Raw genomic sequence first — 62,855 nt, 5'->3', positions numbered from 1 at the left:
CCCAAAAATCTTTGCCTGTGTAGGTCCACACTTTAAGAACAGATTTAAAGGGGCCGAAGCTGTGGGGTAGCAGGTAAAGCCACCGCCTGCAGTGCCGGCATCCCATATGGTCCCCGGTTTGAGTCCCGGCTGCCCCACTTTTGATCCCACTCTCTGCTGTGGCCTGGGAAAGCAGTAGAAGATGGCACAAGTGCTTGGGCCCCTGCACCCACGTGGGAGACCCAGAAGAAGCTCCTGGCTCCTGGCTTCTTATCAGCATAGCTTCAACTGTTGCAGCCATCTGGGGAAAGAACCAACAGATGGAAGTTCTCTCTCTCTGCCTCTCAAAAAAGAACAGATTTATCTAAATCTGTTCACAGGAGTAGGATAGAATTTTGTTATTTTTTTACTTTTTGAAAAAAATCAGTATTTTAGTGTCACTTCATTCTGTCAGATAAATTCAGCAAAAATGGAACTATACTGGAAAACTTTGAGGACATCAGATAAATATATGTATTTAGATAGAAGAAAAATACTTAGAAAGCAGGAAAAATTAAAAACTGACTTAGAACACTCATAATCCCATCACCTAAAGATACGTGTGACAACATTCTAACTGCTTTCTTCCAGTGTCAGAAGTGTGTATACATGTATAGGTGAATCTGAATGCTGGGGTAGAGAAATATATTCAAACACACGGACATATCCTTCTTTGGAGAAGGACACCAGTGGATTTGAAGTCAGAAAGAACTAAATTTAAGTTGTTACTTCTCAGTAATTAACTATAGGACCTTGGGCACTTTCTTTTAAAGCAGTCATTTTAAAAAATGCTTGGCCTTTTGTTTTTTGTTTTTTTGGTTTTTTTTTGTTTGGTTGGTTTTTTTTTTTTTTTTTTTTTTGGTTGTTTCTGTTTTTGGCCTTTTAAGACTGAGAATTAAGCAAAGTGGTTCTCAAAACACAAGGCCTGATCAACATTACTTGGGAATTTGTTGTGAATCTAATCCAGCCCTGGATGATTCTGAAGTCGTAAGCTTAAGAACCACTGAAATGGAGAAGTATTTTTTGTCTAATGGGTACGCAGCCTGCGTAGCTGCTGTTACATTAGTGCGATGTTTACTCTGTTCTTTGTGGTCTTCTCCACTGAACCTTAAGGAAGCCTTGTCCTTAGCATCCCCAGCTGGGTTCATCAACGGCTTTCACTGAGCTGAGTCAGTGCCAGGCAGTGAGTGCGGCAGTGGAGTCAACAGCCCACAGCAGGAGACACCAGCCCCTTTCTGGATCACATGTTTCTGTATCAACTCAGAAATCACTTCTTGCCCAGACAGCTCCATGGAGGTGAAATCCTTGCCTATCAAAATGATCTCCTAGAGGCTGCCCCTCCCACAGGGACGCTTTCAAAATAGTATTCTATTAGTGGCCGAAAGCATCATAGCCACCTCCCCTGGGGAAAAGCTACGGACACCTCAGTTATCGCCAAAGTCACGAGCCAGGGCACTCTGACATGGGATGCTGTCATCACAAGCAATGGCTTGATCCATTGCACCAGCATGCCTGCCCTGCTTTTGTTTTGTTTAGTTTTGAAACCTCTTTAGAGGTTTCAACAAATAAATACAAATGCACTGAGCAAATTGATGGTCTGGGATGATGAGTTGTCGCCTTGTCACCAGACGGCTTCTGGTGATGCAGTTCAGAGCAGCTGGAAGCTGAGAGTTCTGGGTCGCAGGTGTGGGACCCTCCTGCGGCTCCCATGCTCCGCTCATCTAGACCAGATCATTTTCTCAGCTTGCTCACAGTGTGGCTTGGGGAGAGTCTTGAGCCCCAGGAAATTCCTCCACACCCTCTAACTTCCTGTAACTGAACACCAAGGCCTGGCACATCTCGCTTTGGCACTCTCACATCTAAATAGACTTTCTGCTGCACTGCAGGATCCCTGCAGGCGGGGAGGGGCTGCCTCATTCTCCCTGTTTTTGACTCCACAGTGCTTTCACAGAGCCTTGAAACCACTTAGAATGTCAGTTGGCAATGTCCTGAACATTCTCAACCGTTTCTCCCTCTGTCTATATCTTCCCCTGGCAAACCACCACCACAACATTGCCACAAAATAGAGAAAAGTCAGTGGACGACATTGTAAAAGCACAGGAATCATTTAAAAAATTATTATGGGCGGTCCTATTATTAATAAGAACCAAAATATCTAACATACCAAACACCAGAATTAAGGGAGAGGGTTTATTGACAGGGGAAATCTGACAGTAGGGAGGGGGGAGAGGGAGAGAGAGAGGGAGAGAGAGAGAGGTGTTGGGCTATTGGTCACCTGACTTCTAGCAATGGCAGCTGGGGCTAGAGCCAAGGATGGTGTAGATCGCGCCACAGATAACACTGTGCTATTTTACTAACACTGAACACTTCCCATCCAGTCTTTCATTTATCCTGACCTATGTGGCAGATGGGCAGATGGCCTATTCTCCACACTTTATCATGAAGAAATTCAGGCTGGTGGGGCAGGGGGTGAAGAAATTTTCCCAAAGTCACCTGCCAGAGAGGGAGGAACTAGGACTCTAACTTTGCTTTCTCTGATTTTAACCCTCACATTTCCAGAGCCAAGAAAGTGTGAGAACTCGGGATATTTTCACGTTTTAGCAGCACCTAGAATCTGTCTTGGCACTAATTCAGTTCAGCCACCGAGCTTTCCTAAGCACCAGCAGCAGAAAGAATTTCACTGGAGTCACAGTCAGTTTCTTACTACCTCTGAATCAACCAGGAATGTTAATTTATCTCTTATAGACTTTGTATCGAGTATATCTTGGTGCTTTCCAGTTTTCTGAAAATCTGTGAGCTGGTAAAATTTACGAATATTGGATCTTTGTTAAAACAGTACCACTTCCAAGTTGTGAGAACCTGTCACCTTAGACATGGTCATCTCCACATGCTGCCTAACACACTATGAAATTAACCAAAATACAGTCTCTGCATCTATAGATTCAACAAACCATGGTTTGTTTAATAGTTTACATAGTTTTTAAAAAATAGTTTAAAAAAAGTTACCTATGCTGAACATGACCATTTTCTTGTCATTATTCCCTAAACAATATTGCATTAGGTGTCGTTAGCAATCTAGAGGCTATGTAAAATATACAGGAGAATGTGAGAAGGTTCTACATCAACACTGCACCACTTTCTGTAGAGGACGTGAGTATCCGCAGCCTTGGCTCTCTAGGGGATTCTAGAATCAACCCTCCATGGATTCCAAGGGATGGCTGTCCTTTTGGCTCAGGAATCTGAGAGAAGAGGAGGTTTACTGCACCAACCAGCCCCATAACTAAAACGAAGATGACCCTCTGGGCCTTGGAAGAGAAGTATTTACAATACATCTCTTGCCAATTGTTGAGGCTGGCAAACAAACCATTACCTTGTCTACTACAATACCGGGCTCCCTTAATGAAAATTGTCACCAAATATGGGGATAAAACTGAGAAAGCTGCTTTGGAGTGGAAGTCTTGCTTCTGCTCAGAAAATACAGGGTGCAGAACCATCAGTTCACCACAAGCAATGGTTGGCTTTCAGTGACCTGTGCGCCTACTGGGTTAGTTTTTTTAGAATGCCATAGCAGTTCGATAATTTTGCCACAAAAGGAATAGAGGTGGAGAACAAAAATAGAGAAGTGAAAAAACAAAACAGCCCTTTCCTTCTCTCCTCCTTATTTCGCGTTTTGCCCATCTGATTTCACGCTTAGTGACTCAGGGTGAAACAGAAAGCAGATGAGTACTGTGGTCGATCGGACAGAAGTTACTAAGAATCAGTCTTTAAATACAGCTCATCCTCTTGTGATACCGTGGTCTCCTTCCATTTTTCGTAGATCAGCATCTGAACAGCTGCGCATTTTTTTCTCTATGGCAGAAAACACATTCCTAGGTTAAACGCTGGTGTTAAAAGGGGGCTGCTATTTAGACCGTCAGGGAAGGCATTGCCACCTTGCTGCAGACTGGATTTCCGCTGATTGCTTTCAGTGCCATTTCATCTCCATTCCGTGTGCTCGGTGCCTTGCTCTGTCGCGGGGCCCCCATTTTCCCGTAACCAACCCCTTGGAGCCAATCGAGAAGTAAAGGAGCGAAAACACGCCCTCCCGCTCCCAATTTCCCTTGCTCGGCTGCTCGCCAACCGCAGAGCCGATCGAGACGGAGCCGCTGTCAGCTCTTTAACCCGGATAGGTTGCCGCTGCCGCCGCCGCCAGATTCCGGAGGCGAAGAACCCAAAGCCAAGAAGACATGGACGTGAATATCGCCCCACTCCGCGCCTGGGACGATTTCTTCCCGGGCTCTGACCGCTTCGCCCGGCCGGACTTCAGGGACATTTCCAAATGGAACAACCGTGTGGTGAGCAACCTGCTGTACTACCAGACCAACTACCTGGTGGTGGCTGCCATGATGATTTCCGTCGTGGGGTAAGTGGGGTTCCTCCACCGGGGGTGGGGGGACACTGATCGATCGGGGCCACGGATCCGGGGTCGACACGGGGCGGGGGTCGGGGGCTCCGTGTGCCAGGTCCCGAGATGCAGGGACTCCCACCCCCAGTCCAGGCTCGGCGCCGGCCCCCCACATTTCTGCGCCAGGGCAAACTTGTTCGCAGGGCGAGGCCGCAGCCATCCGGGGGGTGCCCTGCCCTGGCTCTGTCTGTGAACGAGGCGCTGGAGGCAGGGGAGTGGGAGACGTGTTGCCAACCCCGAACCGGGAAGATGACTTTTCCCGGCCCTGTGCCCGGATCAGACTCTTGGCCGGGCAGATGTTTAAAGCACCCTCGCTTTTTTTTTTTTTTTTTTTTCGAAAATAGGAAGAAACGGGAGAGCTGTGTAGCCCCGTCCTGGGGCCGGCTGGGGCGGGCGCCGCCCAGGCAAGCCTGGGGCGAGGAGGGCGCGGGCCCAGGTGGCGGTGTGCATGGGCTTCTAAGAGGCGGCCGGCTCTGCTGGGGTCTCTGCCTAGCGCCTGCCTGGCCGCACGCGAAAGCTGGGAGCCAGGGGCTGGGTGTCCCCTGGTGGCGCATCTCCCGGAGTGGAGCGAAGGCTGCGCAGACTCTGGGAACGGGGCCTTTTGGCTCTTTCTCCCAAAAGTTGCCAGCCGTGGTCGCCTTCTGTGTTCTCACACGCCAGCCTAGGATCTCAGTGTTATGGAAATGCGTGTTCAGTACTTAAAAGTGCCTTGTGTTAATTAATTAAGATTGCACACACACACCCTCCTTCCATTTTTCCGTGCAGTGAGAAATGCTTATCTCACTGTTGCAGGATGGCAGTGATAATCCCAATCTTGCTATCACCTACCTGTTTCTAAGGGAAAGGGCACCCTGAGTGTTTAGGAAGGCCTTCCTTGCCTTTCAAGACATGTCCTAGCAATCACAGAGGGAAAGAGGAAGCTGGCTTGGGAGGAAAAGGAGACATTCAGACTGGGAGGATTCGGGCTCCCTGTTGGTTGCCACACTCTCGTTGAGCCACCTCTCTGTGGGACCAGGCCCCTGGCCAATGCCGGAGGACATCAGGATGAATCAGACTTGAATCCTGGCCGGAGGGCACGTGGCAGTTGTTGGGAAGCTAAGGGAGCAAAGACACTGCCCAGAGGAGGGGGAAGAGTTCAGGATTTCTGGGTGTGGTGCAGAGCCACAGCTCCTGGGTGAAGTGGAAGTCACCTGTGGGCCGTCTTGTGGCCTGTGGAACTGGGAGGTCTGAGAAGGACTTGGTGTGCAAAGGGCATGGGCCCCAAGGGGGCTATGACCCAGAGCCAGGGTAAGATTAAGTCTAGGAAGGGCAGGCCAGAGGCAGCTGCCTTCTGGGGCCTCCCATGTGTAGGGCTTGAAGCTCCTTTCCAAACACTAACGTATATTGTTTTCAAGTAAGACAAATAGGAACTAGGCCTGCATCTGTTGTTTTTGCTTTCTTTTCCTCTGCTTTCTCTTTGCAAAAAAGCCTGAAGGCCTCTTATCTGGTGATCTGGTTGGGGAGAATTTTTTTGAGCCAACCTCAGAAATTTAGGGCAAGGTTCAACAGGGACCAAACAAGAGAACAGCAATGGCCTTGATGGAATCCATTTTTCACTGGGAAGGCCTGGGGCCAGCCCGAGACTGAGTCCGGTCCCATCATTTGGTGTCTTAGAGCAGCTGCTCAGCAGTTTGGGGCTGTTTGATCTTCTCCTTCCCCTTTCAAGTAAGAGTATGTTCATTGTCAGGGATGTTTTTGAAGCAGAAAGTGGAAAGTAGTCACAAAGAGTTTTTAAAAAATGAGTCTTATTTTTAAAAGCTTACAAAAGAAGCAGACCCATAACACAAGTTGTTTTGAAAGCCACACCTATGTGAAATGTGAAATTTCCTTTGTACTCCAGTAAAAGTTTATATATAACCTTCAGCTGTTTTCTGTGCTCATGCAAACACTCGGTGCTAAATTTCTTTGTAGTTTAATAACAAAATTTTATGCTTGCCTGTGTGTTGGTTACTTTAAGTATGTTACCTGCATTAATTATTTTACCTGCATTAAGGCTTATAGCTCAGTAAATGGGAGAGTGCTTCCAAAAGTTTGTGGGAAAATGGAATTCGAAGAAGTATTTATTTTGGTGCAAAACTTGGAAAGCCGGTTTTTACATAATTCCTGTTTTTCTATGAGGTGCACAGATTTCAATTTTTTGTACCAAAATAAACATACCTTTGAATTTGATTTTCCATGAACGTGTTGAAGTACCCTTGTAAGCTAATTTTTTAAGATTTTATTTATTTATTTGAGAGGCAGAGTTACAGAGAGGGAGAGACAGAGAGAAAGGTCTTCCATCTGCTGGTTCACTCCCCAAATGGCCACAACAGCAGGAGCTGTGCTGATCCAAAGCCAGGAACCAGAAGCTTCTTCCAAGTCTCACATGTGGGTAAAGGGACCCAAGCACCCTGGCCATCTTCTACTGCTTTCCCAGGCCACAGCAGAGAGCTGGATCAAAAGAGGAGCACCTAGGACTAGAACTGGTATCCATATGGGATGCTGGCACCGCAGGCGGAGGATTAACCTACTGCGCCACAGCGGCGGCCCTAATCTGTTCTTTTTATTGTTATTAAACCCATGGCTGAGAGAGATTCAATGACTTACTCAAAATCATAGCTCTGGGCTTGTGCTCTTAACTATTGTATGCCATCTTCCCATGAGTCATGAGGTCTAGAATATCAGTCTCGTAAAGCTGGAAAATAACAGGTACCTTCAGGGTTCGAAAACATAGTTGATTCTGGGGCATTCTGAGGAGAACCCAATAGATGGGTGGGTCAGAACAGACCTGGAGGCTGTTCACCTGGATCCTCTGCTGGCATCTGATGGTTTCTCCTCAGATCTTGGTAGAGCAGAAATGGAAACCAGGCCTGGGTGCGGCCCCGGGGGCAGGGTCTGTGGTCCTTGGATGTTGCATCTCCTGCTGGTGAGGAGGCAGCTCAAGGACGTGTTGGCGAGCTCCAGCCTCGACTCTCTGCTGTTGAAAACCGGCTTCAGTGAAGGGAGAGAGGGCCTGCTCCTCAGACTGCGGGAAGGGAGAGGCAAGACCACGGCAGAGATCATCTGGAACTGGAAACTCAGGGAAGGACTGCCCAAAACAACGTGGAGATCAACAGCGATTCGGATGGAGGGAAAGCCGTGGCTGACGTCCTGCTTTGGCAGAGCTTGCTATCCGTAGTTACAAGCCTGGTCATCATCCTGAAAGCATGGTGTCTCAGGCACGTGGGTCTACTGTGCCTCAGGTTAATGCCGAAGCTCGTCACTGATTGCCCTTCTAGAAGCCACTGTTCATGTCTTCTGGCTCCTTTAGGAGGTGAGAGGTTACGAGCCAGGTGAAGTGAGTTTGAATCACAGTCACTAGCTCTGTGACCTCGGTGAGCCGCCTTGTGCCTCAGTTTCCTCGGCTGTAAAACGAGACTAATTGTAGCACTTCCCTCCAAGGGCTTCTGTGAGGACTGACTGAATTTGTCCCCGCAAGGCCCTTGGAACACTGCCTAGCTCCAGGTTGCTTATTTCTGTCCTTGTTGGCGTGATCAGAGTGTCCTGAGAAGCAGACACGTCTTAGACTCCAGCGCCCAGTCCCCTTGCCCATTCTGTCTCTGCTGCCCACCTCAGCTGTCATCCTGCCTCCTGGAGGAAACATTTTCCCTCAGTCCCACGTGGGAACTGAGCCTCACTCCTTTGTGTTTTCCCTGTTACCCCATGGGCTTACAATTTTAAAAAATTTTATTGACTTATTTGAGAGACAGAAAGAGCACTCTCATGCACTGGTTCATTCTCCCAAGCGCCCTCAACATCAAGTCTGGGCTGGGCTGCAGCCAGGAGCTGGGAATGTAATCCACATCTAACATATGAGTGGCAGGGAACCAATTACTCGAGCCATCATCGTCGCCTCCAGGGTCTGCAGCCGCAGGACACTAGAGTCCAAAGCCAGAGGCTGCTGTCAAACACAGGCACTCAGATGGAGCTTATGGGTGTTCTAACCCTTGTGATAACCACCTGGCCAAATGCCCTCCTTTCAATAGGCTTTTTAGTTGTGTGTTTGTCTCCACTCTGGACTGTGGACTCCTTCAAGACAGAATTGTATGTTTTGCTTGTGGTTATTTTGTCCTTGTCTTTGTTGTTATTGTTATTTTTATTCCCTATATCCCTGAGGCTGGTTGTACAGCAGATAGGTAGTTGGTGAGTGCAAAATAGTCACTAAGTGAATATGAGACTGGTGTGATGACAGGCACCACATTTAACCTACTGAACAGAATAGATTCTCCTGGAGCTCCTAGCAGCACACCAGCACATGGCAACACACTCCTATAGTGAGGAAGTCATCGTTGATTGGTTAGGATTGCTTAGCTGGGTACAGATTTCATTTACAAAGGTTATAATTCATCCTCCATACTAACTTGTATTGTTCTTGGAAACTCTTGGTGAAATACTCCATTGCAAGGTTTCTCAAGCTCAGCACTATGGACATTTTAGAAAGTATCGTTCTTTGTCAGGGGGGCTGTCCAGTGCATTGTGAGTTAGCACAATTCCTGGCCCTGTCCCCCTCTTGGACCTAGTAGCATCCCCCACATCTAGCGCATCCTGACACTAGAAATGTCTTTTAGGCATTGCTAGTTGTTGAGAACTACTGCCTGGGAAGTCATGATGATTTCTCAGTACTAGCATTCCCTAAATGCAAGTTGCTTCATAACAAGTTTCGAAAATCGAGTTCTTGACTATTACATAGCAAAGCAGGTTGACTTCCGTTTCTTGCTCCTGACCTTTCAAACCTAAGAATGGAGTAGATTGGAAGTTTCACACAGCTTTGGTCATTATCCTCAACTTCTTAAATGTGTTATACTGTCTTCCTTTTATTAGTCTGGCCTGATAGATTCTACTTGTTCCACAGACTCAGTCTTAATATTTTTTGATGGAGTTCTGGCATTTGCTTTTATCAGCTTTCTGCTCAGAAGTTCACTTAGCCTGGAGTTCCAGTGGTACAAAATAGGAGTTAAAGGACTTATATAACTTAAAGTGCATCAGAACCTAGTAAGTAACACTCAAGCATTAGATGCTGTTATTATTACATTAGAATGTAGGTGGGGCCGGCACTGTGGCATAGTGGTAAAGCTGCCACCTGCAGTGCCGGCATCCCACATGGGCACTGGTTCGAGTCCCGGCTGCTCCACTTCCAGATCCATCTCTCTGCTATGGCCTGAGAAAGCAGTGGAAAATGTCCCAGGTCCTTGGACCCCTGCACCTGTGTGGGAGAGCCAGAAGAGACTCCTGGCTCCTGGCTTTGGATCTACACAGCTCTGGCCACTGCAACCAACTGGGGAGTGAACCAGCAGATGGAAGACCTCTGTCTCTCTCTGCCTCTCGTTCTCTCTCTGTATAACTCTTTCAAATAAATAAATCTTAAAAAAATAAATAACCTAGGTTACAGGCATATTTGAAATTCTCACTTCTTGCCAGAGTATATTCTCTTGGGCCAAAGAAGTATTAGATGATAGATGCACGTGAGTGTTACTGTCATAGTTGCAACTTGTGGGATTTTATTTATTTATTTACTTAGGAGACAGAGAGCAAGCTCCCATCTGCTGGTTCATTTTCCAAATGCCTGCAATGCCTAGGACTGGGCCAGAATCCAAGCTAGGAGCTGGGAACTCAATTGGGGTCTCCCACATGGGTGGCAAGGACCTAATTCCTTGAGCCACCACCACTGCCTCCCAGGGTCTGCATTAGCAGAAAGCTGAAGTCAGGAGCTGGAGCGTGGAATCCAACCTAGGTACTGTGATAAGGGAGGCAGACGAGACTAAACACCTGCCCTGAAACTTGTATTTCTTAAAGAACTTTGCTTCCCTCAGAGGCTTGACTAAATCTTTTGAGATTGAGGTATCACTTCGGAAGAGATTGAATGACTTAAAAGGAGTAGCGTGAATAACATGCTAGGGGATGTGTGTGGTGCGGGAAATCACTTTGGGTACTTTAAATCCAAAAAGAACAGATGCCTACGGTTAAAGAGGCCCTGACTTACCCTTCCTCTCCTCGACACGAGGAGGCACTCAGAGCTCTTCTCACAGCACACACAGCGAGAAGTCTCTGCTTGACTTTCAAACTGAAAAGCAAAGGCAGCAGCTGATGGCACCTGCAGTTGAAGCACTGAGCCTGTAAATCATTCTGGTTGTTAGTGGAAATCTCTATGTGCCGAACAGAATGCCAGAAGATTGGAGCTGGAGCAATCTATTCCAAACGTGGGCCCTAGGACAGCAGCATCCTTCCCCTCGGAGCTTGTCAGATAGAGAGAATCGCAGGCCCTGTTTCAGACCTACTGGGTTAGACTATTTTAATGTGAGTTTCAGAAGATGCATGGGCACATTGAAATTTTTTTTTTTTTTTTTGACAGACAGAATGGACAGTGAGAGAGAGAGACAGAGAGAAAGGTCTTCCTTTTGCCGTTGGTTCACCCTCCAATGGCCGCTGCGGCCAGCACGCTGTGGCCGGCGCACCGCGCTGATCCTGGTGTCCCATGGGGTGCAGGGCCCAAGTACTTAGGCCATCCTCCACTGCACTCCGTGGCCACAGCAGAGAGCTGGCCTGGAAGAGGGGCAACTGGGACAGAATCCGGTGCCCCGACCAGGACTAGAACCTGGTGTGCCGGCACCGCAAGGCGGAGGATTAGCCTCATGAGCTGCGGCGCCGGCCCTGGCACATTGAAATTTAAGAAGCGTTAGTCTCTTCTGACTCAAAAGAAACACTTCAAAATTTCAATTTGCATAAATGTAGCTGTATGCCTAGTTGTCACCTTCAGAGAGTCTAAATGTATAGGTGTTGGCTGAATCCAGGCATCTGGTTTTGTTGGTTTTATTTCTTTCCTATTCTTGAAGCGGTTGTGCTAATACCTCCGTTACAGTTGGGAACTACTCATTCTACTGCATCCCCTGACTTTTAGAAATATTAAGGCTTGATGTCACATGGTTAATTGGCACTTAAGCTGCTAGTAGTAGCTTGGTTTATTGATAGGAAGTGAAATAACTTTTCCTTCATATGGCTTATTGCAAGATTTATAAAGCTCTTGCTAACCAAATTCAACTGATCTTAACATTTATAGTTTTGTGCCTGTCTCAAAAATTGCTTCTTGGAGCTGGTGTTGTGGCACAACGGGTTAAGCCGCAATTGCATTGCCAATATCCCATATCAGAGTGCCTGTAGGAGCCCCAGCTACTTTTCTTCTGACCCAGATTCCCACTAATGCACTAGGACCCCTGCCACTCATGTGGGAGACCAGGATGGAGTTTCTGGCACCATCTGGGGAGTGAATTAGCAGATGGAAGTTCTCTCTCTTTCTCTCCCTCTCTCTCTGTCACTCAGCTTTTCAAATAAATATATAAATCCTTAAAAACATTTTCTTCCTTCCTTCTGAACTTGTATTTTCCAATGTGGCTTCAGAATCACCAAGTACACCCAGAATTTGCCACATATGAATGCCTCTGCCGCTCCTCCAACCAGAAAGGCGTCTTTACGCCCACTGGTATGCATTTATGCCACTCCCTTAAGGGTGAACAATGCGGCTGATGAATGAATGAGTCCATGTTTTCTTGGCTAACATAACTGCTCACCATGTGGCTTGATAGTTCAACCTATGGAGATATTACAGGAGGGTGGGATCTACAGCTGCTACTTGGTGCTTTGCAGTTTCTCAAGATGGTAAGGACTTTCTGGAAGACTGGTAGCTGTTAGTTGGAGCACATTACAGGAATCGTTTCAAAATGAGTGTGGCGCCATAATATGTTCTCAGCCTGTTGCTGCCAGCAACTGGAATTAAGAACTGTTCGTATTGTTTGTGCCTTCAAATGCTCCAAGGATGAGGAACCAAGTTTCCAGCTGGTAGACAAAGAAAGGGATATATGTAAGTATGAAGGCATTGGCAGGTAGAATGAATTGCAGTCTGTTTATGCTAAAGCTAGTAGAAATGCCCTTTTTAATTTTTGCATTTTTCTAAAATGTATTTGAAAGGCAGAGAGAGACAAAGAGAGAAAGAGAGAGAGAGAGATCTTCCATCTATTGGTTCACTCCTAAACACCCACAATAGACTGGGCTAGGCCAGGCCAGTGTCAGAAGGCGTCCACTGCTGCTTCCTGGGGTATGTGTTAACAGGAAGCTGGAATCAGAGGCAAAGCCAGGACTCAAACCCAAGTACTCCAGTGTGGGATGTGGGCATCCCAAGCAGCATCTCCACTGCCATGCCAAGCACCCGCCCCACACAAGTGGTTTTGAGGTTAATCAGCTTCAACATCAGTTCTACAATAATACTCTTATTTGGATTGCTTTAGTCATCCACTCAACAAAGAGTCCGAAGCACTTACCAACCTCTCAGACACTGTGCTCGGAGATACAGTGGAGAATTAGATAGCTGAGGCTGCTGCTTCATCAAGTTTCAAAGCAGCAAGACAACACTGAACGCCTCATCATTGACTTTTCTACAAGTGTAGCAAGCATTCGGAAATACGCACTCAGTAAACACCAATCCATTCTACCTGACTTAGCTGCTTTCCCCCCATACATGAAGATTACGAAACTCACATGTTGGAAATAACGTATATGGACTGGCGAGATGGTTATTACATGTTACTTGTCCTCACCTGAAGCTCAGATGCCTTCTACTCAGTTGGACGACTATTTACTGAGCACCTACCACATGCCAGTCTGGGCTCTGAAGATATGGTCAGGAACAGAACTCCACCCAGTCTTCCCAGATCCTCCCAGAATTAAGGTCCTCCTGACTGCTCAGCCCCTCTTCATTTGCACCTGAGACAGAGCAAGGGAATGCTGGCATTTGTGACCCTCTAGTAGGTCAAGTGTTTCCTATGAGTGGAGAGCTTTAAGGGGTCTGTTAACAATCATAGAATTTTAACCTAAAAATTCTTTTTCTAATAAAAATCGATTTTTACATCATCTTCTGACACTATGTAATTTTCTTCCTCTTGACCTCTCCCCTCCTTCACCCCAACCCTCCACTGTTTTTTTTTTTTTTTCTTCCTGCAGCTGTCAACTATTTGGTAGCTTCTGTTTCCTTTCCCTAGATAAGGATTTACAGTGATTCTAGGTAAGTGTGTAAATAAAGGAGGGTACTTTGGATTCCTGGCTTCATCTGTTAGAAGGCAGCACCTGTTGATCAATTTGGAGGCAGAGAGCGCCATAAAGGAAATCCAGGTGTAAAAGGTCAAGGTCCAGTCCTTGACACCTCACTGAGTGGCCATTTTGAAATTTCTTGTCATTTTACTTTTGGACAAATGAATTCCGCCCTTTATCTCTCAGAATATGTACCCCTAATCACTCTTCTGTCTCTTGTGGGGAGCTTGGCTTCCTGTTTCAGAGAACGCTTTCAAGGTCTGTGATCTCAGACAAAACCTGCAGGTTGCCGCCCATCCTGCAAGCTTTCACCATAACAGATAGGATTTCTTGGCCTTCTCTCCTGGTAAGTGTCTTCTGATCGAGACACCTGGAATACAAAGGCCCACTTCTAGTAGAAAACCAGTGCTTCTAAAGGCATTCGGATCCGGCTGAAATACCCATGAGAGTATTTCAGGCATGGAAAGCCAAGACACTCTGGCAAAAAAAAAAAAAAAAAAAAAAAAACCAAAACCTAAATGAAAGATCTCTGTGAGTGAGATCCCAGTGGAAAGAACGGGTCTTCAAAGAAGGAGGTACCTTTCTCTGAAGGGAGGAGAGAACCTCCACTTTGACTATGACCTTGTCTAAACAAGATAAGAGTCAGAGAACTCAGAGGGCTTCCATAGCCTTGGCAGCTCATGACAAGAGCCTAGGGTGATTACTGATGCCATAAACAAGAGTGTCAATTTGTTAAGTCAACAACAGGAGTCACTGTGCACTTACTCCTCATGTAGGCTCTCTGTCCTTAATGTGCTGTACATTGTGATTTAATGCTATAACGAGTACTCAAACAGTATTTTTCACTTTGTGTTTCTATGTGGGTGCAAACTGTTGAAATCTTTACTTAATGTATACTAAACTGATCTTCTGTATATATAGAAAATTGAAAATGAATCTTGATATGAATGGAAGGGGAGAGAGAGCGGGAAAGGGGAGGGTTACGGGTGGGAGGGAAGTCATCAGGGGGGTGGGGGAAGCCAATGTAGTCCATAAGCTGTACTTTGGAAATCTATATTTATTAAATAAAAGTTAAAAAAAATATATACCTTTGGTAGAAATAAAATTGATGTAGAATAATTGGGGAAAAAAAAAAAAAGAAAACCAGTGCTTCAATTTCACATTCCGCTAACCTACTTCCTGTTCCGCAGCTATACCTTCTTCTTGTCTGAGAGGAAGAAAATACAGAAATTGGGTGTTAGTGCAAGGTGAATAGGAAACTGTTCTGGGAAGGGTGTTTCTATGTCATCAAGCTCATTAGCATTTGTCCAATCCTTTCCAGAGCTCTGTGAGAACCTGCCATGTGACAGTACTTCTGAGAGAGAACCTGCCTTGTAACAATAATTCTTAGAGTTTACTTTCTGTTTTTAATTTATTTTAATAGAAGCAATCAGGAAGAATAATCAGTAAACAAATATCTTCCCACTTTAGTTCCAAAAACTTACTAGTTGTGAGCCTATCTATGAGTTCCTCATTTTTGAAAAAGCACTGATAAGTAAGAGTTTCTTTTACAATTCTGTCTTGGTACATGTCAGAAATTTTCTGTAATAAAAAGTTTCAAAGGATTTGTTGCAGTCTAACCCAAGTTTTGTGCTACTGTTTGTAGATGCATGGCTGTTGGAAGTGTCATTTATTAAGGTTTTCTTTTTTGTTTTTTAAAGATTTATTTATTTGAAAGGCACTTCCTCCAGGCCAAAGCCAGAAGCCAGGAACTCCATCCGAGTATCCCATGTGGGTAGCAGGGCCCAAGCACTCAGGCCATCTTCTGCTTTCTCTGGTGTTAGCAGGGATCTGAACCAGAAGCCGAGCAGCCAGGACTTGAACTGGCACTTGGATATAGGATGCTGACATTGCATGAGGCAACTTAACCCTCTAGGCCACAATGAGAGCCTCAATTTATGGGTTCTAACCCAGCTTCATGAAAAACAAAACAAGCAATCGACTTGATAAATGTAAATGAAACCTCTCGGTTCATAGGTATGCCTTACTGTGGATACTTTTAACATGTCGATTCCTGCAAAGACAGTAGATGTTGATCATTTGGATGGGTCAGTTTGATGGAGCCTACAGAGGATACAGTAAGTAGGATATTATAAGTATGCAGTAGATACTATGGCCTTCCTTATTCAATTGGATAAGAAAATCTCATAGGTTACTATGACCCATCTACGATCAAAAAGACGGGCCCTTACCCCACCCTAACTGCTATGAAATCTTACTTCATGACCCATACACCCAGGAAACACTGCTCAAGTTTATTCAAGACTTATTTACAACCAAAGCCTACATTTCTACTTCAAGTCAGCATTTGCGTAAACCAAAGCCATCACAGAAAACTGTTGGATTATTTGAAGAATCAAAGAGCCAGAGGAGCCTGTGGAAGGACAAGTGTGCAGGGAAAGGAATCTCCCTGCAAGCCATCCCTACTCTCCTTCCCATCCTCAGCCTGTAGGTGCAACAAAGCTTACAAAGGCACCTCCGTCAGGGAAGCCCAAGGGCCCTTCTGCCTCATCCTATCAGTTCATACTTGGCCCTTACATTTGCATAGTAGGTGCCTGTTTCCACTTTTGCTTTTTCACTTGTCCCTGGACGTTCCCCCAACCCCTATAGTATTTAGATTACAATGAAAATAATAGTGATTTGTCCAAGATGAGACTCATGTCACTTCATTTATGGCTCATGTCACTTAACTCATGCTGAGCTGGTTTAAATAACATAAAAATGTTTTGGGTTCTTACTTAGCTTTTTTTTTTTTTTTTTTTTTTTTTTTTTTTTTTTATGAATTATTTTATTCATTTGAAAGACAGAGTTATAGAGAGAGGTAGAGCCAGAGAGAGAGAGAGGGAGGTCTTCCATTCCCTAGTTCACGCCCCCACATGACTGAAACAATCAGAGCTGGGCTGATCCGAAGCCAGGAGCCAGGAGCTTCCTCCAGGTCTCCCACATGGGTGCAGGGGCCCAAGGACTTGGGCCATCTTCTACTGCTTACCCAGGCCATAGCAGAGAGCTGGATCGGAAGAGGAGCAGCCGGGATACGAACCAGCGCCCATATGGGATGCCAGCACTGCAGGCTGAGACTTTAACCCACTGTGCCACAGCGCCGGTCCCTCTTAGCTTTTTCCTTTCAACAAATGCTTACTACCTACTCTGTGCCAGACATTGTGTTAGGTGCTGGGGATAAAACATCACTGTCCCACCCTTATGGAGTTAATCTCTAGAAGAGGTCAGAGACATTCGTTTAATACTCATTGAAAACAATGCAAACCCGCAAGTGTGGTAAGTGCTGTGAAGGAGAGGCATCTGGTGCTGTGCCCTGTTCAGAGAGACTGAGCAAAGGCTGGTGGAGCTGGGACTTGAAGGACGCTGGAATGACTCAGCCAGGGAGAACAGCTTGTGCGAAGGCCTGTGGATGGCCAAGAGGCAGGGGGAGTTCTGGTGAAAGATGGAAGATGAGCCGGGGCACAGAATCAGGAGATGCGACAAGCAAGTTGCCAGGGAGGGCTACTGCTGGCCTGCAGGGGCCCTTGCTGCTAATAACTGGAGGCCTCCCTGCTGTGGTGGTGAATCCAGTCCAAAACCAAGTTGCAGGCTTGGCCTGTTGGGTGTGGCCAGGATTTCAGGCCCACCTACTCTTTCCACCATGCCGTTTTGTTCCAGGCACCAACCACAGGACTGCAAACCATGGCCCTGGCTGCCTTTGCAGCTAGGGACCAGATCCTGGGGAGCCTTGCAGAATGGGCAGAAAATTCTGTTCTTACTCCTGGAGTAGTGAAAAGCAAGAAATTGGGTGGGTGGGTTCATATTTGCGGTGATGCCTCTGGGTGTTTGAGGACCGCTGAAAAACCTCAGCATTTTCACAGAATTCTGTTGTGAGTAACTTGTTCCCTCCCCCAACCCCGCCCCTTTGTTGGTGAGTCAGGCTTACTCAGGAAATGTACTTCAAAAATAGCTTTTTGGGTTAGAAAATTGGAACTCAATGCCAAGCTGCTTCTTAAGCTTAGGAAATATTTCACTGCCTCTTTGGTTCTTGTTGGCATTGCAGCACCCTGGGAGCTACCAGATGTAAACTTGAGTTGATCAGGATCTCTGCTTTCATACATGTTCACTGCCAACTCTGTCATCCGTGGCTTTGCACAAACTTGTTAACTGCCGTGTGCCTTAGCTTGCACCTAAGAAGGGACTTCAAAAAGTTCATGGAGCAGTAAGTGTTTGGCCTGGCTGTTCAGAGGCACGCATTCTATATTGGAATACCTGGATTCAAGTCCTGGCTCCAGCACCTGACTCCAGCTTTACTGCAAATACAAATCCTGGGGGGCAGCAGTGATGGCTCAAGGAATTGGGTCACTGCCACCCACGTGAGAGGCCTGGACTGAGTTGCTGGTTCCTGGCTTTGGCCTGGTTCAGTGCTTGCTGTGTGGGCATTTAGGGAATGAACTAGCAGATAAAAGCTCTCTCACTTTCTTTCTCTCTTTCTCTCTCTCTCTGCCTTTCAAACAATGTTTTTTTAGTTCATGGGAAATGGAATTAAAAGAGAAGTTTATTTTGATGCAAAAAAAATTTGGAGACCATGAAATTTTTTTTTGTAACACACAGTTCCATGTTTCTGAAGCTCCTAACTCTGAGAGTCTGTGATCCCCTCTCCCTCTTTCTCCCATGGTTTCCTTGGATATGTTTCTCACATTTCTGGGCCTCAATTTATTCATCTGCATAATGGGCCTGGACTCACTCACCTTACTCACTCACCTTTGAAGATGTTCCTACAAAATTCTATAAGGGGATTCTAAATCTTTGTTTTTTTTTTAAAACAGGTTTGTTTATTTGAAAGACATGAGTGACAGAAAAAGAGGGAGACAGACAGATAAACAGACAGATCTTCCATCCACTGGTCACTCCCCAAATGCTTGCAAGAGTCAGAGCTAGACCAGACTGAAGCCAGGAGCTGGAGCCTGGAACTCTATCCAGGTCTCCCACATCGGTGGCAGGGACTCAACTACTTGAGTCACCATCTGCTGCCTGCTGAGGCACATTTAGCAGAAAGCTGGATCAGAAGCCAGGTGGCCAGGACTTGAATCAAGTACTCTTATATGGGCTTCCGAGTGGCAGCTTAACCCACTGTGCCACGATGCCTGTAACCCCTCTAAACCTTTTCACAACCATAAAGGACTCCACTAGAATTTTTAACTATATCAGGAAAAATGGATTGTTTCTTGGAATCGGGTCATATTACACATAAATATTGTATCCATAATAAAAGGACATTTAATATTTTTGATTTACAAAACTAGGTCCTACACCAAGGACAGAAACATCAAATGATCAATCTCTCTCCCTCTCTCTTACAACTGCCAGTGAGCGAAACTCCACCCAGCAGAGCCCAGCGGCAGTTGTCCACATGAAGGATGGGTAGCATATTTTTGGAAAGTCTTGTCTTAAACCTTCTTGGGGTTTATCCTGACTGGTGTGACAACCAGCCCAGCCGTTGACTAAAAAGCATCTTGGACAAGAACTGGTTCCCAAATTCCTGCACTCACTAGAGAACGAAATTAATCTCTCTCTTTCTCTCTCTCTCTCTCTCTCTGTGTGTGTGTGTGTGTGTGTGTCTCATTTGGCTCCATGTTCTGGTGGCTGCCAGGGCAGTGCAGCACTATGCGTTTTCTTGCTTCTCAGAATGGAATTGTTCGTAATCAGAACATGGAGAAAGCTATTATTTCTGCTATCAGGAACTTTGTTATTTGTTTTTGCCAGCTTGGAAACTTGGCTACTTTCTAATTATAGCTTGTGCTGGGCGTTGTAAACCAAAACCAGTTCTATAGGACTCCTTGCCCTGTCCCTTTCCCTTGAACATGAGCCACAGGAACAGGTGAAAAGCAAATTTGGAATTGCTCGTCAGGCCTGGGTTTTTCATTGTTCTTTGCCCTGGGCTTTATTTAGACATTCAACATGGATGTCTACTTTACTTGTCCAGAGGAAAATAGGAAAAAAAAAAGAAAAAAAAACTCAACATGGATTGATTATAAGCTTCATTTAATGAATTATTTTTAATAAGTATGCTAGAGAGAACAGAGGAAGTGACCATTGGTGCTTTGCTGGCAACCAGTCATCTTTTTATGGCTTGTGCAGCTTCCTCAGACTTGAATCCTCCATTCTAGTTCTTTGTGTGAATGTCGATCTTTGCTTTGCTGTATGGCTCAGGAATGTTTGGGTGGGTGATAGGTCAAAGTCAAGACTTGGTGGAAAAAAAAAAAAAAACTTGGTGAAGGAGTTTGTTTCTTTCATGCTCATTTCCCTGAATTTATGTATTCATTTTTAAAGTTTTTTTTTAATTCAAGTAATATGTGGCTATTGAAAAAAATAAGAAAATAGAAAGAAGCAAATGGAATAAAGCACCTAGACTAACTAGTAGAGTCTTTGGTATAATTTCTCTCAGAATTTTTTGGTACTAGGAATGAGATTTATTAACCTTGAAGAGTTTCTGGGCCTCTCCATTCTGTCTCCTTACCACCTGCCAAAGAGGATTTTGGTGGTTGTTGTTGTTGTTGTTTTTAAGATTTATTTTTTTAGAAAGAGTTACAGAGAAAGAACGACAGACACAAAGAGATCTTCCATCCACTCTCAAGATGGCCACAATGGTCAGGACTGGGCCAACCCAAAGCCAGGAGTTTCTTCTGGGTCTCCCTATGGGTGCAGGGGCCCAAGCACTTGAGCCAGCTCCCATTGCTTTCCCAGATGCATTAGCAGGGAGCTGGATCAGAAGTGGAACAGCCTGGACACAAACTGGTGCTCATATGGGATGCTAGCCCAGAGGATTTTGGTTTTGCCCTGATTTTTTTCTTCATCAGGCCTGTAAAGATATCTTTCTTTCCCAAATTAATCTGGGGGTTATATTTGTAAGTTGCTGACCATCTAGGTTGTTTCTAAGAATTTGTCATCATAAATACCACTGACATAAATACTGTAACAACTCTATATTTGCATTTTTATTTATTTCCTTAGTCTTATTCAGAGGAGGGGTTTACTGGCTTGAAGAATGTACATATTTATTTGCAAATGTTTTGAATGAAATAAGCACTTTATTATAAGGTTTAGTTCTACTACTTTTTCCACTATTTACTTATACTCTTACCACTGTTACTCAATTCTGTGCTTTTTTAAAAAAAAAATTAAAAAAGATTTCTTTGTTTGAGAGGCAGAATTATAGAGGGAGAGAGGGAGCGAGCGAGAGAGATAGAGATAGAGGTCTTCATCCACTGGTTCACTCTCCAAATGCCTGAAATAGTTAGAGCTGAGCCAGACCTGAGCCAGGAGCTTCTTCTGTGTCTCCCACGTGTGTGTGTTGGGGGGGGGGGGGGGCCAAGCACTTGCTTTCCCAGGCAGCTGAATCCAGGAGCTGAATCCAAAGTGGAACAGCTGGGACTTGAAGTGGGGTCCACATGGGATGCAGGCAGTGGCTTAGCCCACTGTGCCAAAGTACCGGCACCCAATTCTGTGCTTTTCAATAGAATCTTTTTCTTTTCTTACTTTTTCAAAGCAATTTGACATTAATTATATTCCTTGATTTCACTCAGTAAGGTGTGAAAAATGTTCTCTTAATTTAAAACTATTGAAAATAGCTTATGTGTTTCAGTAGACAGAATCAGAGCTAAAATTTAGAGGATTTTTTTAAAAGAACTGTGGTTATATTAAAAATCAATTCAAGTATGAGTCCTTCGTTTGTCCCAATACAGAAAAAGTAAGCTCTTATCTCACCTTTCTGCATTCTGTCTTCCCCCATTCCTCATTTTCAGGTCAGTTGTGTTGATACTTAGTGCATGATACAAGCACCTCATCCTTCATGAGAAAAAAAAAATCTGTTAACCTCTAGGGTAAAAAGTTAGCAACTCATTCTACTTCCATTCTGCAAATACCTTGTTAGCTGTTTTGAACACACAGTGAGTTAAGGTGGGGACTACAATGCCCAGTCATTTTCATTTATAAAATACTTGGTCTACATTTCTTCTTCCTGGTATGTCCCCTCCATTACCAAGGATAGTGTAATTGCTCTCATGCAATAAAGACCTTTGGCTCTGAAGTGCTCGGAAATCTCCATTAATCTCCTAATGATACTTTGAGCCTTTAGAAAAGTGTATAATGTGCCCTCTATTCATCCATTCAAATGCCTCCATGGAGCAGGCAGGTGATACAAGAGAGTGATTCGGGCCAGCTCTTAGGAAAACTTCTTTTTTTTTTTTAAGATTTATTTATTTATTCGAAAGAGTTACACAGAGAGGAGAGGCAGAGAGAGAGAAAGAGAGTCTTCCATCTGATGGTTCACTCCTCAATTGGCTGAAATGGCCGGAGCTGCGCCGGTCCGAAGCTAGGAGCCAGGAGCTAGGAGCTTCTTCCGGGTCTCCCACGTGGGTGCAGGGGCCCAAGGACTTGGGCCATTTTCTACTGCCATAGCTGAGAGCGGGATTGGAAGTGGAGCAGCCGGGTCTTGAACCTGTGCTTATATGGGATGCTGATGCTTCAGGCCAGGGCGTTAACCTGCCACAGCCCCGGCCCCAGGAAAACAATTCCTAATGGCTGCTCACTTTGGGCTTTGTCAAGGATGCAGGAGAGAGTGGTGAGAACTGAGGCTAAATAGAGAGCATTTATTCTAATTTATTCTATCGGATTGAGAAGATACTTCACCCAGGTGTTGACATGTAGGAAAACGGGTCTAGTGTTGCTAAATTGTCTTGTTCCAGGTGAGGCAAGAAACCCCATGTTTTCTGGTGGTTGTTTTTTTTTTTTTTTTTCTACAACATGAGAATCAAGTAAAAGTTTTAAAAAAAAATCTTACCAGGACAAATGAAATGTGAATTTCAACTGGATCTAGCACATCAAGCCCTCTATTCTATATTTATCTATCAAGCAAGCTTCGATGAGGCTTGAAATACTCCTGAAGAGCTACTGAAATACAACGTACTGTGTACATACCAGAGCCCAGGGTATATGAACGCTACGCACAACCACTGCAAAAGCAGCTGTAATCCTCAAAATTGTGGGCCTCTCGTTAGGATGACCTGACTCGTTTTGTGCCTCGTGTGAGCTGAGCACCACCATTTTCTCACCTCTATGCCTAAGTTTCTTCATGTGAAGTATGAGTGGCATCTCAGACAGGTAGTTGTGGGGGTCAAATGAGACAACCCAAAGTGCTCAGTTAGCACTCAATCCTTGTCTTTCCTCCCCTTCCAATATCTGCTCCCCCCTGCTGAGCCAGTCTTCCTTCTCTTTTGCATTGCAGGTTTCTGAGCCCCTTCAACATGATCCTCGGGGGAATCGTGGTGGTGCTGGTGTTCACGGGGTTTGTGTGGGCAGCCCACAACAAAGACATCCTCCGTCGGATGAAGAAACAGTACCCCACGACTTTCGTGATGGTGGTCATGCTGGCTAGCTACTTCCTCATATCCATGTTTGGCGGCGTCATGGTCTTTGTGTTCGGCATCACTTTCCCTTTGCTGTGTAAGTGAACCTGAGTTTTCTTTTTCACACATTGTTAAGACAGGTGTTGGAGCAAGTGGCAAGTGTCCAGTGGGAATTATATACATCTTATATGTGCTGGCATGTCGATAAAAGTTCAGAATCTTCTAAAACAGCAGATCAAGACCTAATAGTTCATTAATTTCTTTTTTTATAAGGTTTATTTATTTATTTGAAAGTCAGAATTACACAGAGAGAGGAGAGGCAGAGAGAGAGAGAGAGAGAGAGAGAGAGAGGTAGGGTGGGAGGGAGGTCCTCCATCCGCTGGTTCACTCCCCAGATGGCTGCAATGGCCGGAGCTGCACCAATCCAAAGCCAGTAGCCAGGAGCTTCTTCCAGGTCTCCCACGCAGGTGCAGGGGCCCAAAGACTTGGGCCATCTTCTACTGCTTTTCCAGGCCATAGCAGAGAGCTGGATCGGAAGTGGAGCAGCCGGGACTAGAACCGGCGCCCATATGGAATGCCGGCACTTCAGGCCAGGGCATTAACCCAGTTCATTAATTTCAGAAGTATTTGCTGGACACTCTTATGAGGGCACAACAATAAACAAACACATATAAATCCCAAGTCATACGGCAGGAACATGGCATTGCCTTCACTGAACTCCAGCTCTTTCTGATACTGGAGTCTGCTCGTGATCTTGTACGTGACAGCTTGATTGTCCCGATACAGGAAACAATCCATTTGTCACTTGGAACTATTTGCTCTCTACTTGCTTAGAAGATCATAATTAGTTTCAAAAGTTTGGTAAAAGTCTGTGGGATTGACTGGCCCAAATATGCATGCCAAATACTTGGATGCTGGCAGAGAGAACTCAATATTTTCTAAATTATGAATGGATTATTTACTAAGACCCCAAATACTTGAAGCCTGAAATCAAGAACAAATACTCATGAAATCCCTGTCTTATCAGCAGAAATCCAATTAAAATTCTGGGGTCAAGAACCTTTCTTTTTTTTTTTTTTTTTGACAGAGTGGACAGTGAGAGAGAGAGACAGAGAGAAAGGTCTTCCTTTGCCGTTGGTTCACCCTCCAATGGCCGCCGCAGCCTGCGCGCTGCGGCCGGCGCACCGCACTGATCCGATGGCAGGAGCCAGGAGCCAGGTGCTTTTCCTGGTCTCCCATGGGGTGCAGGGCCCAAGCACCTGGGCCATCCTCCACTGCACTCCCTGGCCACAGCAGAGGGCTGGCCTGGAAGAGGGGCAACCGGGACAGAATCCGGCGCCCCGACCGGGACTAGAACCCAGTGTGCCGGCGCCGCTAGGCGGAGGATTAGCCTAGTGAGCCGCGGCGCCGGCCTAAGAATGTTTCTTTAATTTGTTGCATTTCACAAGTGCATTTATTCTATTAAATAATCATTGGAATTTTGTTAGATTAAGCTCAGAACTTTATGAATTGCATACTTTGCTGAAGAAAATACTTGAATCAGTGAAGTCAAACTTGAAATTCGTTCAAGTTGTTCTCATGTGCCATGAGTTTAGTATTTCAGTGATTCTGTTTAAACATTCTGCTTGTTAACGTTGGTCTCTCTCCACATCACAGCCTGAGACAGGCCAGGGAAATGGAATGTATGACAGGCAGTGAGTCCAGGGTCCTGACCTCTCTTTCCTGATCTTCTGGAAACCAGAAGGTGATTTGAACCAGTCATCTCTGATGGACTGAGATTACTCATCTATCACATAAGGAAATGACATACAAGCAGTGATTCCCAAGCTTTGATAATCGTGACAGTCATCAGGGTGGATTTTTACAATATCAGCTTCCCAGGCACATCCCTTGGCGATCTTGATTCTGTGCAACAGTGGTACCCAAAGGCCCTGTGTTTTTAGAAAGCTCCTTGGATGTTTCTGATGACGTCTAGGCTGGGAACCTCCAGAGATAATCCACTTCAGTATCTGTCAAAATAAGGGTTCAAGATCTACCTGCATAGAATCATCCACAGGGACTGTCAACATGGCAGATTCTTAGAACCATACCCTAGTCTCAGTCTGAATCTTGGGTGGTGGAGACGGGGGTCTCCTCCATTTATCAGGTGGTCTGGGTTATTTGGATTTACATGGAAGCTGAAAAGCCACTGGTGTAAATTACATGGGGTGGGGATGGGGCACAGCTTGTTTACAGTAGACACCCTGGCCCGACTCCTTAAGATTCTGGCTCAGGAAGTCTTGGAGAGGGGCAAAGGAATCTGTTAATCAACAAACTAGGAATTCAAACAAATTTGAGCAGCAACGGGCCATGTAAGCGCTAGAAAACCTTTAGGTTTTGTAAAATCTAGAAATACATGCACCACTTTGGAAAACTGGCTCTTAGGAGGTAGCCTGCTTATAGCCTTCACCCTCCTGCCTTCTGCAAAGAACAAAATACAGATAGTCCCTGAATTGAGCAGGAGTTCCTTTCTGGAAGACCTTGGGTGCATCCATTTCTGTGTGGGTTGGAAGGACATTGATTCACTTTGAATTTCAGGGTCTCTAAGAAGCATGGCCGTGCAAGGTGCTGACGTCAGCGTATGCAGGAAGGAATGTGGCTGAGAGGCGATGGTCCTTCCTGCTCAACACAGGGTTTTCCATCACACATAGGAAAGCTATGTGTGACTCAACAAAGAGCTGGACAGGAAATATTTGAGAGCCTGGATCGATGAGGGAATCAGATTGGACTGCAGCTAACCAAGATAGTTTACTTCAAGTGGGAAGAGAGGGAGTAATGTCGATGTGGCGAATGGGAGTCGCTGCTTTGGTGCTAACCGTGTGTCACTTCTCTGCAGTGATGTTCATCCATGCCTCGCTGAGACTTCGGAATCTCAAGAACAAGCTGGAGAATAAAATGGAAGGCATAGGGCTGAAGAGGACACCCATGGGCATTGTCCTGGATGCCCTAGAACAGCAGGAAGACAACATCAACAAATTCACTGAGTACATCAGCAAAGTGAAGGAGTAAATGGTAGCTTTTCTGGTGATAGGGTGGCAGCAGAAATAGAGTTACCATTCACCCTTGACCAGACCCACTTTCTGTTTGTGTTTTTGAAATAGGAGGCGCACGCACACCCAACTACCTATGGCAGCATGCATGTGTAGGCCCAGCCGTTAACAGCTCTGGTGTTACAGAGGAAAGGCCTCAAAAACTGAAAGAAAACACTCCCCACCCTGCCCAGCACGTCCAGAGTTTCAAGTTTGTTTATGCAAACTGGTAGGAAATGGCTCATGACTATTTCTTGAGAGGAGTAAAAGAATTAGGGATTCCATAGCAACAATACTGCTATCTTGCAGGGGAGAAAGTAGTTGTAAAATATCAAGGCCATAGGAGTACGTGAAAGGCTGTTGAAGTAGATAATGCCACGCGTGAGCTTGTATCAAATCCCCTTGAGCTAATCCCTCCCCGGAAAATTCCCTAGGATTCTCATGTGTGGGGTATAAATTAGCTGAGTTTTTATTATTATTCTTTTAAAATCAAAGATGATCTCTATCACTTGGCCTCCTGTTTGACGTGCAGTGGAAACTGGAGAAACCAGTTGTTTATACTTTGTTTACAAATATAAAGATAGCTGTCTAGAATATTTTGTTAAAGTTTTGTAAATTTTTGAAATGCTAGTCATATGTTTTTCTCCAGCCTGTACTCGTTGCAAACTTCATGGTTTCTTCCTTACAGAGATTACAGCTGTGTTACCTGTATTATTCTTGACAGACTTGTTTAAAAAAAAGACAAAATAAATAAAGCGAAATGAGTTTGGTTTATATAGCACTTTGTTGTTATAATGAAAAAAAGTGTTTAAGAGTATTTCAAATTTTTTTTAATTGTTTAATTCTTAACTGGAACATTTGGCCAGAAGGAAATGAATTTACATCTTCTTAATTCTTGTGCTCTCAGAGAGCAAAATAGGCTCTTTGAAATTTGAAAATCATCTTGAAATGACCAAGCAAAAAGACTTAAAAATGACAATGACCAGCTTCTGCAGTTCGTCAGAATTTTACACATCAATTGTTACAGCCATACGCTTTTATAGATACACATTAGAATTAAGATAGCATGGGTTTATATATTCTATTACTTTCATCTCTTTTTCTCTTATGTGTTTAGGAATAGGTTATAAAAAATTTTTGCTTACCCACTGAGTGATTTCAAAGGTGGCGTGGAAAGCATTTAGGTTTCCCTAATGGTGAGCTGGGAAGAGAACTGGATCAGTACTTACTGAAGAAACTCTCTGTGTGTCCTAGGATGAAGAAGCAATAGTATGTGCTGTGCTTATTTTTTCTTGTATCGTTGTTTCTCAGCTAAGGTACAGCCTTCCTGTTAACACATCATTATCACCAGGACTTCACAGACATGGTCTAGAATCTGTATCCTTACCCAAAAGCGAAGAATAAAATTGATCAAAGTTGTAATTTTTTGTGAGACTTTATTGAATGCACATCACTTTAATATATTAAAAACTCAGTGACAACCCTGTAACCCAAGATGGATGTTCCATATAGCAAACACTATGAGCTTGTGTTTCAAATACTGTTTAACAAAACTTTGATCATTAATTTGAAGCTAGAATAAAATTGAATTCCAGTGGGATTCTTTCTTCAACCTGTCATGGGTTATATACACATTCTAGCCTCTTCCATTCTCTGCATGGTGAATTCTGCTAATTGACATAAATTTGGAAAAACTGACAATTTGAATAAAAAAAAGATACTCACTGTAATAACTAATAGCCAGAGATCAATTCCAGAAGGCTAATAATGGAAAAATATAACACATAAATGTCAATTATCTTCAACAAAGATCTTCAGGGCAGGGTAGCAGACAGAAGAAGAGTAATGTGAACTTCATCTCTTGCCAAAATCTGTATATGGAGGCAGTAAGCTATGAAACTCGATCTTTTCTTTTGGATATCAAGGATTGAAATCTTCTTTCAGAACAATTAGCACTTTTTAGATTGCTGACCTTAATACTGTGGCTGTACAAGCAAATGCAGAAGCACTTTCCAGAAATTCAATTACTGATATACATTAAGCTTTCAAATAATTTAGAGCACTTTTTCCTATCAGATCTGAGCTCCCTATTTATAGTAAGTGCTAGACACTTAAAAAGTTTTATGTATTGCAGCCCTTTCTTAACTATCCTGCTTTGTATGCAAAATGTTTTATATTGAAATATTAAAGAGGAAAACAAAGCTTCCTGTTGGCTATTCTAAAATTATTTGATTGAAATGTAAAATTTAAGTTTGGATACTTTTGTGCACTCTAAAACATAGAACCACCATATTTTTTTCCCATAGCTTGTCCTTCCACATAATGCACTGGTTTCCCCATTATATCTTTTACTAGCCTGTTTTATTTGTTACATGCCATTTTTGATTATTTTAAAAGAAAGAAGGCAGGTGCCAATCATTCAGTCAGGTTAAAAAAAAAAAGGCACCAAAGCTTGATTTCCTCATTTCACACCCCTTCTGGTACCAGAAAACCCAAAGTCTATGCATCTGGTGATTAGAAGAATAATTAGGGGTACTAGGAACTTGAGAGGAAAGCACACAGGTACGAGTTGTCGGAGAAGACTCTGTGGAAGAGAGGGGACCTGCCCTGGGAGGGTTTGGGTGGGATAAAAGGGGAGCAGGAGGGAAATCCTTTGTCGAAGGGTCAGCAACAAAGCACAGGGTGTCCATGAAGATGTCCTATCAAGAGGAGTGTAGGCCGCTGCCACAGCTCACTAGGTTAATCCTCCGCCTTGCGGCGCCGGCACACCAGGTTCTAGTCCCGGTCGGGGCACCAGATTCTGTCCCAGTTGCCCCTCTTCCAGGCCAGCTCTCTGCTGTGGCCCGGGAGTGCAGTGGAGGATGGCCCAAGTGCTTGGGCCCTGCACCCACATGGGAGACCAGGAGAAGCACCTGGCTCCTGGCTTCGGATCAGCACGGTAAGCCAGCCACAGCACGCTGGCCGCAGCGGCCATTGGAGGGTGAACCAACGGCAAAGGAAGACCTTTCTCTCTGTCTCTCTCTCTCACTGTCCACTCTGCCTGTCAAAAAATCAAAAAAAAAAAAAAAAAAAAAAAAAAAAGAGGAGTGTAGAGAATTTGTGGGAGAGAAGACCGAGTTAACCAGTGTTAGCCCATGGAAGACTCGAAGGCTAGGATGATGTAAATTTAATCCTGTTACTGGGTTTTCTTTACAAGGCTTTTGAGGAAAGCAACAAGATGAAATTAGATTCACAGTTACAAGTAAATCATCTCTTGAAATCCTTGGGGACTGGTTCCAGGTGCCCCCATGCATACCAGAATCCACAGATCTTCCAGTCCCTTATATAAAATGATATAGTATATGCATATGCTCCCACAAAATTTCAATGTTCTATAGATAGGATATTCAATACCATCTAAATGTTATATTAACAGATGTTATACTACATTGTTTACGGAATAACAAGAAAAACCATCTGTGAACAATCAGTACAGATGCAGGTGTTTTTTTTTTTTTCTTCAAATGTTGTCAACATTCAGTTGGTTAAATCCATGGATGTGGAACCTGCAGACATAGAAGGCTGACTCTGTGTATGCTATTCAGTTAAAACAAAAAAACCCAAAAGCTTGTTAATAACTACATTATTTATTTAAAATTTTTTTCTTTTCCTACCAAAACTGTGCTGTCTTCCATTGTCTCTCTATGTACGGGAGTCACTGCCAGGAAGTTTTGCCTATCTGAAGGGTTTACTTTCCTCATTGCTTTTCCTGCTGTCACTTCATTTTCTCCCTTTCCTCCAGCTCTAGTGTCCTGCCCCAGAACCAGCCGAGGAGTTGCCGAAGGAGAAAGCCAGGCAGGGTCGGGAACTGGCAATCACTGCTAGTCCAGGGGAGAACTAATGAACAATTTCAAAGCATCAGAGGGGCCTGGAGCTCCATCCACCCTTCGCTTTCCCATAGTGTGAGACATGATTTGTTCCCTTTATCACAAGGAGTGATCATTTCTAGCACAGGAGACAGAGAAGAAAAGAGAATAGAATAGTGAACACTTCCATCGCATTTATTGTTATTAACCACAAGAAAGTCATGGTAAAGCGAATGATTACCAAAGTAATTTTCTTAAACTTCTAGTTCTAGAAGGATGACCGAATTTTCCTTAAGTCATTCAGACTGACTAGAAGTAGAAAATGTTGCCCTGAATATCAGTACTTTATCTCCTTCCCCCTTCCTCTTCAGCTCCTATTCGGCCATGGCTCACGCATTTTCTCCCCATCAGATGTTAATTAGCCTTGTTCCCGGTTCTGCCACCTGTATCCAGAAGTCGCCAGGCCTTAATCCAAGAGTCATTATTTCAATTTCTTGTTCTTCCAGCTGACTCCATCACTGTTTATGCCAGTTCCTTAGGTAGCTGCACCTGTGATGGAAGCATTTGAAGAAAAGGGAGAAAGTCAATCCTGGAAATTCAAGAGCTCTATAGGAAAAAATTCCAAGATTTATTGGTCTCAAAGGATGCAGGATGAACTTAAAAGTCTGGCCAGAAAACCTCCCAGATAATAATAACCACAGCCACCACTTGTGAGGTTTATTCCCCCAATAGCTGCAGCATCCAGGCCTAGGCTGGGCTAGGCTGAAGCCAGGAGCTCCATCCTGCTGTCCCGTGTGGGTGCAGGGCTACAAGTACCTGGGCCATCTTCCAAGAATGGGGGACTCCAACTAGCACTCCCACATGCGATGTGAGTGTTCCAAGTGACGCCTTAACCCACTGTGCCACAACATCTGCCCCTAGGTTATTTTGGAAACGCTAATTACATCCTATAATAATCTTGTACGAAGGGAAATAAAGAAGGCAATATTTTGCCTTATGTCACATGGCTAGCAAATGAAATAGCAGATTTGAATCACATCTGTCTACAAAAACAGCACAATATGAAATTGATCTTTTCTCTTTGACATATACTCATCTGATACTCAGTAAACTGTAAAATATTTGGAGAACTCCCCACAAAGAACAAAAAAATATACAAAAGAGCAACATAAGTCCAAGACTGCAAAATATACTTCCTACTTCTGTTTCAATAGGAACGGCTTGAAGATAAGTTCTTAAGAAGTTTCAAGTGGTATGTATCTTAGGAGGGTGACTCATCCAGCAGGTGTGCACCTGCTGCAGGACGCTGAAAAAGTCCAGGGGACTGAGTTTGCATAATGACAACCAGCAATGTTTTTCCCTCCATTGCCCACATTCACCTGTCAATGTGGTCAACCATCTTTGTCATCTGCCATGGCTCCTCTTGCAGCCAGTTCTCTACCCATGATCTTGGCCTAAGAACATTTCCCAGCATCCTGCTCACCAAAGAAGACCTTTGATGTGCTGTACCCCTGGCCAGCCTTCAAGCTAAGCTTCATCTCCTCACCCCCACTGCATAGGCTTCTGGCCTTCTCCTTCCCTGTACCAGACTTCAAGAAGGTAGGGGTGTGAATGTACCTTTGTAGGGCTTATCTATAGAGAAGACTGGTAGTTAACAGCAAAGAACAGGGACCAGAGTGGGTTAAGCTGCCACCTGCGACACTGGCTTCACATATGGACACCAGTTTGAGTCCCCCATGCTCCACTTCCAATCTAGCTCCCTGCTAATGTGCCTGGGAAAACAGTGGGAGATGGCCCAAGTGCTTGGGCCCCTGCACCCATGTGGGACACCCAGATAAAGCCACTGGCTTCTGGCTTCAGCCTGGCACAGTCCCATCCATTGTGGCCTCTGGAAAGTAAACCAGTAGATGAAAATCACCCCCCACTCCCATAACTCTGCCTTTCAAATAAGTAAATACATATTCAAAAACAACAAAGAACAAAAAGCATGCCAGTGCTGTTGCTGTGGCATAGCGGTAAAGCCTTCGCCTACAGCGCTGGCCTCCAACATTGGCACCGGTTAGTGTCCTGGCTGTTCCACTTCCCATCCAGCTTTCTGCTAACGCGCTTGGGAAAGCAGAGGCTTGAGTCCCTTCGCCCACATGAGAGACTCAGAAGTAGTTCCTAGCTCCTCCAGTTGTGTCCATTTGGGGAGGGAACTAGTGGATGGAAGATCTCTCTACCTCTGCCTCTAACCCTGCCTTTCAAACAAACAAATCTTTAAAAAAAAGTATGCTAGGTATATAACATAAATGTAAAGTGGCAACAGTTAAAAAAGTATATTCTATGAAGGCATAAAGGGGAAAAGCATGTTAAAGAATGTTATTCCCCATACACAAGTATGTTTATATACTTATGGAAGAGTTCCAAAAGAGTATTTATTTTCAAAAGCAAAATATGTGAGTGAGTGTTTGACACAAGTGATTAAGATGCTGCTCAGGAAGCCCACACCCACAGGTAGGGCCTGGATTGGAATCCCAGCCCCACTCCTGATCGAGCTTTCAGCTAATGCACACCCTGGTAGGCAGCAGGTGATGGCTACAGTACTTGGGTCCCTGCCATCTATGTGGGATACCCAGATGGAGATCTAGGCTCCTGGCTTCAGTCTGGCCCAGCCCTGACTACTGTAATCATTTGAGAAGTGAACCAGCAGGTGCAAGAGCTCTGTCTCCCTCCTCAACCCTCTCACCTTATCACTGCCTTTCAAATAAACATAAAAAAGCAAAATACTGTTAAAAGCATGTTGACATGTTTCAAATATAATCGAGCTGGCAGTTCAGATCCTGGGGGAAAAGAGAATGAGTCACTGAACGACGCTTGATGAACTACTTGGAAAAATGATAAAGCAAACTGCTTCCTATTACTCTTAAATTTAACCCTTTAATTCATTTTTAATACCAGATTAGAAAACCTGAAACTAGGGCCTGGCATTGTGGCACAGCAGGTTAAGCCTCCACTTGTGATACCAGCATCACATACTGGAACGACGGTTCGAGTCTCAGCTGCTCTGCTTCTGATCAGCTCCCTGCTGACATGCCCAGGAAGGAAGCAGAAGATGGAGTACTTGGGCCCCTGCCATTGTGGGGAAGACTCAGGTGGAGCTCTTAACTCCTGGCTTTGTCCAGCCCAGACCTGGCTGTTGGGGAAATCTGGGGAGTGAACTAATGGATGGAAGATCTGTCTCTTCCTGTCACTCTGCCTTCCAAATAAATCTTAGAAAACAAAAACACTAAAACTATGAAAGCTGCAAAATAGGGTAGGCACGAATTCCAATAATCTTCAGAGAAGCCACTTCTGAGAAAACTAAGCCATAAAGAAAAGACAGCTAGATTTGAGGTTATAAAAACATTCAACTGGGGCCGATGCTGTGGCGCAGCGGGTTAATGCCCTGGCCTGAAGCGCCAGCATTCCATATGGGCACCCGTTGTAGTCCTGGCTGCTCCTCTTCCAATCCAGCTCTCTGCTATGGCCTGGGAAGGCAGTAGAAGATGGCCCAACTCCTTGGGCCCCTGCATCCGCGTGGGAGACCTGGAAGAAGCTCCTGGCTCCTGGCTTCGGATCAGCACAGCTCTGGCTGTTGCAGCCAATTGGGGAGTGAACCATCGGATGGAAGGCTTCTCTCACTCTCTGCCTCTCCTCTCTCTCTCTGTGTAACTCTTTCAAATAAATAAAATAAATCTTTAAAAAAAATTCTACTTACAAACAGGAGAGAATCAACTTGTGTTATTGTCAGGGAGTTCCCTTCCCCTTCATTAGTTCAAGGGTGTGTGGTACACACTCCACCATGCACATCCATGTCTACACTCAGAGACTGGGAGTTGGGCAGGATGGGGAGACTGGGTTCATTTGGAGGATTTAATCCAGCACAATTGCATGGAGTTCCTCCCCCAGGCCAGCACCTCAAGGGTGTCCAGAGTAAAGATGAGGAAGACCTGCCATGACGAACTTAGAATCTACTAGGAGCTGTTCCCCATGTCCACTAAGGCTGTCAACCTGAAGAAGGCTATGGGAGGGGCTATGGAACAAGTATGGGTAGAGGGCAATGCAAACAGACCGGAAGTCCTCCTGATATTTCAAGAAGTCATACAGCAGCCAAGCTTTTGAAACCAGATTTCAAGAGAAAGAGGGAAGGTCATTTGAGGCAGAGGGTGTTGTGGAGACGGGGAAAAACCATATGTGGTTTGCCACGGCTGTCAGAGCCAGGGTTTATTAAAATGTGATACCCAAATAAGCAGCATCAGCATCACCCGGGGATTGTTCAACAATGCAAATTATCAGTCCCCACCGAAGATCTATTTAATCAAACTGGTGGTAGGCTCAGGCATATCTATTTAGCCCTCTACGTGATTGTTTATTTTTGCAATTGAGGATCTGAATTTTTTTGTAAAAGCTGTATTTTACAGTCCAAGTTACAGAGAGGGAGAAACAGAGATCTTCTATCCACTGGTTCACTCCCCAAAAGTTTATAATGGCCAGGACTGGGCCAGGACAAAGCCAGGACCCTCAACTGGGTCTCCCATGTGGGTGGCAGAAGCCCAAGTACTTGGGTCATCTTCCTCTGCTTTTCCCAAGTCACTAGCAGGGAGCTGGATCAGAAGTGGAGCAGCCAGGACCCAAACTGGCACCCCTAAGTATGCTTGCATCACAGGCAATGCCTTTACTCACAATGCTATAATGTTGGCCCCCAAAATCTGAATTTTTAAATTTAAGCAATTGTTATAAAAGTTCATTACATGTGGGCTCCTGGATTTGGCCTAGCATCACTCTGGCTGTTGCAGGCATTTGGGGACTGAACCAGTGAATGAAGATCTGTAACTTTGACTTTCAAATGTAAATTTAATTACATTGCTTGCTCAGCGCAGGGACTAGAGCTCAGGGAATAGTTCTGTCACAGGGCTGTATGAGCATGATCAAATAAAAGGCACCTGAAGCTATAGGAGGAGTGAGTTTGGGTGCAATTAGCACAATGGGCTTGAAGCCCCTCCACCCTTTGCTCTGTGTCACCTTCTCCAACTAGATCCATCCTGCAGCCTGCCCTGGGACTCCTCCTTGGGCCCCAGGTACCTTCTGACCTCACGCCTTGTATAAAGTTCACCTGTTTAATATTATGCATCTGTCTAAAGCACTTGGAGAATAATGACTCAGGCTAATTTCAGATGAAGGCAGGCACAGGACAATGAGTAGGGGAAAGGACACAGAGCTTCCAAGCCCTCTCTGGGCACTCCCTCCAGAAACTACACATATTCACCTATCGGGAAATTCCTCAAGGTGATTTTGACACACAAAGAAATTCGATATGTACTCCAAAGAACTTAAAAAAAATTTCTGCATCAAAAACTCTTCTTTCCTCTAGGTATTAGGTGAAGACAACTTCTGGACTCTGTCTTTTTGAAATGAGCATACAGACTCCGTTCACAAGAATCATCCCATTTCCAAAGCTATGATCTACCTCTTGTAGACTCTCCTGATTACTTTTTGGGAAGAAATAGGGCCAGGGAAAGAAGCAGGTAAAGACAGCTCTAAGGTTTCAGGCTGGAAGTCATGAGAGAGCAGAGGTAACATGGAAAACTGAGAACTAAATGCAGTCACCAAGCCCCGAAGTGAAGATTTTCATTAGAAGATGGTTGCAATGAAGACTCCAGGTGATTCAAGGAGAAAGGGAGATTTGGGGATTGACCCCAATTGTGTGGTATTGCAACAAAGGGAGAAGGGGGGAAATAAAAGTGCAAATGGATAAACTCTAGAGAAGTTGGTTTAAGAGAGAGATCTGATAAATGAGGCAAAGAAATGCCCAAACATGAATGTTTAAGGGGTGATAACTTAATTCTATCCTCTTCACAACTACTGAAGCATCATGGAGTCTTTTGTCAAATGAAGGCTACTTAAGAGGTTATAAAAGTGTTTCTGGAGGAGGAATTTACCAACAACTTCAGCCAGTTGGCTGGTGGTAGTCCAGATAAACCTGAGTCCCAAGGCAAATTGATGAATATTTATGAACATTTTGATTGGCACAGAAACTTGGGTAGCTATCAGTGCAGTTGGTCTCAGTGAACCACACAGTTACTGCAAATGGAATTTTGTCCCCATGAAAATACTTCTCTGGGATGGCAGTGAGCAAACCACCACATTTTTGAAGACGAGAGATAGGTCTCTACCAACCTAGTGTCTTTGCTTTTGTTGCTATCATATTCAGATTTATTAACTCAGATGGAAATAAGTCATTAATAAACTCAGTTAGTTAGGCAACAACAAGACATTGAAAGCATGGCTAAAAACAGTAAAGGCAAACTAAAAAATTCAGTGGGAGTCAAAGAAGAAATGTCAATGGATCAAACATGGTAAGTGGAAAGCAGTGGGGCCAAAGTGAAAACCTGGATAGTCCATGAGCCATCTCCAGGGAGAAGCCAATTCCAGAAACAGCTGACTTGCGCCAGGAAAATCCAAGCCCAGCATGGCCAGATCTGGATTCTCATATGTGACATTAGAATTTATACAGCAAGTTACAAATCAAATAAGCAAGGCCTGCAGATCCAGCCTGTCATGCACCAGTTTTCAAAGCCTGTTCCACAGAAAACATTCCTCTTAAGTGAACTCAAAGGGTAGCTTTATGGAAAAAGTGGCCATTGGAGCACTTTCTTCATTTTAGGGATTGTCTGACAGAAGCATGGAGTAAGGAGAGAATAAGCATTAAAATAAATATTAAAAAATATTTGATATAAACTGAAATGTGCTCTACAAAATATGTCTACATTTATTCTGAAGAATTATGAGTAAAATACTATTTTTTAAAGTTTTCTAAGAATAATTTCTAAGCATGCTTTTGAAAAGTCATCATTCTAGTTCAGAATATGCAAAAAAATAAACAAATTCAAGATTTCAAAACTGTGGTTTCAGTTTACCCTCATATGTGAAAAATCTAAGAATTTGGTGGACATCTCTTCCTGAAACTCTAAAAACTTTTCACTTCTTCTTTGTAAAGTGAACGTTGTCACGTGTCATTTGGCCAAAAACATCCATTTCTGCTGGAATTTTGTAATATCATTGCTCATGGTGTTTCCAGTATTTCACTGAGTCAAAGATGCACATTTTGTGATGTTTCTACAGCTCTGAAACCAGACTGCATGTTAAATGGTGTCTTCTAACAGCTGGTTGCAAGTGCAAGAATGAACACATCATAGTTATTCATAGTCTTATCACCTCCACTGAGTTATGTGTCCTGTTTTTGTGCCACTCAAAATACATTCTGAAGAATGAAAACGCAATCTTGGTGAAACATAATGAGCAGTGCACATGGGGAAGGCATTGTGACATAGCAGGTTAAACTGCTGCTTCAAACAGCTCTTTTGGGGGCCCCAAGGCCCAGAAGAAATGTAAGCGTCTTATGCTACATTGGATAAAGTGGGATGAACAGACATCTAACACGAAGGGAGATGAGAAGGAGGAATCTGATGAAGAAGTTGTGAAGAAAATCAACAAATGTGTACTTGTCTGAGAGGGTACTGCCAAAGATCGGAGCTGGCATCCCATAGGGACACCAGTTCGAGATCCAGCTATTCCACTTCCCATGCAGCTCCTTTCTAATATGTATGGGAAAGCAGTGGAAGACAGCCCAAGTGTTTCGGTCCCTACACCCACATGGGAGACCCAAAGAAGGCCCTGGCTTTGGACCTGTCCAGCTCTGGCTGGCTGCTGCAGTCATTTGGGGAGTGAACCAGCAGATAGAAGATCTCCCCCTCCCCCCACCCCTTTTTTTTTTTTTCCTTTTTTAAAGATTTATTTATTTACTTGAAAGAGTTACACACAGAGACAAGAAGAAGCAGAGAGAGAGAGAGAGAGAGAGAGAGAGAGAGAGAGAGAGGTCTTCCATCTGCTGGTTCACTCCCCAGATGGCCACAATGGCTGGAGCTGCACCAATCTGAAGCCAGGAGCCAGCAGCTTCTTCCAGGTCTCCTACATGGATGCAGGGGCCCAAAGAGTTGGGCCATCTTCTACTGCTTTCCCAGACCATAAGAGAGCAGGATAGGAAGTGGAGCAGCTGGAACTTGAACCGGCGCCCATATTGGATGCCGACACTGCAGGCGGTGGCTTTACTCACTACACCACAGCACTGACCCCGATCTCTCCCTCTCTAATTCTAACCTTCACACAAAATAAACAAATCTTTAAAACAAAACAAAAAAAATCTGTGTCCACAACCCATCCTGGCTGCTCTACTTCCAATTCAGCTTCCTGTACCTGCAGTAGAAGATGGTCCCAGTACTTGGATCCCTGTCTCCTACGTGAGAGACTTGGACGTAATTCTGGATTCCTGGCTTTGACCTAGCATAGCCCTGGCTTTTGCGATCATTTGGAGATCATTTGGGGGGTAAGCCAGTGGATGGAAGATCACTGTGCCTTTCAAATACACAAATATTTTTTGTTATGCGAGGCTGTTATGGTTTTAAAGTTTTTTTTTTTTATTATTATTATTTGAAAGGCATAGTAAGGGGGTTAATGCTGTGGCACAGTGGATTAAAGCTCCAGTATGCAGTGCCAGCATCCTATATGGGCACTGGTTGGAGCCCCGGCTGCTCCACTTTTCAATCCAGCTCTCTGCTATGGCCTGGGAAAGCAGTGGAAGATGGCCCAAGTCCTTGTGCCCCTGCACCCACATTGGGGACCTAGAGGAAGCTCCTGGCTTCGGATCAGTACAGCTCTGGCTGTTGAGGCCATTGGGGAATGAACCAGCGGATGGAAGATTTCTTTCTGCCTCTCTGTAACTCTGCCTTTCAAATAAATCAATAAAATCTTTAAAAAAAAAAAAAAGGCAGAGAGAGAGAGAGATTGAGATTGAGCTTGGGCTTCCATTCACTAGTTCATTCCCCAAATGGCTGCAATGGCAAGGGCTGGGCCAGGCCAAATCAAGAAGCCACACAGGCACAGGGGTTCAAGGACTTGGGCCATCTTCTGCTACTTTCACAGGCACATTATCAGATAGCTGGATGGGAAGTGGAACAGCCAGGACTGGAACAGGCGTCCACCTGGGATGCTGGTATCATAGGCGCCAGCTTCACCTGCTAAGCCACAATGCAGGTCCGGTTACATTAAAAAAAAAATTTTTTTTGAAAGGCAGACCAACAGAGAGGGGGAGGAGGTTAGGGGAGGGATTGAGTGTGACAAACTCTTCAATCTACTGATTCACTCCCCAAATGGTCACAATGGTCAGGGCTGGTCCAGGCTCATGCCAGGAGCCAGGAATTCCATCTTGGTCTCCCACATGGGTGGCAGGGGCACAAGTACTTACACTATCTTCCACTGCCTTCCCAGGCACATAAGCAGGAAGATGGATTGGAATTGGAGCAGCACTCAGCTATGGCATGCTGGCATTGCCAACAACTTACCCCACAGCACTACAGCACCTGCTCTGGTGTTTTTTAAAGAATTCTTTGTACTACTTTGGAACATCCGTAAGAGTATACCAATTTCAAAATAAGAAGACTTTAAAAATTAAAATGTCTCTTAACAGATTACACATACAAGGTGGCTTTAAAGCAGAACTGTACTGTGTACACAGAAACAGCAGCAGGGCGTAAATCAGTATTAGTGAAGCACTTTTCCCCGGGGGAACAATGCTCTTTCTTATTTTTCTTGAGGCGCACTTTACAGAACCCAACATATGAAGCTGGGTGACCTTTTGTAATTGAGATGCCTACAAAACCGTGCCTATGGCAAATGGAAGCAGGAGAGATCCTATCGAGGAAAGCCAGTTCGAAGCAGAGGCCAGCACCCAAGACTGCCATTCAGAGAGCACAGCAGCGTTCACCCTGCAGCACGTTTTTCTTATAAAAACCAACCAACCAACCAACCCACTGAAAACAGATAGCATTTTAGAAATGATTACAACAGGAAACACACAGTACTTAGTGGGGGTTTTACTGTATTTCTCAGCATGAATTTACTGTATTATCTTTTGCTCTAAGATGTAGACCCAAAGCTGAAGTACTCTCTGTTGAATAAAAGGCCAAGAACCTTGACCTGAAACTGTTAAACCCACAATTTAAGTTCTGTGTGGCCATCACTGTACTCGACTTACTCAGTGACGGCCCCAAACACATTTGCTGCAGAAACGAATGAACAAATGGGCAGAACGAAGCAGACTCAGGAAACTGGGTCCACTCAGCACACAGCCCCAGAAGTCAGGAAGCTGGTTCATGATGCTTGACCATCTACTCTGAATTCGCATGCTACCTTTAACACACATTTTTAGAAAAACTGCTTATTCTATTCAGACTCTTATTTTCTGAAGGTATCACCTCCAAGGCAGCTTCAATATTCTGTGTTGAAGACTGCTTATGGAAGAAGTGACAGAGCTCTTTCAAACTCCCCCCCATTCACCCGCTCTGGAGGTCCAGCTGCCAAGGGAGGAGCAGGTGTGCAATGTCTTGACTGTGCCGCAGGGTAGGAAAAGAATCCTTGCCTGCCCTCATGTGACCTCCAGTGTTTTCACCCTGACGCCTTCCTCGGAAGAATCAGAGCTCCTCTAAATCATAGGTCAAAGTCATCTTTGATTGCCCAACAGTGGAAATACTGATAATTTTGCATTACTAGGAGCTGGGACACATACACATAAGAAAAAGTTCATGGAAAAATGCAATTAAAAGTTTATCTGCATGACAAAAATGTTGTAAATCCATGTAGTGTTCTCATAATCTAAAAGCATTCTCTATGAACTTTTTGAAGACCCTCTTATATATATGAATTTCAAAATTTTTACAGCCAAACAAACTTTTCTTTAAATTCTGTTTTCCAAAAGCGTTTCTGAAGTGCCTGCATCTATGTGTAAATAATGATTAGCTTATTTTAGAACATAAAATTCTTTAAGGCAAAAAAAAACTCACATGGAAATTTTTTTAACATGTCTTGTAAAAATTGTGAATCTCGTATTGACTAACCTGTCTAAGGTTATCCTTGGCTGAATTGCACACACAATTTTAAAATAATACAGTTAATTATACTTCCCTTTGGCGTTTGAAGGCCCATCTTTTGGCCTCCATAAATGTCATCATAAGCAAAACACATCCATTTCTGCAACCTAACCCACCAGGAAGAGTACTTTTCTCTTATTAGCAGTAACAGCCAACTGAGTCAATATTGGAACTGAAATCTTTTGAAACTCTATGACTTCACCGAGATGCAAACCTCAAGTTTACCATTCATCTGCCCACCTAAAAAGTGTAGGATATAAATGCAAACACACTTGTATTCTTGGTCTATCAAAAAAAAATTTTTAAGCATTAATTCACTGCCCTAAATAAGACTCTTATTTATTCCTCCCAGCAAGTTCCTAGGGCTCTCTGATGGTGTTGAGTATGCACTTGGAGGGTTGAGAATAGTGTGAAACAAACAAAAGGTTGACCTTGGACACAGGACCAAGTTTCAGCATCAGCTCTATCACGTCTTAGCTGGCTCCTAGATGTGTTACTAACTTTTTTAAGCCTCACTTTTTTCTTTTTAGAAGACAATGAGAATAGCAATACCTACCTTAAGATGGCTGTAGGAATTAAATCACAGGATGACTGTGGCCTATAGTAAGCGCTCACTAAACGTTAGCTGTTAGTATTGTTATCAAGGTCATCTATGTGTATATCCTTAGGGATAACCAGTAATCTACATTTACTGGGAATGCTTACTGGCATCTCCCACTTAGTCACGACGGGAGAGCTCCTCCTTGTGTTAAAATGGACTGGGATACGTTTACGACGGCTCTTGTTCACCTCTGCTCCCTCCTCCTACTTACAGGTTTAAGATAGGCGACGTTGCTGTGGCGAATGTCGTTCAAGAGCTGATCTCTGGGAGTGATTTCCACGAGCGGGGGAGGCCTGTTTCGTGGCACTGGTTTGAGTGTTTTGATCACATCTTTGAGGTTGGTTTTCTCGGGAGCTTCTCGGGCTTCTGGCATCCGAGACTTGCGCTGGATTCTCTTTAGCTTGACCACCCGGAAGGAGTCAGGGTCTGTCTTGTACTGCGGAGGCGGTGATGGCTTTTTCATGGTTTCATTCCTCCGGCTGAATGGGACTGCTTGGGCGTTGGGAGGCTGAGGAGGAGGCTGCAGGAACTCCTGCATTCTGGGGTCTGGCATTGGTCCTCCCAACCTCTCCCACATCCCAGGGGGCAGCCCCAACCCATTCTCCAACATGGCGATCAACTTCCTCTGCTCCTTGAGCTGCTGCTGTTTTTGCTCTTCTTGTCTCTTCTGCCTTTGCTTATCCTGATTCCTGGTGAGCAGATTCGTGACCACCATCCTGGGACCTGGGAGCTCAAAATGGTAGCCCATCTTCAGGAGAGTGTTGTTGGCCTTCAAAAGCCTGGATATCTCCATCTCTGCGTGGTGGCCCAGCATGTGCCTCTGATTGTGAAACCGAAGCTCGGTCAGCGTCTCATTAAACTGGAGACACCTCATGATGGCCACGATGCCCTTCCCCGTGATGAAGTTGGACTCGATGTTCAGAGTGGTGATGCTCCTGTTTTCACGCAACATGTTAGCCAAGGCAAACGCTACGTTCTCGTCTGCTCCCACGTTGGCTAAACTGAAAGTTTTGATGTGCTTGTTTTTCTTCATTGCATTGACAAAGTCCAGTAACATTTCTTTAGGGATGTTCTCAATGTTGTTCAGGTTGAGCTCCTTCATGTCAGGATCGTTTTGCCTAACTCGCCGCAAGCTCCCATCCAGGTCTGTCTGGTTTCCTGAAGGTCTTGCGCTTACCTTCAAAAAACTGGTGTCTAGAGTTAACTTCTTAGGGTCCAGTTTGGATATTTTTTTCTCACTCTTCTCCTGGGGCTCCAGTCCATCTCTCTGATCTTCCGATGTGGTAGAGGCTACCGACTGGCAATTTTCGATTGGCGCCTTTACTTTGCTTTCATCTTCTCTTTGTATATTTTCATCACTCTCTGCACCATCATCTCCTTCATTGCTGTCATCACCTGCATCGTCTTCCTCTTCCTCATCGTCATTATCTGCCTCCTGGATGCTACTGCTGCCTTCTGGGTCTCTCTTATTTGCTACTATTTCACTATTGAGCCTTTCCTTTAAAAATTGGGACAGATTTTTATTATTTTTGCTTATTTCTTCATGCGGTTCTTGAGTGTTTTCCTACAAGAGAGGTTGATCAGGGTTAGAACACATGGCAGTGTGTAGAAGTATTGCAGTTTGTACTGGAGGTAAACATTTTTATTAGTAACTTAAAAAAGCAAGCCAATAAACTAAATGTATTGTAATAGTCTATTTGTGAATAAGTGTGCATATGTATATTTGTATACAAACACAACATAAAGGTTTACATAGGTATAAGGAAAAATATGTTGGAATGTTTGCCAAGTTTTTTTTTTAAAGTATACATGTCAGTTGATAAACAAATACAACAAAAGTAAAGACACGTGGAGTCGGCATTATGATACAGTGTGTTAAGCTGCTGATTGCAATGCTCACATCTCATATAGAAGTTCTGGTTTGAGTCCCAGCTACTCCCCTTCTGATCCAGCTCCCTGCTAAGGTGCCTGGGCAAGTGGCAGATGCTAAGATGGCCCAAGTACTTGAGTTCCTGCCACCCACATGGCAGATGAGGATGAAGTTCCTGACTCTTGGCTTCGGCCTGACCCACTCCCAGTGATTGCTGGCATCTGGAGATTATGAAAAATTATTATCTCTATCTCTGTCTTCCCCCACCCCACACTGTCACTCTGCCTTTCCAATAAAATAAATAAATCCATGGGGCCAGTGCTGTGGCACAGTGGGTTAAAGCACTGACCTGCAGTGCCGGCATCACATATGGGTGCCAGTTTGAGTCTCAGCTGCTCCACTTCCTATTCAGCTGCCTGCTAACGTGCCCCGGAAAGCAGTGGAGGATGGCCCAAGTCTTTGGGTCCCTGTACCCACGTGGGAGACCTAGAAGCTCCTGGTTTCAGATCTGCCCAGCTCTGGCCGTTGTGGCCATTTGGGGAGTGAACCAGCAGATTGAAGACCTCTGTCTTTCTCTTTCTCTCTCTCTCCCTCTCTCCCTTCCTCCCTCCCTCTATCTCTCTGTAACTGAGTCTTTCTGATAAGTAAAATAAATCTTTAAAAAATTTTTAAAAATCTTAAGATAATTTTATAGACACATTTTAGCTGTACTTATCTCATCCTATAAATCAAAATGAATTTTTTAGATTTCTGTATTCCAGAAGCAGTGAAAAAACGTTTTGAAAATTGTATTTGTGGAGTTTATCAATATGTTGACATTTTTGTATCACATGTAGCTCAAGAGGCATCTTTGTACTCAGCCCTGGGGCTTGATCACTTCCTATTGCCCTAACTTTTACATTTCCGAAATATCTGCTAATCTAGGATAACATGAGCATCAAATTTCCCTGAGAACCTAAGATAATGTGGAGAAAATGAGAGTAAGGTGGTACTTTAAACTACTCAAGTGAACTTCAAAAAGTTTATGGAAAAATCAAAAGTTTTAGAGCAAAAAAGTTCAAGTCCATGCATAGTTTTCATAATATGCATTTTCCATGGACTCTGAAGATTTAAAAAAAATTTTTTAAATGATTTTGCTTCTGTTTCCTCACTTCTGCGAAAACTCTGCTGGCTACTCCAGGAAAAGGGTCACTAGTCTAGCTTGGCCAAAGGGGAGGCAGAGCCAGGTGTAAAATGGAAGTGGATTATGCAAAGATTTTGCAATAATTTGTTCATTCGGGGAAAGGAAATGGCAGTCTCTTGTCAATCATTTTTATTAGATCCTTGAACATCAATGATTATGCTTTTCTATACCAATGTGCACCTCACAGGTGTCATTTTGAAAGGCGGCAGAGCAGTTTTAGACTCAGCTTCCTCTGAGCAAAAATTTCATCCTCACGCTCAGGATGCGGGCTCGGAAAGAAAACACAGTCACCTTCACCATGGAAAGCCTGCACCACTGCATTTCTCGTCTTCCCCAAAAGGGGGAGCCAACCATCAAGCTGCTTACACCAAATGAAGAGGAAAAAAATCTAAGTACTCATTTTTCCTTCTATAACTGCCTTTCATATACCATTGCTTTTTTTTTTTTTTTTTTTTTTTTTGAAAAGCAGAGTTAGACAGTGAGAGAGAGAGAGAGGCAGAGAGAGAAAGGTCTTCCTTTTTACGGTTGGTTCACCCCCCTAAGTGGCCGCTATGGCTGGCGTGTTGCAGCAGGCTCGCTGCACCAATCCGAAGCCAGGAGCCAGGTGCTTCCTCCTGGTCTCCCATGCGGGTGCAGGGCCCAAGGACCTGGACCATCCTCCACTGCCCTCCTGGGCCACAGCAGAGAGCTGGACTGGAAGAGGAACAGCCGGGACAGAATCCAGCGCCCCAATCAGGACTAGAACCTGGGGTGCTGGCGCCGCAGGTGGAGGATTAGCCAAGTGAGCCACGGTGCTGGCCTACCATTGCCTTTTAATCCATTGACTTTTGACTGTAAACTCTCCTCAAAGTGCACCTTAAACTTCACCCTGATCAAGGCAACGATTTCCTTCCCTGAGCTCAGCACATGTTCAAACTGTTGACGGTGAAGCAAACCAGTTTACAGATTTCTTTAAACAAAGGCCCTGTGACAGTAATGTGACAAAATTTATTGCTGTCATCATGCAAAACTGAAAGACACTTTATTACCTGGGGGTTCTCCATCTTCTTTTGCTAAGTCATTTTTAAGTGGAACGTGAAAAAAAAAAAGTTCTCATATATAACAAGTTTGTAAATCAATGTCAAGAATAATTTTAGATTCTAAAAAATTCAAGAAAGACCTTTAAAGCAATTTAATAGCTATCAATTTCTAAATGCCATCAATGAGACCCAATACTGAGTAGGAATATTAGATATTTTTGGTTCTTTGAGCTGATATAATTGCTGAGTGGGTGGCTAGACTCTAGCAGAAGTATGAAATCTTTGATATTGTATGTGAAATACCACTATTATGGATGTGCCAGAGAGAAAGGACACAGAGCATCCATCAGCCTCTCAAAGGCACCTATGAGAAACAAAAGAAAACAAAAAACCCACCAAAAAACAAACAAGCAAAATCATTAAGGACAACGGCTTTTGGGTTTTGATTCAAATCAGTAAGTAGCATATCTATAAAATAAAGGTCTTCCTTTCCAGCAAACCCTGAAGTTATCTTTTAAAAAAAAATTTAAAAAGACACTTGCAAGAAGTGACCAACTTTCCCCTCACAGCTGTACCATGTCAGTGTTTCAGAAAGTTCCAGCGTGGAGCAGGACCTAACGCGATTATTTAGCACAGGAGAGGCAAGACCCTGGGGCCAGGAGACATCACAGCCACAAGGCCCCCACCTGCGGGCCCAGGCCCCGGCAGCCATTTCTCTGCCGCACACCAAATCCCTGGTTACCTCCGACTGCACAAAGGTGACAGGAACGCGCTCGTCTTCCAGCATGCGTCTGGACGCCTTCTGCCAATACATGTAATCAACAAGTGATTTATGGTCGAAGCTTCCCGTCGGGGGCTTGTCCGTCTGGTCTTTCTGAATCATTCCCGCGGGCAGGTGGGGGTCCGGGGCCATGACCTCCATTTCCGACTGCAGTTCTTTCAGCTCTTCAGGGGACAGGTTGGCCAAGATGGCATCTTCATCGATCTCCCCATCAAGGAGCTCCTCATCGGAATTCCTGCTGGCTTCCGACATGCTTCTGTCTCTATATGACGAGAAAAGAGATAATCAGAGGTGACTTTCACAAAGCAGCAGCAAGCAAGCACCTCAGCAAAGTCCAGCAGACAGCAGAGGTCCCAGGTCAACCCACCCTGGAGCTGTCTTTTTCCCAAGAAGCTCAGTGGTGTTTGCTAAGCAGCTAGGAGTGAGTAGGGCTGAGCTGGGGCCGGATCTATATTAAGCAGGGTTTGGCTGGATGGGGGTCGATTTATGGAACTACTATGCTGCTCTCTTTTCGGCAACTTGAGTCAGCTGTGCAAATCCGTCTGACATTTCAGTCCAGCTGCTGGTGTTTGCCAGTGAGTAACAGGTCTCCACAAAGTCCACAGGAGTAAAATTAGTTCCCCAGCCGTGCGTTCTCACATAGCCACACACCCCTCACCCCGGCCATACCTATGCACTCCAGGAGAGCCGCTGCTTTGTATTGAAACGAGTCAAATAACTTACGGCCCTTGAGAACGGAGATCCAGTCACCGACCTGAGTTCTCTACTGTCGAAAAATCCACTTGAACGCGGCAATCAAGCCTCTGCACTGCAGCGCGACCCTGGAAGTCGGCAGAATGGCACCGGGCAGAGCACAGTGGAGCACAGCTCCCGCTGTTATTCAGACACGGTGTAAGCTGAACCTTCCGCAAGATGTCCTTATTTGCATCTAGATCCTATGATCTAACTGATGGGGATGACCAGCACTTGAATTTCCACTATGAGTGGGGAGCTTAATATTTTAAATAATTTGTTTGTCTTGTTAAGTATCCATTAAGCCAGGAAAACTTTTAATGGATCTCTAGTGAAATGTGAGAAAACCTCAAGCCATTAAAGTACTAGAAGAACCCCCCGGAAGATTTTTTTCTGTTACCTTAGGGGGCAACATGGCTGTATTTATCCAAAAAACAAAGGCCCATTTCTTTTGACTCAGAATTCCACTTTCAGAAATGTATCCTCTAGGTATAGTCTGACATGAGGTAAAATGACAGGTGTACAAGGTTATTCAGTGTAGCAAAGTACAAAACAGTGTGTATTGCATAATATTTGTGACAGAGGCTAAAACCAATCCAAGTTATTAACACACCATATCCTTGGGAAGATACACAGGAAATCAAAAACCTTGGATAATTTGGAAAGAGAAATACATTGTCGTGGAGACAGGGCTGGGAAAAAGATTTTACAGAATACCCTCTTATAACTTCCAAACTTTGAATTTTGTGAATATAATATTTACTCAGATATACACTTTTCTTTTTTAAAAGAGTAACATGGATGGTAGAGGTACACGGGAAATAAAATTTCCCCCTTATCTCACCACTAAGTGCTACCCTATTAGCATTTTGGTTTATATGTCCAATAATTTATTTTGGGCACATCAACTCTGTCATCTGGTTTATCTGACAGACAAAATCAGAATTTCTTTTTCTAGGCAACTGTATATCCTACTACAAAATAATTTTTAAGAGCTTCCTATAAGTAGCTGTCGTCTATGAGGCTGTAGAGTGGCCGGTGTTGTAGTGTGGTGGGTTAAGTCACCAATTATAATGCCTACATCCCAAATCAGGGTGCTGGTTTGAGTCTTGTCTTCTCCACTTCCAATCCAGCTCTCTGCTAATGTGCCTAGGAAAGCAGTGGGTGATGACTCAAGCGTGTGGGCCCCTGCCACCTATATAGGGGCCCAAGAAGGAGTTCCAGGCTTGTGGCTTCAGCCTGGCCCAACCCCAGTTGTTGCAGCCATTTGGGGAGTAAACCAGCAGATGAAAGATCTTTCTCATTACCTCCCTGTTACTCTGCCTTTCAAATAAATACCTTAAAAATAAATTTTAGAGTTTATTTAACAATACCATTTAGACTGTTTTCAATTCTCATAAGCACAAGCAGATCTTTAATAAATATCCCTCTATTAAAAAAATCCCTATAACTAAATATGAGGGTACTCCAAACAATTCATGGAAAATAGACAGCTAAATTTACTGATGCAAAAATAAAATCCAAAACCCATCAAGTGTTTAAAAATTCCATTTAAAGTTTGTAATGTGAAAAAAACAATGTACAGATTTCAAAAATGGTTTGCGCTGTGGCATAGAGGGCTAAAGTCTACCTGAGGGACCAGCATCCCATATGGGTACCAGTTCGAGTCCCGGCTGCTCTTCTTCTAGTCCAGCTCTCTGTTGTGGCCTGGGAAAGCAGTAGAAGATGGCCTAAGTGCTTGGGCTCCTGCATCCATGTGAGAAACCCAGAGGAAGCTCTTGGATCTTGACTTTGGATGGGCTCAGCTCTGGCCATTGCAGCCATTTGAAGAGAGAACCAGCAGTTGGAGGAACTTTCTCTCTGTCCCTCCTTCTAACTCATCTCTCAAATAAATCTTTTTTTAAAAAATTGTTTGTATCCAAATAAACATTTTATATTTCTATTTTTCCATAAACTTTTGAAGTACCCTCATACATATGCACATATAAGTTTATTTTCTTAGGACAAATTGGATAATTTTTTTAAATTTACTTATTTTATTCGAAAGGCAGAGTTACAGAGAGAGAGGGAGAGACAGAGATTGAGTAGATCTTCCATCTGCTGGTTTTCTACCCAAATGGTTGCAACGGCTGGAATTGAGCCAGGAGCTCCTCCAGGTCCCTGACGTGGGTGCATGGGCCAAAGCACTTGGGCCATCCTCCACTGCTTTCCCAGGCCATATGCAGCGAGCTGGATTGGAAGTGGAGCACCCAGGACTCGAATCGGCACCCACATGGGATGCTGGCACTGCAGGTGGAGGCTTAACCTACTACAGTGCCGGCCCATGTATTGGATGAAATTGCTCGAACAAAGAATATGGAGAGAGAAGAGAGAGAGAAAAAGAAATAAACAAAAGAACAAAAAACTACCCCCCCAAAAAAAGCAAAAACAAAGATATGAAAAAATTAAGTTTCACACATATATATGACTAAGTAATCCCCTTATTACTGTAACATACTCCCAATAGGATATTAAGTTTTCTTGAAAATTATATATTCATATGTATTTTATTATTCCAGTATTATGTATAGTAAGCTCTCTGTAACACACTCCCAATAGGATATTGTTTTCTTGAAAATTATATATTCATATATATTCATATATATATGAATACATATTCATATGTATTTTATTATCCCAGTATTATGTATAGTAAGCTCTCTGAATCCAAGGGTTCTGTTCCCTTAGATTCAAATAGGATTGACAATTTTTAATATATATTGTGTCTGTACACTGAATTTGCACAAACTTTTTTTTTTTGGTCATTGTTTCCTTCATGATACAGTCTAATTATATGACATATACATTGTATTAGGTATTGTAAGTAATGTAGATTTTAAGTATAATAGAGGAGGGGCCGGCACTGTGCCCAAGCAGGTAAAGCCTCCGCCTGTAGTGCTGTTATCCCAAATGGGCGCCAGTTTGAGTCCTGGCTGCTCCACTTCCAATCCAGCTCTCTGCTATACCCTGGGAAAGCAGTAGAAGATGGCCCAACTCCTTGGGCCCCTGCACCCATGTGGGAGACCCAGAAGAAACTCCTGGCTTCTGGCTTCAGATTGGCGCAGCTCTGGCAGTTGCGCCATCTGGGGAGTGAACCAGCAGATGGAAGACCTTTCTCTTTCTCTGCCTCTCCTTCTCTTTCTGGGTAACTCTTTCAAATAAAATAAATAACTCTTAAAAAATAAATACAATAGAGGATATATGTGGTTATATGCAAATACTATAACATTTTATAGAAGGGATTTGGGCGACTATGGGTTTTGGTATTTATGAGAGGTTTTGTACCCAATCCCCTATGGATACCAAAGGATGACTATAAAAATAATATTAAAACTTGCAGGCCGGCGCCGCAGCTCACTAGGCTAATCCTCCGCCTTGCGGCGCCAGCACATCAGGTTCTAATCCTGGTGGGGGCGCCGGATTCTGTCCCGGTTGCCCCTCTTCCAGGCCAGCTCTCTGCTGTGGCCAGGGAGTGCAGTGGAGGATGGCCCAAGTGCTTGGGCCCTGCACCCGCATGGGAGACCAGGATAAGTACCTGGCTCCTGCCTTCGGATCAGCGCAGTGCGCTGGCCGCGGCGGCCATTGGAGGGTGAACCAACTGCAAAGGAAGACCTTTCTTTCTGTCTCTCTCTCTCTCTCACTGTCCACTCTGCCTGTAAAAAAAAAAAAAAAAAAAAAAAAAAAAAAAAAAAAAAAAAAAAAAACTTGCAAAAAAGAAAACCAACCAAATGTCAAAAATTTTAAATGAAAGTTCCAGTATTTTTTTTTTTTTAATTTATTTGACAGAGTTAGACAGTGAGGGAGAGAGATAGAGAGAAAGGTCTTCCTTCCGTTGGTTCACCCCTCAAATGGCTGCTGCGGCCGGAGCTATGCCGATCCAAAGCCAGGAGCCAGGTGATTCTTCCTGGTCTCCCATGCGGGTGCAGGCGCCCAAGCACTTGGGTGATCCTCCATTTCCCCCCAGGGCCACAGCAGAGAGCTGGACTGGAAGAGGAGCAACCGGGACTAGAACCCAACACCCATATGGGATGCCGGCGCCACAGGTGGAGGATTAGCCAAGTGAGCCACGGCACCAGCTCTAAGTTCCAGTATTTTCTTGCCACTCCAGTGGTTTATCTTGAGAACCTCAAAGTTGAGAGGCTTTTCACATGCCCAGCTATGCTATCCCCAAGGAAGGTACTATCAGCGTACTTCAATGCCAGTTGATAAAGCTGAACACAGACATATATGGGCAACTTAGCGTTGCTCCTTCATGTATCAGCTCTCCCTTTAGTCCCAGTCACAGTGAAGTAAGAGCTTGGTTGTGGTGGGCAGAGACGTGAGCCACTGATGTGCAGGCTGCCATCTCATGGACTTAGTTTACAGACCAGGCATCGAAAGACATTAGCCATGGCGAGCTCTTGGCACAATAGTGCAACTGTTGCTGGGAATGTCTGCATCCCATATTGGAGTTCTGGGTTCAAGTCCCAGCTCCACTCTCCATTCCAGCATCCTGCCAACAGTCAGGCTTCAAGTACTTGGGTCCCTGCCACCCATGTAAGGGACCCGGTGAGTTTCAGGTTCCCATCTTTGGCCTGGCCTGCCACTGGCTGTTACGGGAATTTGGGGAGTGAATTAGAAGCTCACAGATCTCTGTCTTTCAGAAAAAATAAGAGAATTAAAAAGACTTAACCAAAAAGTTTTATGTTCAAGGAGGCCTGGGAAATGTTATATTCCACATTTGTGTGTTAGACCTTTGTAAAGTATATTAGCTTTTAGACTTTGAAAAATACTTACTCATTTAACACAGTAATCTCCAGCCTTAGGTAACTCATTACTAAATAATTAACTCATCTACTAATAGTTTGTGCAGTTTCCCAAAAATTCATACTTTGGGAAATAGTGATCTAAATATACACAAGGAAGCTTTGGAGCTGCCTGCCTGGATTCCAGTCATGATATTGAATTTGCTTAGTCTGTATCTAAAAAGACTATGATATGCAATTATCAAGACAATTAAATGAATTTATTTGTATATATAAATTAAGAAGGGGGAGCCCCCGGTGCTGTGCTGGCATCTCATATGGGTACTGGTTTGAGTCCTGGCTGCTCCACTTCCGATCTAGCTCGCTGCTATGGCCTGGGAAGGCAGTGGAAGATGGCCCAAGTGCTTGGGCCCCTGCACCTACATGGGAGACCCAGAAGAAGTTCCTGGCTCCAGATTGGCTGAGCTCCAGCTCATGTGGCCTTTCAGGAAGTGAACCAGCAGATGGAAGACCTCTCTCTCTCTCTTTCTCTCTCTCTCTCTCTCTCTGCCTCTCTGTAACTCTGCCTTTCAAATAAACAAATTTTTTAAAAAACCATTTTACTTTTACAGAAGGCCTGGCAGACTTTTAGACAGGATTGTCTAAGATGGAAACAGAGAACCACCATTTGCCTGTAAATACGAAGCTCTCCCAAGAAGAGAATCTGACACTCTGCTTGTAAGCTTTCAGATTCAAATTTGATTCTGAAGAAATCTTGTCTTAATGTGCCCAGATGTTTTTGAAGATCAGGCTGATTTAGGAATTTCTGTACGCAGTGCTCCTTCATCTGACTTGCGTCTTGCTCAAGAGTGTAGGAGGCGGGTAAATCCCAGCTGCTTCCACTGTGCGTTTCCTCTGAGTGCTGACAGTGAGGATTTTGCAGGCGTAATTAGCCTCGGTTGACACAGAGATGATTTAGTTGCACTTTCTCTCGATGATGCTCTATTGCTGCCACCCCCGCAGCTTCTCTCATCCGAATCCGGCGGGATACCAAAAGGCAGGCCTAAGTGATAGAAAGATGGAGCTAAAGGGGGCGTCACTGATCTGGTTTTGTATTCAAACCCTGGAGTGGGGTGGGAATTAAAAGTATTTACCCTCCTGACTCCACCCAGAAGCTACTGAATCCAAATTCTCAGGTTCAGGTCCAGGAATCGATTTTGGGAAAACTCTGCAAATAATTCTGCAGGGTGAATCAATGTGGGAATTACAGAAATACTGCAAGCCACTCGATTTACCAATAGGGCTTGGACAACTTAGGAAACCTGGCATCCATTCGCGTGTTTAGCTATGTTTGCTGAGTGCCTACTTTGCTGTGTACTCTGCTAGGCACTGGGAATGTAAGAATGATGGAGATGAGAAATAATTCAGGAAATCATTGCTGGTTGCATTCAGTAATATGAATGAAAAATACCATGTGCTTGAAAATATCAGGGGAGAACTACCTAGGATAGGGAAGGCCTCTGGGAAGAGATGAAACTTTTTTTTTTTTAAGATTTTATTTATTTATTTGAGAGGTAAAGTTAGACAGTGAGAGGCAGAGACAGAGAAAAAGGTCTTCCTTCTGTTGGTTCACTCCCCAGATGGCTGTTACAGCCGGAGCTACGCTGATCCGAAGCCAGGAGCTTCTTCCTGGTCTCACACGTGGGTGCAGGGGCCCAAGCACTTGGGCCATCCTCCACTGCTTTCCCAGGCCAAAGCAGAGAGCTAGATTGGAAGAGGAGCATCTGGGACTAGAACCAGCACCCATATGGGATGCTGATGCCACAGGAGCTCCTGGCTCCTGGCTTCGGATTGGCACAGCTCTGGCCATTGCGGCCATTTGGGGGGTGAACCAACGGAAGGAAGACCTTTCTCTCTGTCTCTCCCACTCACTGTCTGTAACTCTACCTCTCAAATAAATAAAAAATCTTTAAAAAAATGCTCTAAGAGGTGACCTAAGGTTCACATGACCACAGAGTGTTGTGAGATGGAATGAAAGCAGGGACACAGACAGGGACCAGATCAGATGGGTCTTTATGGCTCGAGTCTCTTAGATCTTTGTTCTCGCTGTCATTGGAGACCACTGGAGGGTTTTAAGCAGGGAAATAACAGGTAATTTACAATTTTTGAAAAGGTCACTTTGGCTGCTGGTTAGAAAAGGCATTCAAAGCGTTAGGGGACAGGCAAGGATACCAGCAGGAAACAGTGAAGCCCCTGTCTCTTTGCCACCCCGAAAAAAGTTTTTCCAATGTTTGGATGATCTCAGAAGTCCTAGGTATTTGCACTGTTAGCCACAAAGGAAGCTTAAACATATGCTGACAAGTCTCTTGTGTTTCTTCCCAGAACTCTGATCTTTAGCAATTGCAGTGTTTTGCTCCCTGGCCTGTAACGAGTCCACCACACATTAGAGAAACAGACACAAGTGAGGGACAGAGGGAGAAGCCTGTGCCAAGGAAAACTCCTGGCTAAGCTCTGCAATGAGAAATTCTATTAAGCTTGAATGTATTTAAGTCAACTAGAAAAAAAGAGTTACGAACATAGTCACACCTATCTCTATGGATAGATAATAGTATTAACAATGTACATTTGTGGAGAAAAACAATATACATGAAAAAGTATAAAATAGCCCTGGACGGATAAATAAGAAATGGGCAATGTAGGTTAAACGGGTAGGGGGAAGTAATGGGCTAAAGGACACGTTTAGGAGGGAGTGCTTTGGGGCAGGTATTGTGACACAGTTAAGTGGCCCATAGAGGAGCGCCAGCTAAAGTGTCCACTAATGCACCTGCGAAGGCAGCAGATGATGGACACGTTCTTAGGCCTCTGTCACCCACAGGAGATCCAGATGGAGCTCCAGGTTCTAGTCTCCGCTGTGGCTGTTTGGGGAGTGAATCAAAAGACGAAAGCTCTCTCTCATTCTGTCACATAAATCCCAAAAAAGAGATTTTCTAAGTTCCTTTTTGAAAAAAACAGGACTGTTTTTCTGTTATGTGAACAGAAATTTCCTAATTTTTACTCAATTTGAATTAGTTTTTTGAGACTTGAAGTTTGGAAGAGTCCTAACCCACTCTCTTACTTAAGAATTTCCATAGCCCTTATAATAAATTGTCTTCCTGACATGGTCCTTCTAGATCCGAACTCTGTTTCTTTTTTCCAATTATGTTTCCAGTCCTTGTATCACTCTTTCTATTCTTTATTTATTCTTTATTTATTTATTTTTTGACAGGCAGAGTGGACAGTGAGAGAGAGAGAGAGAGAGAAAGGTCTTCCTTTGCCGTTGGTTCACCCTCCAATGGCTGCCGCGGCTGGCGCACTGCGCTGATCTGAAGCCAGGAGCCAGGTGTTTCTCCTGGTCTCCCATGCAGGTGCAGGGCCCACGCACTGGGCCATCCTCCACTGCACTCTCTGGCCACAGCAGAGAGCTGGACAGGAAGAGGAGCAACCGGGACAGAATCCGGCGCCCTGACCGGGACTAGACGGTGTGCCAGCACCACAGGTGGAGGATTAGCCTTATTGAGCCACAGCGCCGACCATCACTCTTTCTAGTCTGGCATGCCCAAGTTTGGTTCACCTTGTCCCTTCTGAGAGGGGGCCACCTTTGTATATGTGTGTGTGTGTGTGTGTGTGTGTTTAAGATTTATTTATTCAAAGGCAGAGTTGCAGAGAGATAAAAAGATCTTCCACCTACTGGTTCACTTCCTAAATGGCCACAATGCCCAGAGCTGAACCAGCCAAAGCAAGGAGCTCCATCAAATCTCCCACGTGGATGGCAGGGGCCCAAGTACTTGGGCCATCCTCTGCTGCTTTCCCCGGTACATTAATAGGGATGTGGAACAGCCGGGACTCGAACTGGCACTCCAATATGAGATGTCAGCATCACAAGTGGTGGCCCAGCCCTCTGTGCTACAGAGCCAATCCTCTTTATGGGATCTTCAAAAAGAAGAAACACAAAAACTAAATGACATAAGCCACAGTAGACATTTAGTGTTAACTATTAATGCATTTTCACAAGTAAATTGTGTCACTCTTTGTGACCCAGAAATTGCTTGATACCAAATATTGGTTCAAACTGAAAAATGGGTGGCTTTTCCACTTTATTCTTCCTAAAACAACATATGCAACACACACATGCACAAAAACGTGTGGAGCTCGACATGCTTATGAAAAGTCCTGGCCGTAAGAGCAAGCACTTCTTCCGTAGACCCACTTATTTTTCCACCAGACGTTCATTCAGGATAAGAAGCCTGTGAATAAGCCACCCCTTCTCTTCCCTCAGCCTCAACCACAGGCTATAAATGGACACAACTTCTAGAAATGGTTTCCAAACGGTTACTAAATAAATCAGTTGTGTCCTGTGTGTGGCATGCTATTCTCTTGTGCAATTCCACTTGGATCCCCAAGGCTCCACCCACTGGCTGCAAGTTGCCTGAAGATTTCATGGGTGTGATATAAATGCCTAGCTCTCTCCTCAAATTTCCCTGACCCTTGGCTGAAATGGCCTCAGGATGGGCGTCAGTTTATGAAGCGAGGGCCTCCATGGAGCCAGAACACCCAGCCTGCCACGCTTTCACCAGACCCCAGAGGAGCTTGAATTACACGAGGCTGTTTATCATTTTACCTTGTTATTTTATTAATATTTTTGTTTAGTACAAAGGTAAATTAATTTTATATACTTCTGAAGAGTTTGAGGATGGCACTAGAGGACTACTAACACAGCTACCACACTGAACGCTATTGCTCCTGACATTACTCCTATCTCTACCAGTGCTACTACTGGTATTTCTACTACTATTCCTGTTGCTACTACACCTGCTGCAACTATTGCTACCATTGCTGTTATTACTAGTATGACAGAGCGGCTGCTGTTCCACTGCTCAAATATACTGAGCACTTTAAATTTTTTATGTGTATTAATTTTGTTGCACAAGCACCTTGAAAGATGGATAGCTGGTCAACCTCCTTTTGTATCTGAACTGAAGATTAAGGTCAAGGTCCTGAAGCAGCACCTTCTGTTATTTCCTATGAGTCCAGCAGAATGACATTTCATATACGTGAAAGGTTGAAATCACAAAGCAAGCAAAGCCATTGCTGTGTGCATTGGTACAAAGACCAAAATGGTGAAGATGGGAGAATGTAGGTAATATAATCCACAGAAACAATGCTACTGTCCCAAGATACCTACTGAGAATGATGAGGCATTGACTGAAAAAGGGAATCTTGGATCAAATCAGCCTGGAGAATGTTGGCTTAAAAAAGCTAGAGATTTCTTAACCAAAACCACTTGAACAGGCTGTGAGAAATGTGACTTTCTCATTCAATAGTGTTTTTGAACAAAAATATTTTTTCCATAGGACTTATTAAGATTGATATCCTTTAGAATGCATTTTGTGAAATGCTCATTTAGGTAAATTAAATGAACTGAACTATGTATATTACACATTTGCATAGAAAAGAAAAATGGAAGGAAATATTCTAAAATGTTGCAATTCCAAGTAGAGGGAGTATCAATGATTGTTTAAAAATTTGATCCAGCCTTATACTTCCAGAAAAGTCAATGTTCCTTGTATTTTACAACAAGGAAAACAACCATAACTAATCTGTCAATTTCAGGAAAAAATTGCCTTACTTTTCTCATTAACATAGGCTGTGAGTAACATAAAACAGGGTAAACAAAAGCCAATCTGATCAGATTTGTAGGGAAGCATTTTTAAAATTATCTACTCTTTTTCTATGACACTATTAAAAACACCAGGTAAATGCCAAGTCTTTTTTATATACTTCAAGGATATGACATTTCCCAGTTATTTTACAAAACAAAACAAAAAACACCTTTCCTTATCAAAGGCACAAAGACAAAGGCACTTTAAGTTGTATTTAAAAATGTGCAAGTCTATGATTTCTTAAGGGTTGCCCTCAAAGGATTTCACTGCAAATTGATTTCTTCAATCAAGCTGTGAAATTAATGTGAATTCACACTTAGTAAGAGCAAGGATAGCCTCACAAACATGACTGTTCTTAATGCCATGGAACTGTGTGCTTAAAAGTCACTGATTTGGTTAATTTTCTACCTATTTACCACATAAAAGAAAGCAAAGCTGAAAAACCAAGTATATTTAGGTAGCATCCTTTATTTTGATGATCCTCATAACTTTAAATATTTAAAAATTTTCATAGCTTTGTTGTTAGCAACAATCCAGGATAACCTGAATGTGTCAAAGTGGAACAGATCAAACAAACTATATCCTATTCTACAAAAATTGTTTTAAAATTGCTATAGAGCTGTATTTATTATTTTTGAATGGTGCCTTTAAGTGAAAAAATGTTATTAAATGATATATTGTTATAAAATTAAAATGCCTATATACAGAGCTTATACGTGTATGTCAGATACAAGAAAAAAAGTCCAATAGACTGTCAACATGAAACAGCGATCTGGAGTTTGTTCTTCAACACTCTCCAGTTATGTGAATGTTTTGCTAATGTAGATATGGTTTTATTATAAGAAAAAACAAATCATATTTTAAGAGTATATGTAAATATATAGATAATATCCTCATAGGGATTTATGTTGTTAAAATATAGGCCCATCCTCTCCTGGATCATGGAGGGATAAAACTGTCCACAGTTCTGCTATCCTTAAATAAAAACTTGAGCAAAACACCTTTTTTTTTTTAAAGATTGATTGATTGATTGATTGACAGGCAGAGTGGATAGTGAGAGAGAGAGACAGAGAGAAAGGTCTTCCTCTTGCCATTGGTTCACCCTCCAATGGCCACCACGGCCGGCGCACCGCGCTGATCTGAAGCTAGGAGCCAGGTGCTTCTCCTGGTCTCCCATGGGGTGCAGGGTTCAAGCACTTGGGCTATTCTCCACTGCCTTCCCGGGCCACAGCAGAGAGCTGGCCTGGAAGAGGGGCAACAGGGAAAGAATCCGGCACCCCGACTGGGACTAGAACCTGGTGTGCTGGCACCGCAAGGTGGAGGATTAGCCTATTGAGCCGCTGTGCCGGCATTTATTTATTTGAAAGGCAGAGTTACAGAGAGCAGCAAGAAAAAGTGAGAGAGAGAGAGAGACAGAGACAGAGAGAGAAAGAGGTCTTCCATCTGCTGGTTCACTCCCCAAATAGCCGCAAATGGTTGGAACTGGGCCGATCTGAAGCAGTGGAAAATGGCTCAAGTCCTTGGGCCCCTGCGCCCAAATGGGAGACCTAGAAGAAGCTCCTGGCTTTGGATCAGCCCACCTCCAGCTGCTGCAGCCATTTGGGCAGTGAACCAGCAGATGGAAGACCTCTCCTCCCACCCCCTGCCTCTGCCTCTGCCTCTGCTTCTCTGTATCCCTGCCTTTCAAATAAATAGTCGTTAAAAAAAAAAAAAAAAAAAAAGACAGTGAGTGGGTCAGGGAGTCAAATTATGTGGGAACAGAAAACATAATGAACAGAATCAAAGCCATGCTTTGAATATTTGTTCACTTCAGAAAAAATTATACACAAAAGCAGACTTTAATGTTTATGGTGCTCATAAAACACTGTGGTTTCTATTTATTTTTCAGAAATGTTTATTTATGTGAAAGGCAGAGGGGCAGACAGAACTGGCAGAGGTCTTCCAAATTCCACAACAGCCAGCACTGGGCCAGATCCAAACCAGGAACCCAGAATTCACTCTGGTCTCCCACGTGGGTGGCAGGGACTCCAGGACTTGAGCCGTCACTGGCTGCTTCCCTGGCTGTACATTCGCTGGAAGGTGGAATTGGAAGCAGAGCTGCAATGGGATGCAGGGATTCCGAGCATCTTAACGACAGTACCCACCAAATGCCCACCCACGCAATTTCTATTTTTAAAATAATTATAAATTACTAAATAGGTAGATGTGAAAATTTAAGTTTAAAATCTTAGAAGTAAACCATGTAGTTACTGAAATATTGAATGGGATAAACTCTAGCTGAACACAGTGCACCACATTTTGTTTGGGGCATAGACTTGAGATGCTCTTAATGTAGCAAAAGAACAAAAGAGCAACTGAGGTATAAAGAATGTTTCTATGAGTCCCACATTCATTTATTAGGAATTCTAGAAAGAAGAAATTGAGGGAAAGGTGAAAGGCAGTATTTGAAGAGAAATTATTGCTAAGTTTCCAGAACTGAAAAAGACATAGTCCTTAGAGTGAAAATATTTTCTAAATATAGAGCAAAATAAAATGCAAAACATCTTAAACCATCTGTCAATTTCAGACATCTGCACTTGGCCTTACATAGATAACTATGTACAACTAAGTAACTAAGTACAACTAAGTAACTTCAAAGAAGTTATCAGAGAGAAAGAGGTTATCTACAGAATAAAAAAATCTTTTTTTTTTTTTTTTGGACAGGCAGAGTAGACAGTGAGAGAGAGAGACATACAGAAAGGTCTTCCTTTGCCGTTGGTTCACCCTCCAATGGCCGCCGCAGCCGGCGTGCTGCGGCCGGCGCACCGCGCTGATCCGATGGCAGGAGCCAGGTACTTCTCCTGGTCTCCCATGGGGTGCAGGGCCCAAGCACTTGGGCCATCCTCCACTGCACTCCCTGGCCACAGCAGAGAGCTGGCCTGGAAGAGGGGCAACCGGGACAGAATCCGGTGTGCCGGTGCCGCAAGGTGGAGGATTAGCCTAGTGAGTCGCAGCGCCGGCCCAGAATAAAAAAAATCTTAGTGGGGCAGGCATTTAGCCTAACTGTTGATGTCCTTGCCCTTTATCAGAGTACCTGGCCAGGTTCAATGCCTAGTTCTGGCTCCTGACTCCAACTTCCAGCTAATGCAGACCCTGGGAGGCAGTGATGATGGTTCCAGTAGGAGAGTCTCTGCCCTCTGTGTGGGAGACCTGGACAGAGCTCCTGGCTTCCATCTCCCTAGCCACCGCAGGCATTCAGGCAGTGAACCAGTAGATGGGAATGCTCTCCCTCTCATTCTCTTACAGATAAATGTAAAAAAGAGTTTAACAACAGCAGACATCTCATCCATTCTAATATATACAGAAAGACAATAAAGTAATACATACAAATATACAAGGGCAAGAGAAACATTAAGTTCCCAATAGCGGCTTTACGTGGGCAGAGAAAGAGAGTAAAAGGAAAAGAGACCAGGGCCTCAACTCAAACTGCAGTATTTAACTCCTTTAAAAAATATTTATGAACAGTTGGTGGGAATGAAAAATGGTGCAGTAGCTACAGCAAATAGCATAGCGGCTCCTCTTAAAAAAAACTAAAAATAAAATTGTATGATTTAACAATCTTACTTCTGGGTATATACCCAAAGGAAGTGACAGCCAGTTGTAAAACATGGACACCTGTGTTCTTAGCAAGGTTGCTACCAACAGCCAAGAGGTAGAAGCAATCCAAGTGTCTGTCAATGGATAAACAGAGAAACAAAATATGCTATATATGTAATAGAATATTATTCATCCTTTAAAAAGAACATTTTGTCACATGCTACCAGGATAAACTTTGAGGTTCACTTGATGACGTAAAGTGGAAGAAGCCAGTCACAAAAAGATAGACACTGTATGACTATTTATGAGGGATCCAGGATAGGCTACTTAATGGACAGAAAGCTGAAAGGGAAATGGTAGCATTGGCGGGAGGAGCAAGCGAGGAGCTGTTGCTTGATGGATACAGAGTTATGGTTTTTCCAAGACCAGAAAATTTTGTAGAACCACTACACAACAATGTGCATCTACCCAACGCCACTGAACTGTGTATTTAAAAGTGAATATGATAGTACATTTTATATGTGCTTTACCACCACCACCACCCCCCCAAAAAAAAAAAACGGGAAAAATTTTGAATATTTGAAGCAAATAGATTGGCATAGCCTGATGGTATATCTAGTAATGTTTCCTACAAAAATTCCATCCATTTTTTTCAAAATTACTTTGCAAAGTAAAAACATATTTTAAAAATGAATGATATTGGCCGGCGCCACGGCTCATTAGGCTAATCCTCCGCCTTGCGGTGCCAGCACACCAGGTTCTAGTCCTGGTCAGGGCACCGGATTCTGTCCCGGTTGCCCCTCTTCCAGGCCAGCTCTCTGCTGTGGCCTGGGAGTGCAGTGGAGGATGACCCAAGTGCTTGGGCCCTGCACCCCATGGGAGACCAGGATAAGTACCTGGCTCCCGGCTTCAGATCAGCACGGTGCGCCGGCCACAGCGGCCATTGGAGGGTGAACCAACGGTAAAAGACGACCTTTCTCTCTGTCTCTCCCTCTCTCTCTCTCTCTCACTGTCCACTCTGCCTGTCAAAAAAAAAAAAAAATGAATAATATTAAGTTTATCATCAGAAGGGTAAGCAAATTGTGCTCCAGGCAGACTACAAGGGAAAATTACTCAGCAATTAAAAACCAAGCTATTGATATAACATAATTGCATTTCGAGAAAAATCAGGTTGAATGAAAGAAGCGAAACATAAAAGGGTACATGCAGTCAGATTCCATGTATATGAAGATCATAAACAGGCAAAGAGAAACCATGGAGATAGAAATCAAAAAGAGCTGCTTATGGTAAGCGAGGATTGACTGGAAAGTTGGCGCTAGGGAACATTCTGAGGTGACAGCTCTATCTTGATGGGAGTGTTGGTTACACAGGTAAATACATTTGTCAAAGCTAATCTATTTGTCCACGTACAAGGTAGGCATTTCACTCAGTGCAAATTTTACCTTAATACGTAAATAGATTTTTCAACAAAAGGTGACACAAAGCAAGAATTCCAGGCTATTCACAACGTTGCTGGCACCAAGCACCTGAGGACACAGGCAAAGGGCACTTGAGTTGATTGAAATGCAAGGAGAAATTTAGATAGCACAATTCTGTTAAGGAGCATTCAGGACATCTGAGACAAGGCCAGAGCTTCAAGAAACATTAGAAGAGGAACCTGAAACCAGGTGCTGAGTCTCAACAATTTTATCAAATC

At 44.0% G+C, this 62,855-nt stretch overlaps 2 protein-coding genes and 1 long non-coding RNA gene across 6 annotated transcripts; 2 read left to right on the top strand and 1 right to left on the bottom strand.

Annotated features, from left to right (window-relative positions):
• The first annotated feature begins 3,693 nt into the window (after positions 1–3,693).
• ARL6IP5 (ARF like GTPase 6 interacting protein 5) lies at positions 3,694–27,509 on the top strand. Its single transcript, XM_002713307.5, has 3 exons — positions 3,694–4,420; positions 22,899–23,116; positions 25,895–27,509. Exons 1-3 carry the CDS (start codon positions 4,245–4,247, stop codon positions 26,065–26,067), a joined length of 567 nt encoding a protein of 188 aa, XP_002713353.1. The 5' UTR covers positions 3,694–4,244; the 3' UTR covers positions 26,068–27,509.
• A 2,597-nt stretch (positions 27,510–30,106) lies between these two features.
• On the bottom strand, positions 30,107–47,607 carry LMOD3 (leiomodin 3). 4 transcript variants are annotated; one of them, XM_008260919.4, is made up of 4 exons: positions 47,144–47,607; positions 46,351–46,651; positions 41,748–43,100; positions 30,107–30,481 (listed from the first exon to the last, which is right to left on the bottom strand). In XM_008260919.4, exons 2-4 carry the CDS (start codon positions 46,639–46,641, stop codon positions 30,455–30,457), a joined length of 1,671 nt encoding a protein of 556 aa, XP_008259141.2. In that variant the 5' UTR covers positions 46,642–46,651; positions 47,144–47,607; the 3' UTR covers positions 30,107–30,454. The 4 variants fall into 4 exon arrangements, with proteins under 4 accessions (XP_008259141.2, XP_008259142.2, XP_051707440.2 ...); XM_008260920.4 differs by having other exon boundaries at positions 47,059–47,409; XM_051851480.2 differs by having other exon boundaries at positions 47,113–47,334.
• Positions 40,561–46,652, top strand: LOC138844081 (uncharacterized). Its single transcript, XR_011379486.1, has 2 exons — positions 40,561–43,845; positions 45,355–46,652. It is a non-coding gene; the product is annotated as an uncharacterized lncRNA (long non-coding RNA).
• Positions 47,608–62,855: the final 15,248 nt, after the last annotated feature.

This window comes from Oryctolagus cuniculus, chromosome 10 (genome assembly GCF_964237555.1).
Source record: "Oryctolagus cuniculus chromosome 10, mOryCun1.1, whole genome shotgun sequence".
In the NCBI taxonomy this organism is placed as follows: domain Eukaryota; kingdom Metazoa; phylum Chordata; class Mammalia; order Lagomorpha; family Leporidae; genus Oryctolagus; species Oryctolagus cuniculus.
Note: the sequence above shows the minus strand (reverse complement) of the source record. Positions and strands in the feature narration are given on the sequence as shown.

Coding starts and splice junctions, on each gene's coding strand:
- ARL6IP5 (XM_002713307.5), top strand. CDS start 4,245: ATGGACGTGAATATCGCCCCACTCCGCGCCTGGGACGATTTCTTCCCG. Junction 4,421..22,898: donor ATGATGATTTCCGTCGTGGG/GTAAGTGGGGTT, acceptor TTTGCATTGCAG/GTTTCTGAGCCCCTTCAACA. Junction 23,117..25,894: donor CATCACTTTCCCTTTGCTGT/GTAAGTGAACCT, acceptor ACTTCTCTGCAG/TGATGTTCATCCATGCCTCG.
- LMOD3 (XM_008260919.4), bottom strand. CDS start 46,641: ATGTCGGAAGCCAGCAGGAATTCCGATGAGGAGCTCCTTGATGGGGAG. Junction 43,101..46,350: donor TCACCTTTGTGCAGTCGGAG/GTAACCAGGGAT, acceptor CCTCTCTTGTAG/GAAAACACTCAAGAACCGCA. Junction 30,482..41,747: donor ACGTCGCCTATCTTAAACCT/GTAAGTAGGAGG, acceptor CTTCCATCACAG/GTGCAGCTACCTAAGGAACT.